At 40.8% G+C, this 72,089-nt stretch overlaps 1 protein-coding gene and 1 long non-coding RNA gene across 4 annotated transcripts; both read left to right on the top strand.

Annotated features, from left to right (window-relative positions):
- Positions 1–2,048: 2,048 nt before the first annotated feature.
- Positions 2,049–5,365, top strand: LOC131380680 (uncharacterized). The gene is made up of 4 exons (XR_009208764.1): positions 2,049–2,181; positions 2,777–2,917; positions 4,000–4,127; positions 5,087–5,365. It is a non-coding gene; the product is annotated as an uncharacterized LOC131380680 (long non-coding RNA).
- A 27,627-nt stretch (positions 5,366–32,992) lies between these two features.
- On the top strand, positions 32,993–70,126 carry API5 (apoptosis inhibitor 5). 3 transcript variants are annotated; one of them, XM_032166232.2, is made up of 14 exons: positions 32,993–33,204; positions 39,620–39,781; positions 41,828–41,921; positions 42,418–42,483; positions 42,992–43,143; positions 44,434–44,640; positions 47,525–47,629; positions 48,804–48,893; positions 49,718–49,899; positions 51,285–51,378; positions 51,832–51,888; positions 56,889–56,965; positions 57,469–57,605; positions 69,905–70,126. In XM_032166232.2, exons 1-14 carry the CDS (start codon positions 33,136–33,138, stop codon positions 69,910–69,912), a joined length of 1,500 nt encoding a protein of 499 aa, XP_032022123.1. In that variant the 5' UTR covers positions 32,993–33,135; the 3' UTR covers positions 69,913–70,126. The 3 variants fall into 3 exon arrangements, with proteins under 3 accessions (XP_032022123.1, XP_032022122.1, XP_032022121.1); XM_032166231.2 differs by lacking the exon at positions 69,905–70,126 and adding an exon at positions 64,315–66,414; XM_032166230.2 differs by lacking the exon at positions 69,905–70,126 and adding an exon at positions 64,310–66,414.
- Positions 70,127–72,089: the final 1,963 nt, after the last annotated feature.

Below are 72,089 nucleotides of genomic sequence, written 5' to 3'. Positions count from 1 at the left end.
CCCACGATGTCCACGCTGTAGGTTCACAATTTCCAGGGGCAGGTAGCTGCCTCCGAAAACACCATGAGATTTACCACGGAGATGGGGTTCACCTCTTAGCCAGTAGGGCTGTGCTCCCTCTGGGATTGAGCAAGATGATATATTCCCTGTTCTGGGAACACAATCAGAGGCCTTTTATTATAAGTATAAATTTTGTGTCTGAGCTGGCCGCCCCGGGGATAAACATCGTCAGAAGAGCTCTTGGGAAGTCCCTCTGGGGTGAGGATGAACGCCTGTTTGTGCCCTGAGGGGTGCTTAATGCTTCCCAAAAGAGTCCCCTTGGTCTGAGTTGTTTCAATCACTCCCAATGGCCTCGTCCCACAACACAGCCAATATCAGGGCTGAAGAGTAAAAGCTTCATAAAGAAAAATGACGGAGGCTTATCGCCACCTACCGGATTAGGAAAGAAAAGGCTATAGTAAAAGATTTCACTGAGTCCAGCTCTATGAGAAGCACCAGAGATGGGGGGAGATTGTAGAATTGCGCAGGACCCTGGAGGTCGTACATTCAACCTTATGGAGTTCAGCCCTGGAGCATAAACGATCCAGGCCTGATGCCATTCCTTCCTTCAGTCGCTTCGCCACTTCCCAGGAGAATAACAGTTATAATTCATTGAGAGCTTCATGTGTGTATCTAGGGGCATTATTTGTATTGCCTCATTTAAACCTGGCAACCATTCACAAATGAAAAACTATTATTATCACCACTTTTTCAGAGGAAGAAACTGAGGCTTAGGAATTTAAGGAATTTGTTTAAGCTCACCCAGGTAGTAGGTAGGAGCCTGAATGTAAACCTGGGTCTATTAATATTCGCCTCCAAAGCCTAAACCATAATCCTAAGGAGAGGCACAGACCCGATCAGCCCTCTGCCATCTGGCTGTGTGGGACCAGGTCAATCCCTCAAGTGGGGAGTTGAGCTCCCTCTTCTATTCCCTTGCCTGTTCCCTCATCAGCCCTAAAACATAGCCTCAACCTGAGTTTTCAGAGCGACTCCAAAGTCTATGCTACTTCATGCTGACCAGCAAGTTAAAGAATTGTCAATTCTGGCTAGGTGCAGTGGTTCACACCTGTAAACCCAGTACTTCGGGAGGCCGAGGTGGGCAAATCACCTGAGGTCAGGAGTTCAAGACCAGCCTGGACAACACGGTGAAACCCCATCTCTACTAAAAATACCAAAAAACAAAATTATGCAGGCATGGTGGTGTGTGCCTGTAATTCCAGCTACTTAGAAGGCTGAGGCAGGAGAATTGCTTGAACCCGGGAAGCAGAGGCTGCAGTGAGCCAAGATTGCACCATTGCACACCAGCATAGGTGACAAGAGCAAAACTCCATCTCAACAAAAAAAAAAAAAGGAAAAGAAAGAATTGTCACTTCCTTCTCCGTCTTAGAATGTGTATCCCACTGTCTTAGTTTTCTTGGGCTGCTGCCACAAAGTTCCGCAAACTGGGTAGCTTAAAACAACAGAGACTTATCCCAGTTTTGCAGGCTGGAAGTCTGAAAGCAGGTCAGCAGGGCCAGGCTCTCTCTGCAGGCTCTGGGAAGGATCCTTCCTCATCTTGTCCCAACTCCTGGTGTTTGCAGCCAATTTTCAGCATTCCTTGGCTTGTGGATACTTCCCTCCAATGTCTGCCACCATCTCCACATGGACATCTTCCCCGTGTGTCTGGGTGTCTCTTCTCTTCTTATAAGGGTACCAGTTGTGTCGGATTAAAGGCCCGCCCTACTCCAGTATAATCCCAATTTAGCCGGTTACATCTGAAATAACTCCAGTTCCAAAAAAGTTCATATTCTGAGGTTCTAGGAAGGACACAAATTGGGAGATGATATTATTCAACCCAGAACATCCACCGCAGTGGTTTAAAGAGTAACCTCAGAAGTCCAGCTGCCTAGGTTCAAATCTTGGCCACAGATCTAATTAGCTGTATTATTTTTACGAGTTACCTAACTTCGTTAAACCTCAGCTTCGCCACCCATGAAATGGGTATCATAATAATTATCTCCATCTTATAGGGTTATTATGAAGATTAAAAGAGTTGACACCTATAAAGTAACTCCCAGAACCTGGCAGTTGGGTTATTCTCCGGAGCCCAGTTGCCCAGGTTTCAAATCTTCGCTTTGCTTCTCACTGGCTGTGTAGTCTTGGGTAAGTTACTCAGCCCCTCCAGGTCACAGGGCACTCCTTTGTAAATTGAAGGATGTTGATGATGATGACAGTGGCACCTACCCATGGAAAATGGGGTGGTTGTGAAAATTTAAAGAGTTAGAGCAGTGCTTGGTAATAATAAGCAATTGATAAATGTTGCCTAACATCGCCTACCTCAGAGCTCGGTAGAAGGGTTAAATGATATAGTCCAAGCTAGGCGCAGTGGCTCACATCTGTAATACTAGCACTTTGGAAGGCCCAGGTGGGCAGATCACTTGAGGTTAGGAGTTCGAGACCAGCCTAGCCAACATGGTGAAACCTCATCTCTACTAAAAATACAAAAAAAAAAAAATTAGCCAGGTGTGGTGGCACATGCCTGTAATCCTAGCTACTCAGGAGGCTGAGGTGGGAGGATCGCCTGAACCTGGGAGGCAGAGGTTGCAGTGAGCCAAGATCATGCCACTGCACTCCAGCCTGGGCAACAGAGTGAGACAGCGTTTCAAGAAAAAAAAAAAAAAGATACAACCGATTTAGACTCTGAGTCTCTGTATGGGCTTGATAAATGTTGATGATTATTATTATTAATTTACACTAGGCTCATAGGAAGGAGAGAAGAGAGTGAGAGAGAAAGAGAAATTGCTTGAGGCTAAGGCCAGAGAGACTCCACAGGCAGGAAAATGGAAAGAGCCAGTATTCTCAATTCTCCAATTTTAACTTCAAAGTAGGAACTATAAAGGTAACTGAGTTTACACCAGGTGACCTAACTGAGCCTCCAGACTTTTAAATCCCAGAGCAATATCTCCATTCCCTTCCCTCCCACACAAGCCCAAGATCCCTGCCATCTTCCTGCCTCCTGCTGTATCCCTCGGGTTCTCTCCCCGTCATGGTTCACTGTGCAGTGACACAGTCTCTCCAGCTCCTCCCCTTCTTCAGGACTTTGCCATCAAGCCCACAGTTCCCTTCTTGCTTTAAGGATTTGATTCCTAATCACTGCAGGAAAAATGAAATAACAACAAAATAGGGAGGTGGCAAATGTTCCTTCACTTAGTACTTTATACCTGGCATAGTCCATGGTCTGTTTCAGATTCCCTCTCTTAGGTGATACCTACATATTTGATAGTTTCCTCCTCTTTCTTTCCTGAAAATGGTGCTCACTAAACCTCTGGCTATCTCAGACCCCAAGCCTTCCTACATGCAAATGCCTACTTTTGTAGTTTAGGAAGACTCATGTGGATAATTTGCATTCATTCATTTAAAATATATGCATCCAGCACCGGCTAAGGGCAGATGCTGTGCCAGGTTCTGGGGATACGATAGCGAACACTGAGCTCTCTAGCACTTTGCTGTCCAATAAAGTAGCCACTAGCTACAAATTTAATTTTAAATTTAAAAGATTTAAAAATTGAATAAAGGTGAAATTTAGTTCTTCAGTTTCACTAGCCACATTTCAGGTACTCAAACGCTACGTGTGACCTGACTACTATGTTGGACAATGCAGCTATAGAACATTTCCATAAATGCAGAAAGTCCTATTGGAGGGCACCAGTCTAGAGAGGGAAAGAGATACTGAGCAGATACACAAATAAAGTAACTGCTTCTCTCAGCATCTCCAGAAAGGATGTCATCAATCTTAAAGGATCTCTGACCCTCTTTGGAAAAGTCATGCCCAACGCCCCTCCTGGGCTGCCTCACACCATGGAACTAACTCAGAGAGGGAGGGTAAGGGGACCCCCATTTCTCAAATGCCCCTTCCCAACCTAGACTGTGCACCCACAGCAACACTACAAGATTGGGGACTGTGACTCTGTGTTTTTACAGCCAAGGGAGCAGAGCTGAAAGCAGTTACTTTGGAGAGAAGTTTAGCCAAAATTACACTGATCCAGTAAAGGATGGAGCTGAGATTCGAACCTGAATTTGACTCAAAGTCTGGGCTGACTCGCAGCAGGGTAAGCTCATGGAGAGCTCTCTTCCGTGAAGCAGAAGGTGCTCAAGGGGAGAATCTTAGGGTGGCTCCAGAATCAGCCTAGGGCCCCACTGAGTCTGAGTGGTCCAGTAGTATCATTTTTTGTCACCTTCAGAAGGTAACTCAGAGAGAGACAGAAAGAGAATGTAGTTAAGTTTGAGATTCACAGCCTGGATCCCACTACTTATAGCTGTAAGGTGGCATCCGGCACAGAGCAAGCACTCATCGTCATCTGTTACATAAGGACTGGAGAGACGATCGAATGTGGAGGTCAAAGCTCTAACGTCAGAGGACCAGGTTGAAACCAGGCTTGACTCAGACTATCAGCTTTGTTACCTCGGGCAAGTTACTTACCCTCATTTGTAAATTAAGGATAACTGCCTATTTTCAAGGGTTATGGTAAGGATTAGATGAGATAATTTATGTAAAGGGCTTAGCATAGTAATTTACTAGGCGCATAGTTACTTAATAACTATTAGCTATTAATACTGTTATTACAGCGCGGAGGGAGGGAGCAAGGCAACCAAGCCCCCACTGGCAAACTGGAGTTTCAGGAATAGGCGGTGAGCGCCATCTAGTGGTCCCCACGCGCAGCAAATAGCACAGCCAAAGGAACCTGACAATTTTTTACTTAATCTTCCCAAGTAAGATTTCCCAGCCCCCAACTCAAAGTTGTGTCTAGTCTACAGAGGCTAGTACAGGAGTAGAAGGGGCCGGGGGCGGTTGCGGGGGAGTGGGGGAGGCTAAACTGAGAGGCAGATTTTGAAATCCTTCTCGGCCATCCCTAGTGAAATGCACAAAGCTGATAACACTGCAGCTGTCAGGAAGTGTCCTGATGCCCTCGTAGTGTTAGGGACAGTTAACAGAGTTCAGAGAAGTTAAGCTGCATCTTAGCTGCCTTTTGTTTTCCCACCATATCATGGTCTTCTTCCTCTTTCCCAGGGCACAACTTTCTCAATCCTGCAAAGCAGCATGGTGCCTGGGAAACAGCATCCCATAACAGACCTGAGTTCAAGCCCCAACTCAGCTCTCCGCCAGCTCTGATTTTCGGGAAAGTCATTTAACCTCCCTAAACCTCAAGTTCCTCAACTAGAACATGAGTCTGTACTGCCCAGTGGGAAGAGCACTACCTTTGATGTCAGACAGAGCTGGGTTCGGATCCTGAGTGACAACTTGGCTTTTCTGAACTGCCAATTTCTCTTCTATCTGTCAAAATAATTCATTGGGAAGCAATGACACTAAGGCAACTCTAGCACTCTAAGTGTTGTTTATTTGTTTTTTTTTGAGACGGAGTCTCGCTCTGTCGCCCAGGCTGGAGTGCAGTGGAGTGATCTCGGCTTACTGCAAGCTCCGCCTCCCAGGTTCACGCCATTCTCCTGCCTCAGCCTCCCGAGTAGCTGGGTCTACAGACGCCCGCAACCATGCCTGGCTAATTTTTTGTATTTTTAGTAGAGACAGGGTTTCACCGTAACACTCTGAGTTTTTATGTAAGCAAACCAAAGCCCAACTCAGCCTGAATGGGTCAGATCCTAGGAAAACAAAACTTAAGCTTTACCAATCAGAAACTGACAACTCCTAACTAGGGGCTTTGCCAATCAGAAACCAACAACTGTCCTCTAACTAGGGATCTTAAAACTACTGTTTCCTTTCAACCCAATATTTTCTCTGCCTTGCTTCTGCATATGCAGAACAAAAGTTTTCCCCTTAGGTCCCTTCAGTGGAGTCCGGAGCCACTTGCAGTTTGGTGTTGCCTAATTCACGAATCAATGTTTGTTTAAATAAAGTTGTTAAAATTTTAACGTGCCTAAGTTTATCTTTACCATATAAAAGGCAGCAAATAATTCCAACCTTGACAAGTTGTTAGGAAAATTATATGAACTAAGGGTTGAAACCATCTGACATACAGAAGGCACTAAAAATATTATAGCTCTCTTCACTGGCTATTTCACAATTTTGTTGTGAAATGTGAGGTGTGAATGAAATGATGTGTGTGAAAGTTCTTACCACAATTCGTGGCACTTAGTAGAAGCTGTATATTGTTAATGCTGTGGGAGGTCACCCAGATCCCCCTAAAACCTTCAGCAGAGTGTTGACAGCTAAGTCCCCCTCTGGGCATTGTTCCCAGCTGAAGACAGTAGCCTTGTCCTTCTCAATTGTGGCCCACAACCAAACACTCATCAGTTGGCGGGTTTAAAGGCCCAATTCGATTGCCTCATTTGGGTCAACTCCACAGCGTCTTTCCAGCCTCAGGGCTGCAAAGGGATGACTGAGGCCTTTATTTCAACTAAATGACACCCAGCTTCTCCCTCTGCCCATTCCGCTTCCTTTACCTCCCAACAGATATTGGTCCAGAGAACACTCTCAAATCAACTTCCTTCATTCAAATCTTCTCAGGGTTTGCCTCTGAAGGAATTGCGCTGGAACAATTAAATGTTAGTTCTTCGTTGCCCTCTCCTAAGTCCCTGCCTCTTTCTTCCCCCCTGTAAACCAAGGATATGGAACAATAATGCTTGTCTCCTGCCAGCTTCATTGAGCAAGAATAAAGACAACTGGGGGAACAGAAGAATACTTAACACCTCAACTTCACTTTCCTCCTTCTTAAGTTGAGATTAATTACTACTGTGCTACTTATTCCCAACATTTTTCACACAAATCAATGAGTTATAGAGGTGAGAACACTTCAGGAAATGATTAAAATGATAAAATCTAAGGAATTGGGAAACTATTGAATTGACTGACAGCGAGTTAATAATTGTAGTAGCCACAATGTATTGAGTACTTAGTATGTGCCAGGCACGGTGATAAATACATGAAAATTATATAATTCCATTGTCAAAAAAATCCTAAAGATAAATACAGTTACTGTCACCACTTTATACATGAAAAACTTGGACTTAGAGTATTAAATTATTTGCCCAAGGTCATGTAGTCATTAAATGGATGGGAGGCAGGATTTTCTTCTAGGCAGCTGTACTCAGGAATCAGCACTCTTATCCACCAGATATGTGGCCAGTTTGAAGTAACAATGAGGTGGGACTCTATTTCCTTGATGATTAACCCTTCATTATACAATAATTCTGATTTTTAAAGACCATTACTTAGAGTTCTAGGAATTCCAGCAGAAATTCCAGGAAATCTGAGACTTCTGGGCAACATGTGAATTGATAGGTCAGAAGCCATCATTTTACTGGGACAATTGAATTTTTCTAATGATATAACAAGATGATCAGGCTAAGAGACTTCCCTTCAACTGCCTCTTATGCAGTTTTAAGTCATCCTGATCAGACTTCATGGAGCCGTAGGGTTCTGGGGCAGGAAAAAGTCCTCATCACTCATTTGGAACTTAAGAACTGGCACCTTCTCCTCCTAGTGAAAGAAGCACTTAACCACTTCTTTTTGGTTCTCCTAGAATCTTTCAACAGGTAGGCTAAAAACACAGGCTGCTGACTTGCCAATTTTCCTAGGGCCAGGCCTAAGAAACAAGGGCGTTTCACACCAGGGAGTCACCATGGATGAAGTCACAGCTGTGGAATGTTCTGAGAAATGAGGATACCTTGAATAATTAGAAGAATATGGCAGGTTATTTCCATTATCTATTGCAGCAAAATAAACTTTCCCAAAACTTAGAGGCCTAAAACAGGGTCAATAACTACAGCCTGTGGACCAAATTCAGCTCGCCACTGTTTTTGAAAACAAAGCAGCCATGCCCACTTGTTTATGTATCATCTATGGCTGTATTCGTGCTATAATGGCAAAATAATGGCAGAGTTCAGTAGTTGCGATACAGGAGGAGGGCAGGAAAGTGCTGGGTAGAGAAGGGCAAGGTCCCTGGTGAGGGATCCACCCTCGGCCTGTGCCCAGGGACCTAAGTGAGAACAGGCACTCCTGTTTTCTCACCTGAATGTTGCATTTTCCAAGACCACCCTGACCCGCCACACCCCCATCCTGCGCCCATATGCACCTGGGACCTTAGCGGGCACACACAGCGGCTGAATGTTGAGAGGAGCAGCAGAGATCAGCAGAGCAGCAACGGTAGAGCCACACGGCAGAGGAAGAGAGAAGAGGATGTCTGGACGCTGAGGGGAGTTTGGCCAGGGAAGTCGGAAAATAGTCCGGCCACTAGGTGGCTGAACTCCAGGGGAAGATTATCTACCCTGCCTCTGTCTTCTGGCTCCCCATCTATCTCACTGAGAGCCACCTCCACCACTCAAAAAAGCCTTGCACTCATGCTTCAAGCCTGCATGTGATCCGATTCTATCAGGACACTGGGCAAGAGCTCGGGATACAAAAGGCTGTCACACTGGCGGTCTGCCATTGCAGTAAGGAAGAGAGGGTCCATTGAGCTGATTAATACTCAAAGCTGTCTGCAGACGGCAAAGCTAAAAGAGTTTTGTAACATGGGGTTGGGTTGCAGGCACCCACCCCTAGACACTACCTGGGGGCCGAGAGCCCAAACCACCAGCCCTGGCCTCTGCACCTGCCCATCTGCATGCTTTCCTTAGGGGTTTGAGCTGCAGGGCAACCAAACAGGTGAGTCACACCCCTGTCACACATCCTGCGAGGGGAATCAGGGAACTCTCCCATTTCAGTTGCAACAAAACTTGAAGCCCAAAATGTTTACTGTCTGGCCGTTCATGGAAAAAGTTTGCTGACCTCCAGCCTACAACAACGATTTGTTATATCTCACAGTTCTTTGGTTTGGCTAGGCTGTCCTGCTGCCGGTTTCTCCTGGGCTCTCAGGCAACTGAATTCAACTGTAGGGTGAGCCACAGGGTGGGCTTTGCCAAGGAAGCTGGGGCAGCTGAGCCAATCTCTCCCAGTGGTCTTTCATCTGGGTTTCCCCGTGCAGCTTAACAAGAGGACAAACCCCAGTACACAAATGCTTATCGACTTTCTAATTGCTTCGTGCTTGTTGATGTTCCATCGACCAAAGCGAGTCACCTGAGCAAGCCCAGGGTTAACGTGGAGGGTCATTACACAGGGTGCATAGACTGGGAGGTGTGATTCCTTGGGAGCCATCGAGGTACCCGTATACCACATTGGCATTTAGTATTTTTTGGTTGAATAAGTAAGTGTAGTAGGCCTGGAAAATAGGGTTCATTCTTTCACTCTTTCAGCAGATATTTACTGAACCCCAACCACACGCCAGGCCTAATCTGATTGATTGCATTTACTCACCTATTTGTCTAAAAGTCCTTTGGTGATAATAGTTTTCACAAGAGCTTAGGTTGTTGTGTTGATTCTCTTGCAGTGAAGACTTAATGAGCTTTTGGTTTTACATGGTATATTTTAATGCACTCTAAGAATATTCAATTCAACGCAGATGAAATGTCCCCCCCAAAAAAGGAGACCAAAATAATTTTGCCTGGTTTTGAAATAAAATCACACTTGTGCAAATGAAGTGGGAGTTTCTGCACTTGCTAACTTGAGGTATAGTCTGGACAGTGTTGACTTTAGTCTTGCTTCAGACCTCAAGCTCTTGATAGGTGTCTAGTTTTCCTGATCACCACCACCTCCAGTGGGAAGGCTCCCAGATTACAGAGCCAGAGTTCTAGATTCTCATCCTGGTTCTGTTAGCACCTCGTTGTGTGTCAATGGAATGAAGTCAAGATCATTTTTTCAACAGACATTAACACTGCTTGCCAATATCTTGTTTCCCTCCCCTTTGGGGCACAAGGAAGGCATGTACTTTCCCGCCACTTGAAGTTAGAAGTAGCTGTGTAGCTTTCTCTGGCCAGTGAAATATGAGAGGAAGTAACCTGTCACTTCCAGGTGGAAGTATTGAATTGCCAGTGCCCAACTCTCCACCTCACTCTTACCCCACTGCAGTGATTTTGACAGCAGACACAGAGTGCAACCCTGAGCCATCATATGCAGGAAGTCTACTCTGAAATGTCATCCAATCCCACAAGAGACTTTGAATGGGCACGAAATAAATCTTGTTTTGAGCGACCCAGATTTAGGAGATGTTTGTCACTGCAACATAACACAACCTAACATAATAAGACTTTATTTCTTAGTAACAGCACAGCATCACTGATGGGCTCTTGGTGCAAAGAGCAAGGTTTTATGACATGTTCAAGCAAGAAAAAAGAAACTAAGCTTCTAGGCATAAGATGAGAAAAGAAACTATTCTGCTCCAGAGAAGGAGATGGAGGAAAGAAAGGGAAGGAGAAAACAAGATGATGGATGTCTGCATGCTAATATATCCCTTTCTTGTGATCTCTTCAAGTCTCCCATAGAGCTTAAACATTTATGAATGTTTAGCAAGAATGGAATTGTTTTTATTATTTATTAATATGCTTTTGTTTATTGTTCATTTGTTTACTTGTAGTTTTAAAGAATTTTATTTGTTTTGGTAGGAACTAGAGAAGGGGCTGTATGTCAAGACACAGGTTGACACAGGGACAACAAGCGACAGCTCATGCCACCACACACACAGGAGCTGGAGGCAGAGGTCATCATAAAGTGAAAGTACAAGTCCTTGGGAATTCATAGAACTCCCTGCCATCACCACTACTGAGAGTGGGAGGAGGCAGACAAATGCCTAGACAGATAGGAGCAGAGCCCCAGTGAAACCCCACCTTCAAACCAAAAACAGCCTGAAGCCTGAAAGACTGGGCTGCTGGTTCTGGATGAAAAATGTGACCTGGAGTGAGAACTTCTATTCCTGTTTGCCTGTCCTTTCCCAATTGGTTCTTTCTGAATAATGCTTTTTAACCAATAGAATGTTGACTTTTCCTATACTACTTATGGCCCACCCCTCACCAATCCTGTGCCCATAAAAGCCCAGGACCCGGCCACACTGGGGGAAGAAACCACCAGACTTCAGTGGATCACCATCCCCACATCCCCTCTCTGCTGAGGGCTGTTCCATCACTCAGTAAAATTCTTCTCCGCCCTCCTCACCCTTCAATCGCCAGCATATCCTCATTCTTCTTGGATGCAGGACAAGAACTTGAGAACTGCCAAATGCAGGTATGAGCTATAACACAGGCAGACTGGGGCTGAGCCAGTGGGCCAGCCAGGTGCAGCCCAGGTGGGCCGAATGGTGAAGCCACATCCTGCAGCAGGTAGCATGCCTGAGCGAGGCCCAGGCAGGGGCATCACCAGCTGGAGGTCCCCGGCTGGCAAAGTGACCGAGAAAAATCCTGCCTCACTACCACCACCACAACAATAGCTGACACTTACAAAAGGTTTGCCATGTTCCAGGCAATTGTCTAAGCACTTTACATTATGAATTCATTTAATCCTCATAATACTACCTTTAAATTAGGTACTATTGTTATCCTCATTTTACAAATAAGGAGACTGAGGCATTAGGAAGTTAAATGACTTGGCCAAACAGCTCTTCATTCCAAAACACTCTCCCAGTGACTGGCTCTTTTTGTTCTTTAGGTCTTAACACAAAAGTTTGGTTTTCAGAAACACCTTCCTAGGCACTATAGTCACCATTGTCATTGTCTATCACGGCATCTATCACAACCTATGGAAATTTTTTTATTTTTAAAATTTATGTATTGTTTCCCTTCCCTAAGCTCCATAACTACAGGAGTAATGCTTGCCTTGTTTATCATTTGATTCCTCTCTCCCCTCTCAGTGACTAGGATAGCCATGAATTAATGAGTATGATATGGAGAATGAACCAGAAGTAACAGTGATTGGGTCACATAAGGAGAGAAATCAGAATGCTTTCAACTACAAATAACAAGCCAACTGATAAAAATGGCATTTAAAAATAGGACAATTAGGCCTGGTGCAGTGGCTCACGCCTGTAATCCCAGCACTCTGGGAGGCTGAGGTGGGTGGATCACCTGAGATCAGGAGTTTGAGACCAGCCTGGCCAATATGGTGTAACCCCATCGCTACTAAAAATACAAAAATTAGCTGGGCATGGTGGCAGTTGCCTGTAATCCCAGCTACTTAGGAGGCTGAGGCAGGAGAATCACTTGAACCTGGGAGGCAGAGGTTGCAGTGAGCCAAGATCGCACCACTGCACTCCAGCAATGGTGACAAGAGAGAAACTCCATCTCAAAAAAAAAAAAAAGGACAATTTGGTTTTCTTTTCACATAAAAAGTCCAGTGTGGACAGTTCCAGTACTTTGTAGGAAACAAGGGAAAGCTTCCCCTTTGCCCGCAAAAGATTCACTGAAAAGGAACTGACAAAAGGCAGAATAACAGGAGAAAAAGGCATACAAAATTTATTTAATATGCATAAGCATAAAGCCATACACAAAGTATGAAACTCAAAGAGGGACCAGATGATTGAGGTTTAAATACTCTCTTCCTAGGAGAGAAGTGTATGGACCTGGGAGACAGATATTATCGTGTAAGTGATTCTCTTATGGAAGCTGAATGGGACAAGTTACAGGGAGGTGAGGGCCAGGACTGCACAGGAACAAAGGTTGCCTTATTATGCAGATAAAGTCCCCAGGTAGTCTCCAGAGCTACCCTCAGAACAGATGAAAAGTCTATCTGGATGCAGTGACAACTCCTAATCTCTTCTCTCCTCCAGTGGTTGATCTTTTTCTGGTTATTTGATGACATTCCTACTGAGGGAGTAAGAACAATTGTGTTCATTTAGAAAGATGCTTTCATAGATAAGAAAATTCTAGAAAGAGTCCCTTCCAGTGCTTCTTTGGGAAAGAGAATCAGAGAGACAGGGAGGGAGTAGAAGATACGAGAGAGACCTTGGTTCTGAGGCTTATTTCTGAGGCCTTTCAATTCTCAAAGCACTCAGTACATCAAAGTGCCATATTTGGAGGAATCATATTCTGTGCCCCAACAATTTGTCTTCCAACCATTAGTCTTGACTCTTGGTCTTCCCTTTACACTCACAATATGGCTTCCACAGCTCCTAAAATTGTATCCCCATACAACCATATTCAAAGGTTGGGAGAAATAGGAGGTTACCTCTTGATCAGGATTAAAAATATTTCTCTTAATAGTCCTGAATTATCTTCTGTTTTCATTGGCCAGGGTAAATCATATGCCCAAGCCTTGGCAAGAGAGGCTAGAAAAATGAAGAACTGGCATATGCAGTAAGAGGCAGGTTCTGCCACATAGGAAAGTGGCCATCACATGCTGCCAAAAGTGCTAGTCCCAGGAGGCTACTCAGAGAGAGACAGCAGTGTTTTGGCCGCCATCTTGGCATCTTCTCCAGAAACAGCAAACACACACACATAGAGAAGTTGCCCAGAAATATTGCCTGTGAATCAAAACTCAAAGAGAAAGAAAGCCTCTACTTCCGATTTTAAAAATAAAATAAAAAGTCTTCTTGGAACAACCCTTTGACAGGACAGGAAAGTAGTAAATCTTTCTAAAGAGCAATTTGGCACCATGATCCAAACGCCTTGAAGAATGAGCTTATCTCTTCTCTTAAGTAATTCCACTTATAGTAATCTATCATAAAGAAATAATCAGAGATGTAATGCAAGAAGTATGTGCAAAGATGCCCATCAAGCATTGTTGATAATAGTGAAAAACAGAACAACCTAAATGCTTAATAACATTTGAATGATTAAATAGGTTATAACAAAATGGCATTCAATGTAGCTATGTGAAAACTATATTTAGAGGATTCTGGTTCAAGATGGCTGACTAGAGACATTGGACACTCACCCTCTCCAGAATGAAGAACCAAAATTATGAATAATCACACCTCTAATAGGACATCCAGGAGAGAACACCAGAGTCCAACAGAGAAGTTACAGGAAACACCTGAGGCACAGAAGGAGAAAGAAGTGAGCAACCAGCTCAGCTGAGATCAACATAGACTGGCTACATGGATAAAACATAATCCAACCATATGCTGCCTGTAAGAAATACACATTACCTATAAAGACACATATAGACTGGAAGTAGAGGGATGAAAAAAGATATTCCATGCAAATGGCAACCAAAAATGAGCAGCGGTAGCTATACTTACATCAGATTTTAAAAGACTTTAAGCCAAAAACAGCATAGAAATAAATAAAGAAGGTCATTATTTAATGATAAAGGGATGACTCTAGCAAGAGGCTATAACAATTATAAATATATATGCACCCAACACTGGAGTGCTCAGATTCATAAAGAAAATATTAGTAGATCTAAAGAAAGAAATAGCAATACAATAACAGTGAGAGACTTCAACACCTCATTCTCAGCATTACATAGATCATTCAGACAGGGAAAAAAATTGGACTTAAACTGGGCTTTAGACCAAATGAACCTAACAGGCAGACATGTACAGAACATTTTATCCAACAATTGTGGAATATACATTCGTCTCATGAACACATAGAACTTTCTCCAGGAATGACCATATACTATGCCACAAAACAAGTCTCAACAAATTTTTAAAAATCAAAATGATATCAAGTATATTCTCAGACTACAACAGAGTAAAACTAGAAATGAATACCAACAGGAACTTTGGAAACTACACATATACATAGAAATTAAACAATATGCTCCTGAATGATCATTGGGTCAATGAAGAAATTAAGATGAAAATAAAAAAATTTCTTGAAACAAATTAAAATGGGAATACAACATACCAAATCTGTGGGACATAGCAAAAGCCATGCTAAGCAAGAAGTTTATAGCAATAAACACCTACACAAAAGAAAAAAAAAACAGAAAGATTTCAAATAAACCATCGAATGACAATGCACCACAAAGAACTAGAAAAGCAAGAACAAACCAAACTCAAAATTAGTAGAAGGAAAGAAATAACAAGGATCAGAGCAGAACTAAATAGAGACTAAAAAACAGTACAAATGAACAATAAAATTTAAAGCTGGTTCTTCTAAAAGATCATAAAATTGATAAACCACTAACTAGACTAACCAAGAAAAAAATAAATAAAACAAATAAGAAATGAAAAAGGAGACATTTCAACTGATACCACAGAAGTACAAAAAAAAAAAAATCAGAGTATTATGAACAACTGTACACTAACAAAGTGGAACATCTAAGGGAAATGGATAAATTCCTAAAAACACACAACGTACCAAGATTTAATCAGGAATAAAGAGAAAACCTGAACAGACCAATAACCAGCAGCAAGATGGAATAAGTAATAAAAAGTCTCCCAACAAAGAAAATCCCGGGAGTGGATGGATTCACTGCATAATACTACCAAATATACAAAAAAAGAACTAATACCAATTCTTTTTTAATTATCCCAAAAAATTAAAGATAGAATGCTCCCTGACTCATTCTACAAAGCCAGCATTAACCTGATATCAAAACCAGACAAGAACACACACACACACAAAGAAAACTATCAGCCAATATCCCTGATGAATATAAATGCAAAAATCCTCAGCAAAATACTAGGAAATGGAATCCAACAACATGTCAAAAAGATCATATTCCATGATCAAGTGGAATTTATATAATGGTTGCAAGGATGGTTCAAAATACACAAATCAATAAACATAATACATTGCATCAACAAAATAAAGGACAAAAAACACATGATAATCTCAATAAATGCAGAAAAGCATTTGACAAAATTCAACACCTCTTCATGATAAAAACTCTAAGCCAACTAGGCACAGAAGGACCATACCTTAAAATAGTAAATGACATATATGACAAACCCACAGCTAACATCATACTTAATGGGAATTTGTTGAAAGCCTTTTCCATAAGAACTGGAACAAGGCAAGGATGCCTACTTTGACCACTCATATTTCACATAGTACTGGAAATCCTAGCCAGAGCAATCAGGCAAGAAAAAGAAATAAAAGGCATCCAAATTGGAATAGAGGGATTCAAATTGTTCCCTTTTGGGCAGGCTCAGTGGCTCACGCCTGTAATCCCAGCACTTTGGGAGGCTGAGGCTCATGGATCACAAGATCAGGAGATCAAGACCATCCTGGCTAACATGGTGAAACCCTGTTTCCACTGAAAATACAAAAAATTAGCCAGGCATGGTGGCAGGTGCCTGTAGTCCCAGCTACTCGGAAGGCTGAGGCAGGAGAATGGCACGAACCCAAGAGGCGGAGCCTGCAGTGAGATTGTGCCACTGTACTCCAGCCTGGACAACAGAGCAAGACTCTGTCTCAAAAAAAAAAAAAGTTCCTTTTTGCAGATGCATGATCTTCTATCTAGAAAAATATAAAAGACTTCACCAGAAAACTTTTAGAACTGATAAATCCAATAAATTTGCAGTATACAAAATGAACATACAAAAATCATAAGCATTTTATACATCAGTAATGAAAAAGACAAAAAAATCAAGAAGGCAATCCCATTTACAATAGCTAACAAAAAAAAGTACCTAGGAATATATTTAACCGAGGAGATGAAAGATCTCTACTAGGAAAACTACAAAACCCTGATGAAGGGAATTGAAAAGAATACAAACAAGTGGGAAAACATCCCATGCTCATGGGATGGGAGGATTAATATTGTTAAAATGACCATATCGATGAAAGCAACCTACAGATTCAATGCAATCACTATCAAAATGGCAACATCATTTTTCACAGAAATATTTTAAAAATTCTAAAATTTGTATGGAACCAAAAAAGAGCCTGAAGAGCCAAAGAAATCCTGAGCAAAAAGAATGAAGCTGGAGGCATCACACTACCTGACTTCAGAATGTATTACAAGGCTCCAGTAACCAAAACAGCATGATATTGGTACACAAATAGACACACAGACTGACAGAAGAGAATAGAGAAGCCAAAAATGAATCCACATATTTGCATATTTGCAAATGCACATTTGCAAATGAATCCACATATTTGCAATCCACATATTTGCAACGAGCTCATCTTCAACAAAGCTGCCAATAACATTCACTGGGGAAAGGACACCCTTTTCCGTAAATGGTGCTGAAAAAGCTGGCTAACCATACTCAGGAGAACAAAACTTGATCCCTATCTTTCACCATACACAAAAGTCAATTCAAGATGGATTAAGGACTTAAACCTAAGACCCAAACCTATGAAACAAATGGAAGAAAATATTTTAAAAACTTCTCAAGACATGGTCTAGGTAGAGATTTTATGGCTAAGACCTTAAAAGGCAAGAAAAATAGACAAATTGAACTATATTAAACTAAAAAGCTTCTGCACAGCAAAACAGACACACTATCAGAGTGAAGAGACAACCTTTTGGATGGGAGAAAGTATTTACAAATTACTCATCCAACAGGAGACTAATATCCAGAATGTACAAGGAATTCAACCATCTCAGCAGTTAAAAAACACATAATCCCATTAAGAAGTAGGCAAAGGACATGAATAAACATTTCTCAAAAGAAGACATAAAAATGGACAACAGGTCTATGAAAAATGTTCAACATCATTTCAGAAATGAAAATCAAAACCAAAAGGAGCCATCATCTCGCCTCAGTTATAATGGTTACTATTAAAAACACAAAAAAACAGATGATCGGCCGGGCGCGGTGGCTCACGCTTGTAATCCCAGCACTTTGGGAGGCCGAGGCAGGCGGATCACGAGGTCAGGAGATCAAGACCACGGTGAAACCCCGTCTCTACTAAAAATACAAAAAATTAGCCAGGTGTGGTGGCGGGCGCCTGTAGTCCCAGCTACTCGGAGAGGCTGAGGCAGGAGAATGGCATGAACCTGGGAGGCGGAGTTTGCAGTGAGCCGAGATCACGCCACTGCACTCCAGCCTGGGTGACAGAGCAAGACTCCGTCTCAAAAAAAAAAACAAAAAAAAAACCAGATGCTCGTAAGGATGTGGAGAAAAGGGATTTCTTATGCACTGATGTAAATATTACAACCCCTATGGAAAACAGTATGAGTTCTCAAAAAACTAAAGTTAGAACTACCGTATGACCCAGCATTCCCACTACTGGGTATCTATCCAAAAGAAAAGAAATCAGTATATCAAAGAAATACCTGCACTTGCATATTTATTGCAGCACTATTACAGTAGCAAAGATCTGGGATCGACCTAAGTGCCCATCAACAAATGAATGAATTTTTTAAAATGTGGTACATATACACAATGGAATACTATTCAGGCATTAAAAATAGAATGAAATCATATCATTTGCAGCAATATGGATGGAACTGGAGGTCATTATGTTAAGTGAAATAAGGCAGGCACAGAAAGACAGACACCACATGTTCTCACTCATATGTGGGAGTTAAAAAACTTGATCTAATAGAGGTCTAATAGAGATAAAGAATAGAACGAAAAATGCCAGAGACGGGGAATGGTGTGGGGGAGGGGGGAGGGAGAGGAGAGTAGTTGGTTATGGGAGCAAACATATAGTTGGATAGAAGAAATAAGTTATAATGTTTAATAACAGACTAGGGTGACTATACATAGCAACCATATTATGTATATTTCAAAGTAACTGGAAGAGAGGTCTTGAAATGATACCAACATATAAAAATGATAAACACTCAAAGTGATGGATACCCCAATTACTCTAACTTGATCATTACACATTCTTTGCATGTAACAAACACTCACATGTACACCATCAATATGTAAATTAATGTACACCATCAATATGTAAATTAATGTATACCATCAATATCTAAATTAATGTACACCATCAATATGTAAATTAATGTATACCATCAATATGTAAATTAATGTACACCATCAATATGTAAATTATGATATATCAATAAAAGAAAAAACATTTTAAAAAATATTTAACAATATAGGAAAAGGTTTCTGATTTAAGTGAAAAACAAGTTACAACATGATATACCCCTAATAAAAATTTTAAATGTTTTCTATAAGTTAGAATTTATATTTTTATGTATAAATAGCAAAAACTACTCCAACCTGGGTAACAGAGTAAGACCCTGTCTCAAAGGAAAAAAAAGAAATAGGAAAAGCATTTTCATTTTTTTCAACAAACATACTGGAGTGTTAACAGAGGTTGTTGTCTCTGAGCATAGGATAGTAGGAAATTTTTATTTCCTTCTTTATACTTTTCTTTGTGGTTCAAATTTTCTTCAGTGAATAAGAACTACATTTTTAATTGTAAAATGTAACAATTATCCATACTTTTAAAACTTTTTTTTTTTGAGACAGTCTCACTCTACAGCCCAGGCTGGAGGGCAGTGGCCCGATCTCAGCTCACTGCAAACTCCACCTCCCAGGTTCAAGCGATTCTCTTGCCTCAGCCTCCCAAGCAGCTAAGACAACAAGTGCCCACCACCACGCCTGGCTAATTTTTGTATTATTAGTAGAGACAGAGTTTTACCATGTTGGCCATGCTGTCTCGAACTCCTGACCTCAGGTGATCTGCCTGCCTAGGCCTCCCAAAGTGCTGGGATTACAGGAGTGAGCCACCACACCCAGCCAAAATATCTTTTTCATTTCATATTTGGGAATTGATTCTAGGACCATTCTGCCTTGCTGGACAAAATTGATACCAACTTGTGTCTCTTTGCATGCAGTAGGTATTTGCTATTTGTATTGATTAATGAATGGGGAGCATGGAAGGAATAAAGATGCACAGAATCTGCTCATTCTCCGGGAAGGGAAAACAAAGAGAGGAAAGAATTTTCTCCAGCTTCAGTTAGTTGCTACAGTGCAGGATAGTGGGAAAAGATGTAAAGCTATGGAATCTAAGAGCTAGACTGCGAAAGGTGGCTCACACCTATAATACAAGCACTTTAGGAGGCCAAGGGGAGAGGATCCCTTGAGCTCAAGAGTTTGAGATTAGCCTGGGCAACAAAGAAAGACCCTACCTCTAGAGAAAATTTTTAAAAAAATTAGCCAGGAGTGGTGGTGCGTCGCTGTGGTCCCAGCTACATGGGAGGCTGAGGCAAGAGAATCGCTTGAACCCAGGAGGTCGAGGCTGCAGTGAGCCAAGATCGTGCCACTTTACTCCAGCCTGGGTGACAGAGTGAGACTCTGTCTCTAAAAAACAAAAACAAAAAAGAAGGCCGGGCACGGTGGCTCATGCCTGCAATCCCAGCAATCTGGGAGGCCGAGGAGGGTGGATCCCCTGAGGTCAGGAGTTCAAGACCAGCCTGGCCAACATGGCGAAACCCCATCTCTACTAAAAATACAAAAATTAGCCAGGCATGGTGGCCGGTGCCTGTAATCCCAGCTACTTGGGAAGCTGAGGCTGGAGAATCACTTGAACCTGGGAGGCAGAGGTTGCAGTGAGCTGAAATCGGGCCTCTGCACTCCAGCCTAGGCAACAGAGCAAGACTACGTTTCAAAAAAAAAAGAAAAAGAATCTAAAAGCTTAGCTTTGAAGTCAAAAGGAGCTGAGTTAAAATCTTGCCTCTATCACCAATTAATAAACCTGAATAAACTTGGACAACTTATGTGACCTCGTGATCTCTCTGCTACAGCGCAGAATTAAATCTATACTTCCCAAACCTGGAGAGAGAGGCAGATCCCACAAGGAAAGCACTTACCATGGAGCTGCGCGGCATACAGAAAGCACTGGATACATGTTGGCTGTCATTTTCGTTACTGTTGTTACCATTGTTATCAGTAGTAGCTGCTGCATCATCTCAGCTGCTCTCCCTTCCTCCTTCAGGTTCTCTCCACTCCCAAGACCCTAAAGGTTAGTAATCAATCCATGCTAGGAAGGTGAGACCAGCCCCAGTCTCCACTGCACCTTTTTTTACTGGTAATTCCCAAACAGCTAAATGTCCCGATGATCAATAGTGGACTATATGAAACATTTTGCACCATATAAAATGTCTTTTGAAGAAGATACCATAACTCAGACAAAGGGGACTTTCTTCAGCTCGAGGAGAAATTCTCATTTATTTCCTTCCCGCCTTCCAAACTCCCTAGCTATTTAAGAAATCCAGAGCAGGGCCGGGTTTGGTAGCTCACGCCTGTAATCCCAGCACTCTGGGAGGCTGAGGCGGGTGGATCACGAGGTCAGGAGATCGAGACCATCCTGGCTAACATGGTGAAACCCCGTCTCCACTAAAAATACAAAAAATTAGCCGGGCGAGATGGCGGGCGCCTGTAGTCCCAGCTACGCGGGAGGCCGAGGCAGGAGAATGGCGGGAACCCCGGGAGGCGGAGCCTGCAGTGAGCCGAGATCGCGCCACTGCACTCCAGCCTGGGTGAAAGAGCGAGACTCCGTCACAAAAAAAAAAAAAAAAAAGAAATCCAGAGCAAATTTCCTGAGCTTTAAGCATTTTGCAAAACAAAGTGGCCCTACACATGTAAGGCTTTTTCAAAAGCATGAAATAAGTGATGCCAGCTGTTAATACGTTTAAGTAAATGTCAGCCAAAATTGTTAAAAATAAAATAAGCTGATCACCCTCAAAGTACTTTTGTCCTTTAAATCTTCACAGTACACTAATGTAGGAATTACTCTTCTCCGCAGATAGAAAAAGGAGGCTGAAAGAGTAAAATTAACTGAGTGGCCAAAAAAGCATTAATAGTAATAATTTCTGCCACTGTTCTCACTTATTTGTGGGATCTAAAAATCAAAATAATTTAACTCACAAAGATAGAGAGTAGAAGGATGGTTGCCAGAGGTTGGGAAGGGTAGCAGGGAGGGGGGAGAGAAGATGGGGATGGTTAACGCATACCGAAAAAATAGTAAGAAAGAATGAATGGGTCCTACTATTTGATGGTACAACGGGGTGACTGTAGTCAATAATAATTCAATTATACATTTTAAAATAACTAAAAGAGTATAACTGGGATGTTTGTAACACAAAAGATAAATGCTTGAGGGGATGGATATACTACATTCTTCATGATATGACTATTATGCATCACATGCCTGTATCAGAACATCTCATGTACCCCATAAATATATACACCTACTATGTACCCACAAAAATTAAAAATTTAAAATAATATAATTTGGCAGGTCACAATCATTCACGCCTGTAATCCCAGAACTTCAAGAAGCCAAGGCAGGTGGATCACTTGAGGCCAAGAGTTCGAGACCAGCCTGCCCAGCAGAGTGAAACCCCATCTCTACTAAAAATACAAAATACAAAAATTAGCTGTATCCCAGCTACTCGGGAGGCTGGGGCAGGAGAATTGCTTGAACCCAGGAGGTAGAGGTTTCAGTGAGCCAAGATCGTGCCATTGCACTCCTACCTGGGCAACAGAGCGAAACTCCATCTCAAATAATAATAATTATTATTTCTGCCACTAATAATATCTCTTGTTTTTTTTTCTTTTTTGAGGCAGGGGGCAGGGTCTTACTCCTGTCACCCAGGCTGCAGTGTAGTGGCGTGATCATGGCTCACTGCAGCCTCAACCTTCCCAGCTCAGGTGATTCTCTCACCTCAGCCTGCAGAGTAGCTGGGACTACAGGTGCTTACTGGGGTTTCACCACGTTACCCAGGCTGGTCTCAAACTCCTGGGCTCCAGCAATCTGCCCTTCTTGGCCTTCCAATGTGTTGAGACTACAGGCATGAGCCACCACACCTGGTCATCTTTCTTGGTCTTACTTAGCCTTACCCGTTTCATCTGTAAAGTGGGGATACCCAGGGGCGCATCAGAGAAAACATTCAAAACATGGTACTTACTATCATTATTATTAAGCAGTCACTATGTGACCGGCTCTGCACAAGGAGCTCTCATGTTAACCTCACAACAGCCCTATGATGTGGCACTATTATTATTCTCATTTTAAAATGGGAACACTGAGGTTTGGAGTAGTTTATTAACTTGCTCAAAGTCCCAGGGATAATATTTCATTGGTCCCCTCTGTCACCCTTCTAATCCGGTGCTCTTAACTGCTAGTGGTCTCTCTCTCTCTCTCTCTCCCTGTCTCGCCCCTGTTCTTCTGTAGCTAGGACAGTAATGGCAACATCTGGGGCTCCTGCATTGCAAGGGGTGGCAGAGCAATAGGAGGTGAGCTATTCTTCAGTAGGTGGTCTGTTTACAGCTTGTTTTCAGGCAAACAATTCCACTTTTTCAGTGAGTTGTTTACCCTACTCTTAGTTAGTGCTTAGAAACCCAGGTCAGGTTCCCAGGTGTTGTGACAGAGGGGGCCCTCAATCGGCAGACACAGGAGAAGGCCATGTAAAGACAGATGGAGAGATTACAGTGATGCTACCACAAGCCCAGGAATGCTGACAGCCACCAGAAGCTGGAAGAGGAAAGAAACAGAATCTCCCCGAGAGCCTCTGGAAGCAACACCTGAATTTCAGACTTCTGGCCCCCAGAACTGTGAGAGCATTGTGAGAACACGAAATGGTTTAAAGACACCACATGTGTGATCATTTGTTATGGCAGCCACAGAAAACTAATACACCCTGGTTTCCCATATTTGAGATGCAATCAGAGGGAACAAATTTATCTCCAAAGAGTAACTGACAGTGACCAAAGATCATTCATTCTTGAAATATAAATTAATAAGACCTAAAATGGTACAAGGGAAGGAAGCGAACATTGAGCACTTACCATGGGGCAGGCACTGTCCTAAGCACTAGCCTGTATTATTTCATTTAATCCCCACAACAACCCTAGAAGTAGATACTATTCATAATTATGTGAAGCTGGCCAGACGCAAATTGGATTAGAGGTTGGAAGCGTCTTGTTAAGGAACTGGGAGGCCTCACACCTGACTTAGAAATAAACGTATTTAAATAACAGGCAGTTTAGTAGATAGAGGTGCAGCCATCAGAGCCAGACTACCTGGATATGAACCCAAGAACTTCTACTTACCAGCCGTGTGGCCCTGGTGACGGGGTCACATAAAGTTACATCACCTTACATTAAGTTATTGTGAATATCATTTGAGATGAAACATCGAAAGCACTTAGCACAAAGCCTGACAGATAGCAGTTACTCCACAGGGTTCAGCTATTACTGTAACACACATACTATTATGCACACAGTTAACACTTAATGTATATCTGCTATGATTATCATCATTAGTTGGATTAAGACCTAGGTAGGCCTTAATTTGGAAATCTTTCTTGGTTTCTTCCAGAGAGCCATGATCTCTTTTCTGTTAGAATTAAAAAGACCTCCTTGGAAGATGGAAATTTAAAATAAAAGCTCTCAGAATGTAGGCAAAAGATGGAGCCAAAATATAAGGCATAAAAACTACTGGCAGAGGCCAGGTTCAGTGGCTCATGCCTATAATCCCAGAACTTTGGGAGGCCAAGGTGGGAGTATCAGCTGAGGTCAGGAGTTCGAGACCAGCATGGCCAACATGGAGAAACCCCATCTCTACTAAAAATACAAAAATTAGCTGGGCATGGTGGCATGTGCCTGTAATCCCAGCTACTCAGGAGGCTGAGGTAGGAGAATCGCTTGAACATGAGAGGTGGAGGTTGCAGTGAGCCGAGATCGTGCTACTGCACTCCAGCCTGGGCAACCGAGTGAGAGAGTGAGATCTGTCGCCAAAAAAAAAAAAGTACTGGACGTACTGGCAGGGGAGGAGGTGGTCCTTTAAGCTTTTCAACTAATATTTAATAGACAAACCCAATTTTAAAGTTACAAAATAAATAAATATAAAGATAGTCACAGCCCTCAAAATGCCACAATATACTGGGGCAAAAGTCACTGATGTTAGGTAGGTGGGATAATGGGAGGTTAGGAAAAGGGGAGAATGGTTTTCCTAAAAAAATAATAAAAAGAAAACAAAGTTAAAAAAAATCTTACTGCCAAGAAATCAGTAGAAGCTTTTGTCATACTATAACAGACCTTTGTTGGAAAACTTGCTTTTTAGTTTATTCTTTCATTTATTTAACACTTATTAAACATCTAATAAGTAGTTCCTGATCAAGTTTTATTATCCAGTGGAGCTGTATACAAACAACAGAAATACAAAGTAGGAAGATTTGAGTGTCACAGAGAAGAAACAAAAAGGAAGAGATGGGCTAGGCACGGTGACTCACGCCTGCAGTCCCAACACCTGGGGAGGCCAGGCAGGAGGAAGGCTTGAGACCAGGAGTTCCGGACCAGCCTAGGCAACATAGTAAGACCCTGTCTGTACAAAAAATTTAAAAATTAGCTGGGCATGGTGACACACACCTATAGTCCCAGCTGCTTGGGAGGCTAAGGCAGGAGGATTGCTTGAGCCCAGAGGGGTAAGGCTGCAGTGAGCTGTGATCATGCCACTGCACTCCAGCCTGGGTAACAGAGGGAGAAAAAAAAAAAAAGGAAGAGATGTTCACTGTGGATTTCCAGGGCAAGCGCTAAACCAGATAAGCACCTAGATCTCTTCTAGACACTGTAAGGCTAATTCTAGACTGCCATCAGTCACATACCACAGCTTCCGTATACGAAGCCTTTCTATTGGCTGGTTTTACTCTATACTGATGTTATTGCTTTACTTGAATAAACCAAATATATTTTACTCATGTATTTTGTTTATTGTTTTTCTGCCTCTGCCAGAATGTAAGCTTCCTGCTTGCTTGGCTTGGTTGCATTCTAAAACAGTGCTTAGCTCACAGGAAATGTTCAATATGTACTTGAATGATGAATCAAAACACAATCTCTACTGAGGCACTCAGCTTTACAGAATGAAATCCAGATGGTCCTCAAACGTACCCATTGACACAGAATGTTATCTGTTTGTGCTGCTTTCACAAAATACCTGAGACTGGGTGATCTATAAGTAATAGCATTTTGTTTCTCACAGTTCTGGAGGCTGAGAAGTCCAAGATAAAGGGCTAGCAGGTTTGGTGCCTGGTGAGGGCTACTCTCTCTGCTTCAAGACATCACCTTATTGTTGTGTCCTCATGTGGCAGAAGGACAGAAGGGCAACAAGAGCTAAATGCTGTGTGAAGCCCCTTTTATAAAGGCCTTACTCCCATTTAAGAGGGAAGAGCCAGCCAGGTGTGGCAGCTCATGCCTGTAATCCCAATACTTTGGGAGGCCGAGGCGGGCGGATCACCTGAGGTCAGGAGACCAGACTGACCAACATGGAGAAACCCCATCTCTACTAAAAATACAAAATTAGCCGGGCATGGTGGTGCATGCCTGTAATCCCAGCTATTCGGGAGGCTGAGGCAGGAGAATCACTTGAACCAGGGAGGCGGAGGTTGCGGTGAGCCAAGATGGTGCCATTGCACTCCAGCCTGGGCAACAAAAGCAAAACTCCATCTCAAAAAAAAAAAAGGAAAAAAAAAGAGGGAAGAGCCCTTACCACCTAATCACTTCCTAAAGGACCCACCTATTAATACTATTGTTTGGAGATTAAGTTCCAAGAGGGGACAGAAACATTCAAACCATAGCAGATGCTACAGAAATGCCCCCACAAGGGCATCAACACTCACCTCGCCTCCTCATTTTCTAGGAACAATCCCACACTCCTCCATCAGTAGCTATGGGCCCCTGGCAGCAATGTTTGCTTTGTATGACCTTGCTTTCCTGGTCTAAATTGATTGGGTGGAATAGACATGTGACCTAAGGTTAGCCAATCCAATTCTCTTTTCTGGGATTGAATTTTGCCTTTGTAAGAATAGAGAAAGTTTGACAACATGACCTCTAAACTCCTTCAGAGATCCAATGAAAAGGAAGGAGAATCTGTATAAAATTACAAAAGTCATGGTGGAAAATCTGGACAATACAGTAAAGCACAAAGAAGAAAATAAAAATCACCTATTTTTCAGTGTAATAATGAAAAATGAGGAACAACTGACATATCCTATAAGAAACAGAGAAACTATTAATAAACTATGGTACATCCATAATAGGCAGTGGCCAGGAGTGGTGGCTCACACCTGTAATCCCAGCACTTTGGGAGGCTGACGTGGGTAGATCACCTGAGGTCAGGAGTTCAAGACCAGCCTGGCCAATATGGTGAAGCCTCGTCTCTACTAAAAAGACAAAAATTAGAGGCCGGGCGCAGTGGCTCACACCTATAATCTCAGCACTTAAGGAGGCATAAGCAGGCGGATCATGAGGTCAGGAGATGGAGACCATCCTGGCTAACACGGTGAAACCCCATCTCTACTAAAAATACAAAAAAATTAGCCAGGTGTGGCGGCACGCACCTGTAAGCCCAGCTACTTGGGAGGCTGAGGCAGGAGAATTGCTTGAACCCAGGAGGCAGAGGTTTCAGTGAGCCGAGATCACACCACTGCACTCCAGCCTGGGCGACAGAGTGAGACTCCGTCTCAAAAAAACAAAACAAAACAAAAAATTAGCTGGGCATAGTAGCAGGCACCTGTAATCCCAGCTACTCTGGAGGCTGAGGCAGGAGAATTGCTTGAACCCAGGAGGCAGAGGTTGCAGTAAGCTGAGATCACGCCATTGTACTCCAGCCTGGGTGACAAGAGTGAAACTCCATCTAAAAATAATAATAATAATAATAGGCAGTAAGGTCAGGGAAAGATTTACAAACCATATTGTTAACAAAAGCAAGACGTAGAACAGAATGTGTAATGTGCTCCCATTTATGTATTTTTAAACCCGTGTGTTGTATATAAAGGCCTATAAGAATATAAATTATATTGGTAGTCATAGTTACCTCTGAAGAAGGGAGAGTTGAAGAGGAACTTTTGCTTATTACATGAAACATTTTGTAGTATTTGGATGTATTATGATGATACTGTATTCTTACAGTTACTTGTTTAATTAAAGAAAAATGCAAAAATTATAAAAAGATACTTGATAAGAAGTAGAAGTGACTAACATTGGAGATAAGGAAACAATTTAGGAACTGTGGCCATTGTTCAGATTTGAGGGGATAGGGTCTGACATGGGACAGAAGGAAGAGTGAGAAACACATAAATGTGTAATAGATTTAGGGTATAAAATTGAGACTTGTTATTGATTGAATGTAGTGTGAAAAGGAGGAGGAGAGAATGTTCAGGCTGAGAGGCAAAGCACTTCCATAGCAAAGTGTGGGTTTTTTGGCAGGGCATGGCGGCTCACATCTGTAATCGCAACACTTTGAAAGGCCAAGTTGGTGGCGGGTGTGGAGGCTCACGCCTGTAATCCCAGCACTTTGGGAGTTCGAGGCGGGCAGACCATGAGGTCAAGAGATTGAGATCATCCTGGCCAACATGGTGAAACCCTGTCTCTACTAAAAACACAAAAATTAACTGGGCATGATGGCATGCACTTGTAGTCCCAGCTACTCCGGAGGCTAAGGCAGGAGAATTGCTGGAACCGGGAAGGCGGAGGTTGCAGTGAGCTGAGATCGTGCCACTGCACTCCAGGCTGGTGATAGAGTGAGACAAGAAAGAAAGAAAGAAAGAAAGAAGGAAGGAAAGAAAGAAAGAAAGAACGAAAGAGAAAGAAAGAAGGAAGGAAGGAAGGGAGAAAGAAAGAGAAAGGAAGGAAGGAAGGAGAGAGGAAGGAAGGAAAGAGAGAGAGAAAGAAAGAAAAAAGGAAAGAAAGAAAAGAAGGAAAGAAGGGAGGGAGGGAGGGAAAGAAAAAAGAAAGAAAGAAAGAGAAAGAAAGAAAGAGAGAGAGAGAGAAAGAAAGAAAGAAAGAGAGAAAGGAAGCCAAGTTGGGAGGATGGCTTGAGCCTGGGAGATTGAGGCTGCAGTGAGCCATGACTGTACCACTGCACTCTAGCCTGGGTGAAAGAGGGAGACCTTGTCTCAACAACAACAACAAAAAAAGCTTGGGTTTTGGAATTAGGCTACCAGGACTCAAAACTCATCTCAGTTAAGGAACATGGGACCAGTTAGTTCACGTCTCTGTGTCTGTTTCCTCATTTGTAAAGTGGAGATGATAATATTATCTCCTAGCTCATAGAGTTTTTGAGAATTGATTCACATGAAGTGCTCAGAACTCTGCCATCACTTAATATATGCTGGTTATTATTGGGATGACTCCCAATATAATTACTATCAGTATCGTCATCGATTTTGTCATCATTATCATCATTAGGACCAATCGTAGGCCCTTAGCTTAAATGACAAGCTAGAAATAGATGAAAATAGGAAACGATTTAAAGCAAACCCCAGGACTGTTAGAGAAGAAAACGGAGACCAACAAGCGTTCACAAGCCTCACTAACGCGGCTAAGTAATAGACTGCATCAGGAAGAGTAGTGTTGAATGAAACCGCCTGGCAACTTAGACAAGCGTGAGTTGTTTTTCTATTTGTTTGGTTGTTACTGGTTTTTCTGGTTGTTGTTTTGTTTTGTTTTGAGACAGAGTCTCACTCTGTCCCCCAGACTGGAGTGCAGTGGCACTATCTCTGCTCACTGCAAACTCTGCCTCCCAGGATCAAGCGATTCTCCTGCCTCAGCCTCCCGAGTAGCTGGGATTACAGGCGCCCGCCACCACGCCCGGCTAATTTTTGTATTTTTAGTAGAGATGGAGTTTCACCATGTTGACCAGGCTGGTTTCAAACTCCTGACCTCAAGTGATCCTCCCACCTCGGCCTCCCAAAGTACTGGGATTACAGGCATGAGCCACAGTGCCTGGCCGTCAAGGGTCAGTTTTAAAGGAGTTTGCATGGATAGCTACATTTTAGAACATAGAGACACTAGTTGAGTCTTTCTCCTCTTCTTAAATTTGTTTTCAAAAATGGATACATAAAATATATTATGTATATATATTTAGCATACTTATTGTAATGAATTAAAACATTAAGCCAAAGCAAAGGTCCCCCGAGCAAACACAGCTTTATTTCCTGCCCCAGATTGCTTTTTCTATGTTTAAACACATATGTATCACACATCAAATACCTAACTGGAAGGATGTGATCAAAATACAGCTTTATTGGCTGGGCACAGTGGCTCATGCCTGTAATCCTAGCACTTTGGGAGGCCCAGGCAGGCAGGCCACTTGAGCTCGGGAGTTAGAGACCAGCCTGGGCAACGTGGCGAAACCCTGTCTCTACTAAAAATACAAAAATTAGCCAGGTGTGGTTGTGTGCGCCTATAGTCTCAGCTACTTGGGAGGCTGAGGTGGGAGGATGGTTTGAACTCAGGAAGTTGAGGCTGAAGTGAGCCGAGATCACACCACTGCATTCCCGCCTGGGCTACAGAGCCAGACCATGTCTAAAAAAATATATATTAAGCTATGATATATATAAAAATATATAAGATAATAAAGCTATATATATAGCTATATATGTCTATATATATAAATATACGTGCATATATATATAGCTTTCTTACTGTCTTCCACCACCTCTCTAAAATTTATTCAGGTGGTGTCTTAGTCCGTTTATGCTACTATAACAAAATACCTTAGAATGGCTAATCTATAAACAACAGAAATCTGTTGCCTCAGTTCTGGAAACTGGGAAGTCCAAGATCAAGGCACCAGCAGGAACTTGCTCTCTCAAGCCTCTTGTATAAGGGCACTAATCTCATTGGTGGGAGCAGAGTCTTCAGGACATAATCATCTCTCAAAGGCCCCACCTTTTAACAGTATCTTGCCGGGAAGGTTTCAACACATGAATTTGGGGGGACCCAATCATTCAGACCATAGCAGGCAGGATCATCTCATTCCAGCCCTAGAGAGAAATTCTGGCAGACCCAGGCCTTTTCTGCTTCAGAAATTAAAACGTCCATTCCAACATGTGAATCCACACTTAATTTCCAATCAGATCTTCTTCTCTTCTCCAGCTGAGGCCGCTCCCTATCTTGCCTTTCTTCTCTGTATCCTCCACTGAGTTTGGTGGGCAGCTTCTGACCCCTCCTGCGCAAATGCATTGAGAGGGGAACATGAGAAGAAAGGAAGAGGAGAACCTCAGAAAGGTCTGGACAGTGCAATACCACAGGCTGTCTCTGGTCTGATAGAGACCAGGTCTGTCCTGTGGGCCACTCCAAGGGGCCTTTAGAGGTCACTCCCAACGGTGACTCCCATGAGGTGTTGATGTGCTGCTCACAGTCACCACTCTCTGCACCATTGACTCTTGTCATGGGGGCTTTCTTACTCTCAGGCAGAAGGACCAAAATGAATCCAGAATTTCTTTCTCTTTTATATGGCTCATCTCTGCTATAAGGGAATCACTCCCATCCCCTCACTCCAGCAAAATCTGGGAACACAGTAGATCCCAACATGGCCACCTCCACTCTGCAGTCACGGGTAACCTGAGCTAATCAGGCGTGTCCAGTCCTTTGTGTCTCTCAACCACCTGGGACCATATTTCAGGCTCCTCAAAATGGCCCCATGCTTGAGGGAAGGGGGTAGAAATTGCCCTCAACCTACTCACAAGACGTCTTTCTCAAAAACATAAAAATAAAAAAATCACCAATTCTCATTTTATTCTCTAATTCTTTTTCTTTTTCTCCACAAGAGTCCAAATTGCAATTTTTTTTTTTTTTTTGACAGAGTCTTGCTCTGTCTCCCAGGCTGGAGTGCAGTGGCACAATCTCGGCTCACTGCAAGCTCCGCCTCCCGGGTTCACGCCATTCTCCTGCCTCAGCCTCTCCGAGTAGCTGGGACTACAGGCGCCCGCCACCACGCCCGGCTAATTTTTTGTATTTTTAGTAGAGATGGGGTTTCACCGTGGTCTCGATCTCCTGACCTCGTGATCCGCCCGCCTCGGCCTCCCAAAGTGCTGGATTACAAGCGTGAGCCACCGCGCCCGGCCATTTTTTGTATTTTTAGTAGAGACAGTGTTTCACTGTGTTTGCCAGGATGGTCTTGATCTCCTGACCTCGTGATCCACCCGCCTCGGCCTCCCAAAGTGCTGGGATTAAAGGCGTGAGCCACCGCGCCCGGCCTGCAATTTTTTTTAGCATTGAATTTTACACTTGATTTCTTATTTTGAGACAGGGGTCTTGCTGTGTTGCCCAGGCTGGACTTCAACTCCTGGGCCCAAGTGATTCTCCTGCTTAGCTTCCCAAATAGCTGGGACTGTTGGCTATCACGCTCAGCTCTAATCCTTTTTAGGATTTGAGATTTATCCTCAATCTAACTGAGAAGTACGAGAGCCGGGGAGTTCTTTTGTAATCATTTCCTGTGTATATTCTGTACCAGTGGATGTGGCTTTGAAATTTACAGTCTATTATAGTTTGATGTTTCAATCCTGAAATTTTAACATCCTTTAACATCCTTTTACACATACACACATAACTTTGTTTTGTATGCTTTGTATGTTTTACATAATGGGATTATCTTATACCTGCCTTTTAACTTTTCTTTTTCTTTTTCTTTTTTTGAGATAGAGTTTTGCTCTGTGGCCCAGGCTGGATTGCAGTGGCATGATCTGGGCTCACTGCAACCTCTGCCTCCTAGGTGCAAATAATTCTTCTGCCTCAGCCTCCCATGCAGCTGGGACTACCGGTGAATGCCACCATGCCTGGCTAATTTTTGTACTTTTAGTAGAGACAGGGTTTCACCGTGTTGACCAGGCTGATCTGGAACTCCTGACCTCAAGTGATCCATCCACCTCAGCCTTCCAAACTGCTGAGATTACAGGCGTTAGCCACCGCACACGGCTATATATATATATAATATTGTTATATTAATATATATTATATATATAATTTCATCTAAACTTGTATCTCAGAAATTCTTATCAGTAAGTGTACTTGATTTCATTTATTTATTACTCTCTTGGATACTGGTGGCCCCAATTCTTTACACTGGCAGCAAAGATAAGCAAATTCTTCCAGCAGGCCAAATTTGACCCCACACTTGATGAGCGTGGTGGACACAGAGGGTTTTTTAATGGCATAGGAATGTTTTATGCTTCCCACAGGACCCACTACCCTCTATTGCCACCGATTAATATTACCTTCCTTGTACCAGGAGGAAACCATTTGTGACTTCTCATATGTAAGATCTTCTAAGGGCAGAAACGCAATCGTCTTTGTATTAACCTCCCCGCCCACCCACACCCTTTCCATCGGGAGCCTCCAGCCAAGCTCAAGCTTTCAAAAAGGCGTGAGCTAATTCAATCATCCTTGCCGCTTTTTGCTCCTCCAAGCTATAGAGGGAGACAAAAACCGCGGAGGCGCATTGGAGTCTACTGAAGGCCGCTCCCGACGTGCGCGTCTTTACGTAGACGTCGGGGGCGGAGCCGTGCTGTGCGCGGTGACTGGCGGCTGCACTGGCGGCAGCTGGAGGTGTAATAGTGCGGGTAGTGGGTTTGGAGAAGTTCCGAGGCGGTGGTGGCGCCGGTGAGGACAAGGATAGCGGAAGCGGGCCCTGGGCTTGTCGCTCACCATGCCTACGGTGGAGGAGCTTTACCGCAATTATGGCATCCTGGCCGATGCCACGGAGCAAGTGGGCCAGGTGAGTGCGTCCCCGGGCGGCCTGCAGGGCCGGGCGCTCCGCGGCCTTTCGAAAGCGCTGCCCGCCGCGCTCCCCGGGCCGGGCGGGGGCTGCGGCTTCATCCTTTTGGGGGCTCCTAGCCTCCTCGGGCCATCTCGTCGGGGTGGGCCTCTGTGGGAGTGTAGACTCTGGCTTCACCAGGGAGACCGCGGTCCCCAGGGTTCCAGGCTTCCCTTCCTCCCTCCCCCAGCTTTTTCTCACCGTGGCGTGACCTAACTCAGCCCGTTCAGGCTCACGTTAATTCTCTTCACGAGCTTTTCTCTACAGGATTCTCTTAAGCCTTTCTCCTTTTCGGTGGAGCTCAGTGCTTCCAAGATTAGATCGGGAGTTTTCTTCATGAGGTCAAGATGTGTTTTTTTTTTGGGGGGGGGAGGCAAAATTCTGCTACTAATTGAAGAAGAGTTAGTTTAGGAGACAGAAGTTTGTGAGAAACAGAAGAGGGACTCTTTGGTCCAGACTTTGATGCGGGCTCACGGTTTCATTTATTCAGTACATTTTTTGAGCGCCGAGCGCCGGAGATACAGATGGAAAGGTCCGCGCTCTCCCTGAATGTACAGTTAGGAGGGAGTGTAGTAAGTGATAAATAAGAAAGATAGGCATTGTGAGGCCCGGCGCGGTGGCTCACGCCTGTAATCCCAGTACTTTGGGAGGCCGAGGCGGGCGGATCACGAGGTCAGGGGTTCGAGACCAGCCTGACCAACATGGTGAAACCCCGTCTCTACTAAAAATACAAAAATTAGCCGGGCGTGGTGGCGCGCGCCTGTAATCCCAGCTACTCGGGAGGCTGAGGTGGGAGGATTGCTTGAACCCGGGAGGCAGAGGTTGCGGTGAGCCGATATCGCTTCACTGCACTCCAGCCTGGGAGACAGAGCAAGACCCCGTCCCCCAAAAAAAAAAAAAAAGTTTTTTTAAAATTTATTCTTTTTAATGAAACATGTTTGAAGAAAATAAAACAGGGCTGGGCGAAGGAGAGTATGAGAGTGCAGCTCTGAATGGAAGAGCTCTCTTGCGATGCTTGCCCCCGATACACAGTTTCTCAGCAGTGTTGAATTATCCATACAAGTCATTTGTTCCCTGTATGAGTTTTCAAGTACCGGAGTACATTGAACTTGATAAGTGGCTGGTATGTGTGTTCTTGGGAAAAGAACCAGGCTCTCCTGGAGGTAACCTTGATCATTGTTTTAGAAATCCCACATCATAGCTTTTCAGTGCTTAGAACTTTGTGATTTTTCTGCTTACGCATCCCTTCTTGGAGAAAGTGGAAGATTCTAGTCTATTAACAGTCGTGGGAGTAACTTTCCCGTTCCCTTTTCTGAACATAATTCAAAAAGGACCTTTCTGAGCTGAACGAAAAAAAATTTCATGTTGGAGATTTATCGTAGCTTAATCTAGAATTGTGAATATACCAGTTTGAAATAGCAAATGACTTTTTTTCCTTCATTCCCTGTCAGTAGGGAATTTCACTTTTATCAGTGAGAAATGTATACGGATGTTCTGCTGTACATGTGGATAGATTGTGTAGGTCTGTTGTGAACGAGGAATATTCTGTTCATTAAGAACATAAAAACTGCCAGGCACGGTGGCTCACGCCTGTAATCCCAATTCTTTAAGGGGCCTGGGTGGGCAGATCAGTTGAGGTCAGGAGTTCGAGACCAGCCTGGCCAACATGGTGAATCCCCATCTCTACTAAAAATACAAAAATTAGCCAGGCGTGGTGGCGTGTGCCTGAAGTCCCAGCTATTTGGGAGGCTGAGGCAGGACAATTGCTTGAACCCGGGGGGTGGAGGTTCCTGTGAGCTGATATTGGGCCACTGCACTCCAGCCTGGGCAACAGAGCGAGACTCCATCTCAAACAAAAAATTAGAAAGAAAAAAAAAGATACAAACTGTGTGTGGTCAATCAGTTTGAATTTGTTGTTCCTAAAAAGAACTAGTAGTGAAGATATTCTCAGTCGCATAATTTATCTGTGACTTAGTTGGGTAACTTTGTAGCAAATTGTTCTACCTACGTTTGACTTTGTTGCATATCAGTAGGGGGGATAGGGTGAAAGCTAGAACAGTGGTTGTGTCAGGAATCCTTCTAAGAAACCTTTGAAACCGTATACATAATGCTGTCCCATCCCCTACTCTAATTTTGAGAGTTGCTTGCATTTCCTTCTCATGTCATCTTTATAAAAACCAGATTGAATTGAGAGTTCTCCCCAAGGGGTCAAAATGTCTTTCACAGCAAAAATCTACTCTTTATTTAGTAAGGGTACTTAAGAGACAAGTTTGTGAAAAACGAAAAAGGATACCTTTGTCTACACTTTAATGAAGACTCCATGTTTTATTCCGTACATTTCACCTACCATGTACCACACAACCGGCTGGACACTGGAATTTAACACAATTCCCTGTAGGTTATGGGTGATCAATGCGTTCTGTATTGACAACTGTTAAGCAACTATTTAAACAGTATCTCTGCATAATGAGATGTAGCGGTTAGCTCAGGCAGCTCAAATATTGTGAATTTTAGGAGAACCGAAGATAATGCCTACTAATTCTGCTCTGTTGGGTTATACTTCTCCCCTTTTAAATAAGATGCCTAAAATCACTTACTAAAAAAACAGTAGGTTTTAGGATATTGCTTGTAATTTTGACTAACAAAGGCAGAAGCCAACTTAGTAGAGAGGACACCATTTCACTTGTTTTTAAAGAGAGAAGACCGTATTCATGTTCTTGATGTAGCAAAGCCTGATTTTCATGTCAACTAATGAGAGATTTATGATCACTACTAAGTTTCCTGGCAAATACTGTCTGGATACTTCTGAGACTGCATTCAAGTTTGTCAGTCTTGACTTCCTTCTAACTTTTATTTTGATTATCAACCTTCACCAGAGAGGTGAGCACTACAGTTCTGATTGCTGCCACTACAGACTGTTCCCTTCCCATTATTGTCAATACTCCTTTCAGAGTAGTGTCTTCTAAATATATAAGGGTAAACACAAGCCCTCTGAGGTTTTATCGGCTAATTTCCCCAAAGCAGATCAAATCCTCTTTTTGAACCCCTTGGCACGATGTACTTATTAATAATACTTAAGACTTGTATTTTATTTTCTTATTTCTATAAATTATAACGTCTCAAGGGTTAAATCCTTTTATGTATGTATGTATTTATTTATTTATTGCTTCTCTTCTTGCACTGTACCTGGCCCTTCAGTAAGCATTTCTTTTTCATAGTTGAAGAAGTGTATTCAAAGAAGGAACAGAGAAACCATTTACAAAAGAAAAGAAAAACCATTTACATAGATTATCTCTAATGGATAAAGGGAACTTTATCATACACACACATACATACATATATGAGCATGTATATTCTAATAAGCAAACTGCAGATGACAGATTCTAAGTGCAGAATTATTTAATACCTCAAATCTTCCAGTCCTATCATCTTCTCATGTAACCCCCATGTTCTGCCTATGCGTTCATCCTGCCTTTCCCCCACTCTGCCTCTGCTGCTCCTTCAGGTCTCACTCTTCTCTTGTGGGCTCCTTTGCCTTTCTAATCTCCTTTTCTACTGCCCTCTGCCCAGGGCTCCTGACTAGCCATAATAGAGCAAGCTGTGGCCCACCACTATTTAAAATTCTGTTTCAAATTATTATGAATCTACTTATTTTAAAATATAGATACTTAATTTTATATTATGTAGTCAAAATCTTAAAAGTTAAAAAATGTATCTGACACCTGTTAAAGGACCATGGCAGTCGGGCTGATAAGATCTATATAATGCTGAAACCCTGATTCCTCCTATTCTCTCAATCATTGAGTACACTAGCTTCGCAGGGTTGGCGTGTAGGCCTCTTGGACTTTTATTTCATGAAATACCACTCTTGTAGTAGTGTTTTTTGTATGATTAAGCTAAAACCACTGACCAATCAAGTTCGTAATCCCTCAAAAATATGTGGAAATATTTATTTCACTTCTCTGAGCTCTAGTTTCCTCATCTAAAAGATAGGAATAGTAGTAACACCTATTGTGATATAGACAAGGAATCACTCAGTCCCTGGTAGACCTTCAATAAGTATTGTTAATGATTCCTTTTTATTTGATTCCAGATTTATTTTTTTCTTGGCAAAAGGAAGTTTTGTTTTAAGCAGGGTTTTTTTTTTTTTTTTTTTTTTTCATTTAATTTTGGACAGTGTAAGGAGTTTCTTCAAATGGCTTTATAAGTAAGTTTGAGTTAAAGGAAATTAGATTTGTGATACCCTGCAAAAAGTAAAGGTGTCAGAACAAACTTTGATTTTATGAAGCCTGCCTAGAAGTCTGAGGCAAACCACAGGAATGTAAAGTGGTAGAAAAGTCAGCATGATTTCTTTTTTTAATGTTTGCGGTGAAAAGTATGTCATACACCTTTCTTTCTTTGAGACAGGGTCTTGCTCTGTCAGGCTGGAGTGCAGTGGCGCGACCACAGCTTACCACAGCCTCTAACTCCTGGGCGCGACCATGGCTTACCACAGCCTTTATCTCCTGGGCTCGAGTGATTCTCCTGCCTCAGCCTCTCGAGTAGCTGGGACTGCAAGCACACACCACCATGCCTGGCTAATTTTATATTTTTTGGAGAGACAGGGTCTTGATGTGTTTATAATACACTTTTCAGTGATGACTCCTAAAGACTGATATATCTACATTTCATGAAGAAGCTAACCTTATTCACAGAAATTTCTGTTACTTGGGAGTTGTTCTGTAACTTTGCATCCTGCTTTATTTTTTCACTTAACATAGCATTATCCACAAAAAAGAATCACTGTAAAATAAATTTGGTAATTCTGTAGTTCATTGGATATTTATTGGTCATTCCCCGCTTGATGGCATGAAGTAAGCTCGTGTCTAAAGCACTTAGAACACTCCTTATACATAATAAATACTATACTGTGTATACGTTTGGTCAAGATTATAATTTTTAAGTTGTTTTTCCAGTTACTAAGTTTTATTCATATGTCCAAACAATATATATGTGTAGTCTTTCTGTATTTTTTACTGTTATTTACCATCTTTATCAGTGTCATTTCATAAAAGGACTGGTTTGGAGGCAAGTACTTAAGGAGGATTGGGAACTTATTGATTCCTCCCATTATGAGTATTTGAGGGAGAGCATTTGTGATTTTTTTTTTTTTTTAAGGAAACATGAGCTTTGAGTGTATTGTTCCAATAAAAGGTTTAAACATGTGACATCAGAGTCTGTCTTAATCCAAAATGGTCTGGCTATATGGAGTGAATTGTCACGGCTTTCATATACTGCTATGAGGTAAAATTAAACTGCACTTCCTAACATTGCTGGAATTGCTAAATTTCTGGAATGTGTTCCCTTCACCTTCTTCAAGGTGCTAATTAGAAACAGGTAAATTTTTGTTTAAGTAAATACAGTGCAATTCTTTGTGAATTCTATGGTATTCATTATGATTTATTTATTTATTTGTTTAAGATAGAGTCTCACTCTGTCACCCAATCTGGAATGCAGTGGTGCGATCTCAGCTCAATGCAACCTCTGCCTGCTGGATTCAAGGGATTCTCCTGCCTCAGCCTCCTGAGTAGCTGGGATTACAAATGTCTGCCACCACGCCCAGCTAATTTTTGTATTTTTAGAGAGAGGGGGTTTCACCATGTTGGGCAGGCTGGTCTGGAACTCCTGACCTCAAGTGATTGCCCACCTCGGCCTCCCAAAGTGCTGAGATTACAGGCATGAGCCACCACACCCGGCCATCATTACAATTGTTTTTTTTTTTTTTTTGGAGACGGAGTCTCACTCTGTCGTCCAGGCTGGAGTGCAGTAGTGCGATCTCGGCTCACTGCAACCTCCACTTCCCGGCCTCAAGCAATTCTCCTGCCTCAGCCTCCCAAGTAGCCTGGATTACAGGCGCACACCACCACGCCTGGCTAATTGTGTTTTGGTAGAGACGGGGTTTAACCATGTTGGCCAAGCTAGTCTTGAACTCCTGACCTCAGGTGAGCCACGTGCCTCGGCCTCCCAAGGTGCTGGGATTACAGGCGTGAGCCACTGCGCCTGGCCCATTACAAATTTTTCAAGCATGATCCAGTCACAAGGCCAGAGTTAATAATCACTAGAATGAAGAAGTATTGGTATATTAACAAACACATTTGCTTTTTCCATTTAAAATTAGACTCATCCGTCTCCCCCAACTCAAAAATAAACCAAAGATGGAGGGAGAACGGAATTGGGAAGATAAGTGTCAGTTTAACCAGTAAACCTCCAAAAATCAGCCTTATTTCTTAGCCTGTGTAAAAATTTAAAGCACACTCTAACATGTTTGTTATGGTCTTTTACTTAGCCTCCCATCCTTCAAAATCATGTGTCTTTCCTGCTTTATTTTTTATTTCAGCATAAAGATGCCTATCAAGTGATATTGGATGGTGTGAAAGGTGGTACTAAGGAAAAACGATTAGCAGCTCAGTTTATTCCGAAATTCTTTAAGCATTTTCCAGAATTGGCTGATTCTGCTATCAATGCACAGTTAGACCTCTGTGAGGATGAAGATGTATCTGTAAGTTTATGAATGACACTTTATAGCAATCTTTCAGATGTTTCTGTGTGTGGCTAATACAATTGGAGTAACAATCTGATATATCAGAGTACACAATAAAATACCACAGTATGGTCTGGCATGGCATCACACCCAGGCTTAAATTTACATATGATAAAATGTATTAGCCTTTTTCAACACCTTTAAATTATGAAAAATGCATAGAATCTCAAAATACTTAGTTTTGCTTATCATTTATCCACTGTTAAAAATGGATTGTGGCTCACATCTTGTTTCACAGATTGTTATTCATTGTGCATATGAAATTAGACTGTTTTTAATCAATTTGTGCTTACTTGGATATTTAAATTATTAAGTGTTACATCATAAAATGTAGTTTCACTACCCTTATATATTTTGCATGGCAGAAAAATGGTCTGTGTAATAAGTAAATAGGATTACTAGATGAAAAAGAAATAGTTTTTGTTTTTTTTGGGGGGGGGGGGTGTGGAACAGAATTAACCGGTAATATTTCTGGCTGCTGACACAGGTTCCTAAGAATACTCAACCATTAGCTCTTGTCTTTTTGATGAAACAGCGAATTGCCAACATTTCATGCAGAATTTACTGGATATAAACCCTATACGTTTTTTGCTTTTTTAACAGAGACAGGGTCTCACTCTGTGGCCTAGACCGGAGTGCAGTTGCACATCCATAGCTCACTGCAGCCTTGAACTCCTGGGTTCATGCATTTTTTTCCACTTTAGCCTCCCAAGTAGCACAGGCCACCCTTCCCAGCTGATTTTTAATTTTTTTGTAGGGTCTTGCCATGTTGTCCAGGATGATCTGAAACTCCTGGCCTCAAGCTATCCTCCCACCTTGGCCTTCTGAAGCATTGGGATTACAGGCGTGAGCCACCTCACCTGGCCCGCTGTACGTTTTATGTAAAAATCGAATAAGCCAAGATCAGTATTTGGAATTAAACATGCAGAATATAGCCACAAATGTTGTATTTAGTAGTCAATACTGAAAATTCTAAAGTAAACAGTTACTAGGTATAACATTGCCACAGTAGCCATTTTTAAGGAATACTATATTATAAGCCCATAGGTAGTAAAAACCTAACAGTTGCATATAATTAGCATATAAATAGTTTATATATATATAAAATATAATCTCAAATCTGTCTCCTTCAGCGAGACATTGTTAACATCCCTTTTTATATTTTATTCTGTGTAATTTGAATATTGGAGCAAATATTTTTATTTTTATTTTATTTTATTTTTTATTTTTTTATTTTTTTGAGAAGGATCCTCACTCTGTTGGCCAGGCTGGAGTGCGGTGGTGCAATCTCGGCTCACTGCAACCTCCACCTCCCTGGGTTCAAGCGATTCTTCTGTCTCAGCCTCCCAAGTAGCTGGGACTACAGGCGTGTGCCACCACGCCTGGCTAATTTTTGTATTTTTAGTACAGACAGGGTTTCACCATATTGGCAAGGCTGATCTCAAACTCCTCACCTTGTGATCCGCCCGCCTCGGCCTCCCAGAGTGCTGGGATTACAGGCGTGAGCCACTGCGCCCGGCCAATTGGAGCAAATTCTTTTTAAAACTGCTAGAAATCTGCTGTTTTATATTTTTGTGACTCATATGCCCCTAATGATGGCTTCTCTGTGGTTTTAGTTTTCTTAAAAAGTTGAGTTTGGGGCTAGGCATGGTGGCTCATGCCTGTAATCCCAACACTTTGGGAGGCTGAGGTGGGAAGATCACTTGAGCCCAGTAGTTCGAGAACAGCCTGGGCAACATAGGGAAACCCGCCTTTAAAATTAGCCAGGCGTGGAGGCTTGCGTCTGTAGTCCTAGCTACTAGGGAGGCTGAGGCAAGAGGCTGTCTTGAGCCTAGAAGGTCAAGGCTACAGTGAGCCATGGTTGCACCACTGCACTCCAACCTGGGCAACAGAGCAATACCTTGTCTTTTAAAGAAAAAAAAAAAAAAAGAAAGAAAAGAAAAAGCTGTTTGTTATTTTAAAGGTGATAGTATTTGGTTAATTTTTGTTTGAAATCATGCCCAGATTCGACGTCAAGCAATTAAAGAACTGCCTCAATTTGCCACTGGAGAAAATCTTCCTCGAGTGGCAGATATACTAACGCAACTTTTGCAGACAGGTAAGGGATTTTATTATTACCTTTTTCTCTAAATATATATCTTCTTTCTGAAATGTTGACTCTGTTTTTCGGTTTTAAATGGGGTGCAGGAGAGCTGGAGGTCCTACCTCTGATAGAGATTACATTTCATACTTTCATTCAGTAGTTAAAGTGTAATGATTTCTGGTTATCTAATTCCTGGTATTGTTTTGTTTTTAATTCCGTTACGAAGGTGTGATGACTAGATTCTTTTGGGCATTTTGATGTATCATAATTTTTCCCCCAATTTCCTGTAGTTTCCTAATTGTAGCATCTTAATAAAAGTTTTTCAGGCATGCCAGATCGGGTTCTCAACTTATAAGGAACATGTATCTTTTTGGTACTTGAGGGAATGGCTTAAGGTATAAGTTTCCTGTCAATGTAACCTTGAGAAACTATGTTGAATCAAGGTTGAAACTGAAGCAGATGATATTTTAAATTTGTTTTATATTCATTATGCCACTTTTTCTTTATCCAGATGACTCTGCAGAATTTAACCTAGTGAACAATGCCCTATTAAGTATATTTAAAATGGATGCAAAAGGTAAGGCCAGTTCTTATTCTGAATTGTGTTTGATGTCTTACAGAATCACAAAGTTAGGTGTTACTCATTAAGAATAAACTCTAGGGTTTACCCAGAGTTCTATTTCATAAAAATTCTAAGTATTGTGAAAAAAGTCTCCTTAGGTCAAGATGTTTATGACTAGAAAAACTAGCAGAAATAACTGCAAAAACAGATCACATTGTTCCATTAGAAATCTGTTGGAAGAACTCCCTTTGACACTTTCAGGAAATTCTTCCAAAATACCTGGGTTTTATTATTAGTAATGATATAAAAGGAAAGTCATGCTCAAGCTGACTATGTCTTCATGAAGAAAGCACTCTTATGGTTCAGGCTGTAGAAATTTCAGACTACTTTTAACTAGTAATTAGGATGATATTTGGGAAGTTCATTAACTTATTTGAGAAGAAATACTGTAAATTGAGTTAAATGGGAAAACACCATTACACTATAGAATTGACTTGCTACAGGCAACTATTTTGTTTTGCAGGGACTTTAGGTGGGTTGTTCAGCCAAATACTTCAAGGAGAGGACATTGTTAGAGAACGAGCAATTAAATTCCTTTCTACAAAACTTAAGACTTTACCAGATGAAGTCTTAACAAAGGAAGTGGAAGAGCTTATACTAACTGAATCCAAAAAGGTGAGCTTTGGTCTTCATTTGGTGGAAATTCTTTAAAGCAAAAGAGCATACTTGACATTGGCATCAATGTTATATGTGGCTTATGTATAAAATGATATATCATATATCCCATTAGAACCACCATAGAACTTCTAAGTTTTTCTTAGATTGAATTTCGCACTTTTGTCAGTGCTAATGATGAATCAATTTGGTAATTTAAAGGAATCCGATTACATTTAAACTTTTTGTGGTAGTGTACTTAAAATGTGTGCAACCTCTGCAAATCACCTCCTTCAGGAAACTTTCCCTAAGTCCTACCCCTCCCTTCCATTTTAGGATACTCTCTCATAGTATTTTATATCATTTCAAAATGAAACATATTATCACATCAAAATGACCTGTTTTCACCTTAGCCCTTGAAACTATCTGCTCTTCAAGGGTGAGACCATGGTTGTCTTTGCTCCCAGCATCTAGCATAGTTGTAGATGCTAAGATTGGCAAGGTGTGTCACAATTAACTTTTCACTCATCTTAATGTGCCAAAGTTTGGGAATAGTTTACTTTTTTAATATGTTACAGAAGATTCAGCATTTTATCTAAAGCATGTGATCACTGTTATGGTTCAGGCTTTAGAAATTTCAGACTACTACTACCCACTTCCTTATTGATAAGATTATTTTTCAGTGAGAAAAAAAGTAGATCTTTAGCTGGGAGTATCAGACTATTTTACCTATGCCCCAGCTTGTAATCTGGTGGAGTATGTCGTGATTGTGAGCTCTTTTGGTCCATGAATAGAAAGATTTAGACCCACTGATATGGAAGATTTATCATGAGACTTGCAAGGTATCCTATTTTATATACAACAATTACCATATTATATGAATTAGGCTGCTTTTAAATATAGGAAACAATCCGATTCAACAGTTTGCTACAGAATTTTTCCAACCATTTTTTAAAGTCACTCCCCTAAATAGCCAATTTTTTAAATATTTTTTTTTCTTAACTGCTCTCCCATGAAATTTTAATGCCACATATACACTGTATATCTGTTTATGGTACTATATGTATATCTGTGCTTTGTACGTAAAAAAGTAACATTTTCTAAGAACAAATTTTTGCCCCCTTGGAGAATGTGTGGTTTACGCTGAAGCTCAATTGACTGAAGCTAGAAGTTGCCTTTTCATCAGTATTTTGGAAGCATTAATAACAAACTGACTTTAGTAACTGAAATAAATTAGCTATTCTCTTTCAGTGTTGATCTGTCCCATTCAAATGATTAATATACTCTTATTCTGAATTGTCTCTTTTCCAGGTCCTAGAAGATGTGACTGGTGAAGAATTTGTTCTATTTATGAAGATACTGTCTGGGTTAAAAAGCTTACAGACAGTGAGTGGAAGACAGCAACTTGTGGAGTTGGTGGCTGAACAGGCCGACCTAGAACAGACCTTCAATCCCTCGGATCCTGACTGTGTGGACAGGCTCTTACAGTGCACTCGGCAGGCAGTACCCCTCTTCTCTGTGAGCTCTTTATTTTTACACACCTGGTATTTTGATTACTCTATTAGCTGTATATATATTTCCATAAATACTCACTTTAACATTCCCCTTAAACCTTTCCAGTAGTGTCCCTTATCTGAAATGCTTGCTTGGAACCAGAAGTGTATTCAGATTTTTGAATATTTGCATTGTGCCTGGTTGAGCATCCCTAATTCAAAAATCCAAAACCTGAAATGCTTTAATGAGCATTTCCTTTGAGCATGACGTTTGAGCATCATATTGGTGCTCAAAAAGTTTTAGATTTTGAAGCATTTCAGATTTGGGATTTTCAGATGAGGGATGCTTGGTCTGTGTTTATGAAGGCCACAGTGGAGTTGGTGAGAACCCAAAGCAGCAAGACATTTTTTTGAAAGAAAGAATTTTTTTTTTCCTTTGAGACAGAGTCTTGCCCTGTCACTCATGCTGGAATGCAGTGGCACGATCTTGGCTTGCTGCAGCTTCTACCTCCCAGGCTCAAGCCTTCCTTCCATCTCAGCCTCCCAAGTAGCTGCTACTACAGGCATGCACTATCACACTCGGCTAATTTTTGTATTTTTTGTAGAGACGGGGCTTCCCCATGTTGCCCAGACTGGTCTTGAACTCCTGAGCTCAAGCAGTCTGCCCACCTTGGCCTCCCAAAGTGCTGCGATTACAGGTGTGAGCCACCACAAGTGGCCAATAAATTTTTTTAAGTCTTCCTAGAGACTTTTTTAGAAAGTCATGAGAATTTTGCATTCTGTCTCAGGCTTTGTGTTTCCTGAGGCCATGCATCTTCTGGGATGTGCATACATTCATTTGAAAAACACAAAGGAACTATCCTAGAGCAGGCGTGGTGGCCCGTGCCTGTAATCCCAATCCCAGCACTTTGTGAGCCAAGGTGGAAGTATCGCTTGAGGCTGAGTTCAAGACCAGACTGGACAACAGAGCAAGACCTTGTCTCTACAAAGAAAATTAAATAATAGAATTATCCCTTTTGAGAAATGTGCAGTCTGAAAATCCACTAAAAGATGCCCGCAATGTATTTATTTATTTATTTATTTATTCATTCATTCATTTATTTTTGAGACAGAGTCTTGCTCCATCACCCAGGCTGGAGTGCAGTGGCGTGATCTTGGCTGACTGCAACCTCCACCTCCCAGGTTTAAGCAATTCCTGTGCCTCAGCTTCCTGAGTAGCTGGGATTACAGGCACGCACCACCACACCCAGCTGATTTTTTGTATTTTTAGTAGGGATGGAGTTTTGCCATGTTGCGCAGGCTGCTCTTGCACTCCTGAGCTCAGGCAGTCCACCTGCCTCAGCCTCCCAAAGTGCTAGGATTACAGGCATGAGCCACCATGCCTGGCCATGCCCCAAATTTGACCTGAGAATCAAGGAAGAGATCAAAATATATAGATGTCCCAATGCTCCAGATGACTTTGCAGTAAAGTATGTAAGTGGTCTTCAAAAAGTTCCTGGAAAATGCATATTATGAAAAAAAAAAAACCTATGCATGGATTTCAAAACATTTTTCACCAAAATAAGCTTGTACATATAACATGTCTGAACAGGATATAGTTTGAGGAACTAAGAAGGGTGAGACATCAGTTTGAAAAGAGAGCCTATCAGAGCAACATGAATTCTGCTAAAGTTGAAGCAAGAACAAATAACAAATTTATGGTGAAGCTTGGTGGAAGAATAGTGAAATCATTGATGCTTTATGAAAAGTTTATGGAGACAATGTCCCCAAAGAAATCAACAGTTTACAAATGGATCACTCATTTTAAGAAGGGACAAGACAATGTCGAAGCCTGTCGCAGCAGATCAATTTACGAGGAAAAATTTAATCTTGTTTATGCCCTAAATGAAGAGGACTGATAATTAATAGCAGAAACAATAGCCAACATCATAGATATCTCGGTTCAGCTTACCCAATTCGGACTGAAAAATTAAAGTTTAACAAACTTCCTACTGATGAGTGTCAAAACCATTGCACTCAGATTAGCTGCAGACAAGAACAGAGCTTTCAATGGAAATTGTAAACAAGTGGGATCAAGATCCTGAGGCATGTCTTTGAAGAATGGGAACAGGAGGTGAAATATGGCTTTAGCAGTGCAATTCTGAAGACAAAGCACAGTCAAAGCAATGGCTACCAGAAAGTGAAAAGGGCCCAGTCCAAGCAAAAAGAGACCAGTTAAGAGGAAGGGTTATGGCAGCAGTTTTTTGGGATGCTCAAGACATTTTGCTAGTTGACATTCTGGAGGGCTAAAGAATAATGTCTGCTTATTATGAGCTTGTTTTGAGAAAGTTGGCCAAAGGTTGAGCAGGAAAACGTCTAGGAAAGCATCACCAGAGTCCTCCACCGCCACAGTGCTCCTGCTCATTCCTCTCATCAAACGGACAATTTTTTAAGAGTCTTGATGAGGAATCATTAGGCATCCACCTTAAAGTCCTTATTTGGGCCCTTCTGATTTCTTTTTGTTGCCTAGTCTTAAAAACATCTTTAAAGGGCACCCACATTTCTTTGGTTAATTGTATAAAAAAGACTGCATTGACATGGTTAAGTTCCCAGGACCCTCAGTTCTTTAGAGATGACTGGTATCATTGCCTGCAAAAGTGTCTTGACCTTAATGGAGCTTATGTTGATAAATAAAGTTTATATTTTTTATTCTTTATCTTTTTATTCCATTTTTCCATGAACTTATTGAAGCCCCTTCGTAGATCACCTATTGAGGTTATATCTAGGGCATGCTGGGGTGTGCACTATATTGTATTTGTAGTCAGAATACTTGATGCTGTAGCGCTCAGCATTTATTGAATGAAATTCTGCTATAATATTTGAGCGAATATTTGTTTTTTGACACTGCATTTTCTTTGGATTTCTTACAGAAAAATGTCCATTCCACAAGGTTTGTGACATATTTCTGTGAGCAGGTTCTCCCTAACCTTGGTACCTTGACTACCCCAGTGGAAGGTCTTGATATACAGTTGGAGGTAAGCAAAAATTTCAGCTTTAGCACTGATGAGGCATTCTTATATTTTAACAAAAATGTAAACCACTAACTTAGATCTGATTTCTGAGGGAGCAGTTTAAATGTCTGGTAATGGCCAGCCAGTAATCTCCCTAGACCAGAATTAATTGCATTAGGACTGCTTCATGGATTCAATTAAAGTTTGCTGCAATGGGAAAGCCTTGCCTGTAGTTTTATTATAGTCAGTCTCTACCTTTGTAGCCTTGATATTTTTAAATAAGGTGTTTAATTCATTCATTTCTATTCATAACTGATAGAGCCAATTTTAAACTGGATTAACACAAAATATCCTTTATTCCTTCTTCAATAGAATTCACTACCCCTCCCACCTTTGTATCTCAATTGTAATGTATGTAAACATTTTTTCACAGCATCTGTAATACTTTACATTTGTTTATAATCTCTCCCTACATTTAACCTGATTCACGTCTGTATCCCCAGAATCTGGCACAAAACTTGATTTTGAATCAAGCACCCAATAGTGATTATTAAATTAGACTGAAATATGGAAATGCGTGTGCCATTTCCCTCATGGGTCTTTGGGATAGAGAAGAATCTCACTGTGCACTGACGAGGTAGTTTGCTTCAAATGTGCTGGGCTAGGCCCATGAGATTGGGATTGGGAAATGCAGGAATGAACCTTGAGAATAGTGGTCATTACCAATATTTTGAGTAAGTATCCAGAGACTAAATTTAACAGGAAATGAGGCCCACCTTAACCATGAGTAATTAGTTCTTAGCTGTTGAGAGTTCTTACTATAACTTACTTTATAGTTAATAAATTTATCATTTTTGCCTTGTAATTAGCACAATCATTAACCTGTAGCAGAAAGTGTCGTATGTATTATTTTCCATACTTCTTCTCACAGGTATATTGGAAATCATGAGATCTGGGTTTTAAGGTCTGCCCTGCCACTTACACCCTGTGACTTTGTCGAGTCACATAATCTCTGACCTTTACTTTCCTTCACAGTAAAATGTTGGGCTGCATCTCTAAGGTTTTCTTCCATTTCAAATGTTATGATTCTGTGAAAGCATAATTGAAAATAAAGTCTTAAATCGTTATCTAGAATTACTCTCATTTCATAACCCTTGCTTATTCAAAAAAAACAGTAATAGTGAATTGTGTGTTTTAGGTATTGAAATTGTTGGCGGAGATGAGTTCATTTTGTGGTGACATGGAAAAACTAGAAACAAATTTAAGGAAACTATTTGATAAGTTATTGGTAAGAACTTTTTCCTTTCCTTATGGGACAGTCAGTATATAGTTCAAAGTCTAATTTAGTATTAATTTCTAGATTACAAGAACCAGTTTTTGAAATTTCAATTAAACAATAATCCTAACAAGTGTTGTTAGCTTCTTAGGCCACATGTTGTCTACTTTGTTTTAATCTTGGTGTTTCTTATAATTAGGGAGAAAATAGGCCATCTGATAAAATCATTATCAGTATCACTGAGTGATTTTTCTTATTTGATGTATTTGTGTAACTAACACAGTGATAAGCATTAGGTCCTTAGCATGAATTGAGTCATCAACATCTGGTGCTCGTCCACATGTAACTTACTGGGTTGTTACAGCACTGATACTGAATGCCATTGGCAGCACTTCGCTTGTAATAAGTCAATACTTAAACAATATGGACTAATGTTCAGAAAATATTTTTGTAGTAAGCATAGTATAGTTGTTAAGCGCATCAGCATTTGATGTCAAATCTAGATTGAATTCTGACTCTTTAGTTTATTAACTTTGTTACCATGGGAAGGTTACCCGAACTCTCAGAGCATCAGTGCCTTTATCTGTAAGTGCCTAATAAATGATAGCTACATTAATTTTCATTATTAATAATAGCAGCTGTAACAGCAGCTGTAACAGGGAGCGTTGACAGGCTAGAGCATTGATCCAGTAAGTAAAAAAGAAATCCAAATGTCTGGTTTTGGTAGTTTTTAATGCTTCATGTCTTAAAAACATGCACTATAATTCCCTGAATATCTGTTTATAATTTGAATATGTAGAGCAGATTGCAAACATCTGTATATTTTTCTCCCTTAGGAATACATGCCCCTCCCTCCAGAAGAAGCAGAAAATGGAGAGAATGCTGGTAATGAAGAACCCAAGCTACAGTTCAGTTATGTGGAATGTTTATTGTACAGTTTTCACCAGTTGGGCCGAAAACTTCCAGATTTCTTAACAGCCAAACTGAATGCAGAAAAGCTCAAAGATTTCAAAATCAGGTGATATATGATTGAGGTGGCTCAATCCTTGGCAAAGGTGGTAGCTATCTTGAAGTTCCTTGGGTTTTGCTTTTGTTCTATGAGAGCTCCCCATCCTGCCTTACCCCAGTGGTACAGATTGGAGGGTTCAGAAAATAGGCATGTTTGTAAACATATGACAGAAATGAGCCTGGCATGGTGGCTCACGTCTGTAATCCCAGCACTTTGGGAGGCCAAGGCAGGAGGGTTGCTTGACGCCATGAGTTTGAGACCAGCTGGGCAACATAGTAAGATCCTGTCTCGGCCGGGCGCGGTGGCTCACGCCTTGTAATCTCAGCACTTTGGGAGGCCGAGGCGGGCGGATCACGAGGTCAGGAGATCGAGACCATCCTGGCTAACACAGTGAAAACCCGTCTCTACTTAAAAATACAAAAAAATTAGCCGGGCGAGGTGGCGGGCGCCTGTAGTCCCAGCTACGCGGGAGGCTGAGGCAGGAGAATGGCGTGAACCCCGGGGGTCGGAGCCTGCAGTGAGCCGAGATCGCGCCACTGCACTCCAGCCTGGGTGAAAGAGCGAGACTCCTTCTCAAAAAAAAAAAAAAAAGATCCTGTCTCTATAAAAAATAACTTTAAAAAAATTAGCGGAGCGTGGTGACACACCAGTAGTCCCAGCTACTTGCAACACTGAGATGGGAGGCTCACTTGAGCCCAGGAGCTCAAGGTTATGGTCAGCTGCAGTCATGCCTCCGCACTCCTGTCTGGGTGATGAGATCATGTCTCTAAAAAAAAAAAAACTAAAAGTAAAATTTAAAAAAAATTAAAAAGACAGAAATGACTTAACAAATCCATGGGGGATAAAGGACTCTAGCTCTTTCTACTTGTTTTATGATCTTGGGGCAGGTACCCTAACCTCTCTTAGCTCCCCCAAATTTTTCTCAGTTGTTAAATGATAATAGTACCTACCTCATAGAGTTGTAGGAATTTAATAAGACAGTGAATGTACAGCTTTTAGCATGGTGCCTGGCAAATAGTAGGTATTGGTAAACTGTAGCTGCTGTTATTGATAATATCTTAGTGTTACTGGAGAAGCAGCACTGGAGAAGTCAATATAAGTAGTTTTCACAAAGACACTGCTTATTGAATTGTTCCATTAACAAATTCACATCTTAAATTTTGAAATGCTTGAGCCATGTGTTACCTGTTACTGTCCTCTACTGTGTGGTAAGGCAGAAGTTTGATACTTGATGAAGCTCTTGATCAGAAACAAGCAACTTAAAATTCTGTTCTTTAATTTATTGGTCATGTGACCGTTTCTGCACTTAGGATCATTTTTCTATAGTATAAGATTGAGTTTAAAAACAAAATTGAAGTGATGAATTGCTAATTAACAAATACGTTTTCATTTAGGCTGCAGTACTTTGCACGGGGCCTGCAAGTTTATATCAGACAACTTCGCTTAGCTCTCCAGGGTAAAACGGGTGAGGCCTTAAAAACAGAAGAGGTAAGAATACTGGCTCACATTTCATAAACTGCTAGTTCCATACCAAACTATATAGACTTATGTTGAGAGTTTTTCATTTTCCCTTATCTCACCTAATTTAACAGCCTTCATCCCAGTCCTAATGAAATATTTTAGATTTTTATTGTGTTCCTATAACTTAAGCTGATTTCTTTTAAAACAACTTCTATGTGCATGTGACCTTACTCATTTTTTGGCTACATTCTAACCTGTCAAGGGAACACAGATTATTTGTTTTCTTTGCTACATCTAGATTTGTTTAGAGTCAAGCAATAGGAATACGCATTATCTATAGATTTAAACCAAGGAATTCTGTAAAGACTGTAGAAGTGATTCTGATAGAGAAGTGTAATTACTCTAGTTCTATGACAGAATGTGGATTATGCCTGATAGAAGTTATTGGCAGTTTGTCTTAATTTTCCTTTCCCTTTGCAGAACAAGATTAAAGTCGTTGCATTGAAAATAACAAACAATATCAATGTTTTAATCAAGGTAAGTCTATAATACCAAGTGACATATCTGCAGTTACCATAAAATCATATATTTATTTATTTAAAAGTTTTGCATAAGATACTTCCAACAAAGGAGGCATCCAAACTTCTGGCTCAAAGCATTGAAACAGATATATATAGTCTCAGAAATTTCAGCGACTTAAGTTCTAGTGGTCTTAATTAGCTGTTGGGTTCTTTTGAATGGCCAGTAAATCCCTGTTTTGCTTACTCTTAAGAATGGACATGGCCGGGCGCGGTGGCTCAGGCTTGTAATCTCAGCACTTTGGGAGGCTGAGGCGGGCGGATCATGAGGTCAGGAGATCGAGACCACAGTGAAACCCCGTCTCTACTAAAAATACAAAAAAATCAGCTGGGCGTGGTGGCGGGCGCCTGTAGTCCCAGCTACTCGGAGAGGCTGAGGCAGGAGAATGGCGTGAACCCAGGAGGCGGAGCTTGCAGTGAGCCGAGATTGCGCCACTGCACTCCAGCCTGGGCAACAGAGCGAGACTCTGTCTCAAAAAAAAAAAAAAAAAAAAAGAATGGACATGTGGTATGTAGCACAATGAAATGTTTTTCTGTGTTTGTTTCTTTATAAACTTGACTGTGTAATAAATTGAGAGCTTTCTGTACTGTAGGCTAGGGTATACCTTTCCATTAAGCCATAATTACTTTTCAATTCTGTTTACCCTTTCCAAGTATCTGCTAGCCTAAACAAAATAATAACCTGAGAGAACCAGAAGAAAATCACAAAGTAGCCATCACTTGTATTATATTATACAATACAATTACAGCTTAATTGTATTGTGCCAGATGGGGAAAAGAAACAGTATTTGTAATATCTAGAGCAGTAGCCTGCCAGTAACAAAAATTGGTACTAGTATGCCTTAAAGCTAATGTAAAAATGATATGGAATAATTATAATTGACCCTTGAACAATGAAGGGCTTAAGGATACCGACCCCATGTATACCGTTTGACTCCCCCAAAACTTAACCACTGGCTGGTACAATGGTAGTGGGTTATCAGAACTTACTAACATTAGCATCACCAAAATTGGTATACAACCCCCCCCTCAATGCTAAATTTGGCTTTATAAAAAATCATTTTAAAAAACTACGAATAGCCTGCTGTGGACAAGAAGCCTTACCAATAACATAAACAGTTAATTAACATGTTTTTTATATGCATTATGTACTGTATTACAATAAAGCTTCGGAAAAAAATGTTTTATTATAAAGAAGAGAAAATATATTTATTAAATGGAAGTGGATTATCACAAAGGTCTTCATCCTAGATGTCTTCACATTTAGTAGGTGGAGAAAGAGGAGGGGTTGGTCTTGTCTCAGGGGTAGCAGGCAAAAGAGGTGGAAGGAGAGGCAGGCACACTAGGTGTAACTTTTATTGGAAAGAATCTGCGTATAAGTGAGACCATGTAGTCCAAATTCAAGTTGTACAAGGGTCAGCTGCAGTTTGTATCAGAAGAGAGAGGGAAGCATTTGAGAAAAAGCAGCAGTGATTAGATGTTGAGGAAGGAGTATCATAGTGCCAAGTAGAAAAGTGAAAAGGCATTAAACACAGAAGAGGTAAGAATATTATACTAATCTCCTAAGGAAATGTTTCCAATAGCTTCCATTTATTACAAATCTTAAATATAAATAATTATTTTGCATAGTAAATTCATATATAAAAATGTGAGACTTGACTGTATTTGAACCGCTGATAAAGTCTGTTGAAGATACGATGTGTTATGAACATTTTAAACTTAGCAAATGCTTATACCTGCATGCAGATGAGAAAATGTTCTTTTCAGGAATCTGTAAGTTATCTAAAGGAAGGTATAGGGGAAAGAGAGATGAATAGGGTCAGCAACCTATGTGTAGAGCGCTCTGTGAATATAGGAATAAAGTCAGTTTCTCCTGCTGTACTCTCACAATGCACTTCTAACACCAGATGGGTGGAGGTTATTCCCCATACATCAAGTAAGTAAATAGTTCTGCAGTGGATACTAGCTGGGTCCAATTCAGTCCTGACACTATCTACCTAGAGGTAGCATCAGATTCCACATATTGAAGGCCCAGTCCCACAAGACCACTTCTGATGACAGTTGCAAGCTCCAAGTTGTTTTACCCATGCTTCTGATTGGCTGGCTATAAATGGGCTATAATTTAACCAAACCTTAGGTTTGGTTAAATTGCTAGAGCAGCTTATACAACTCAGGGGAACACTTACTTATGTTTACTGGCTTATTATAAAGGATACATATGAACAGCCAGATGAAGAGATACATAGGGAGAGGTCTTGAAGAGTCCTGAGTGCAGGAGTTTCCATCCCTATGGAGATGGGGTGTACTACTCTCCCAGCACATGGGTGTGTTCTTGTTCATATTCCATCCTGGAACACCCAGCCCCCCTCACTGTCATACACACACACACACACACACACACAGTCCTTTTCAGTTTTTATGGAGGCTCCATTACATAGGCATGATTGATTAAATCATTGGCCATCAGTGATAGATAAACCTTTATTGGTGTTAAATCAGCCCCTCTCTCCTCCCTGGAGGTGGGATTGGACTGAGTTCCAACCCTGTAAGTATGTGGTTGGTTCCCCAGGCAGTCAGCTCCCCTATCCTGTGGTTAACTAGAGCCTTTCCAAACATCACCTCATTAATATAAACTCAGGTGTGGTTGAAAGATGCTTGTTCAAAATGAAAGATTGTCTTTCACCTTTATTGCTCTGGAGCTTTTCAGGAGACAGTAACAAAGGGCCAAATGTTTTAGCAAAAGATATTCATATTGCTGTAGTCACATAGGAAATTTCAAGAATTATTGGAGCTATGAGCCAGGAATCATGGACAAAAACCAAAATGCAGTCATACAGGCCTTCTGTATCCAAGGTGGATTGGTTGCAGGACCCCCATGGATACCAAAACCCTCAGATTAACCCTTATTAAATGGCACAGTATTTGCATATAACCTATACAAACCCTCCCCTATACTTTAAAGCATCTCTAGATTACTTATCATACTTATCAACCTAAAATAATTAAAAGTCTCAGGGTCCAATTAAAAGAGTTTATTTAGGTACAAAGTGTGAGATTGGCCATCTGGGGAGCAGAATTACACCAAAGAATGCTGGTCAGTGCTCCTGGTATGGGGAAAAATGAGGATTGTTTATATGGGCAAAAACTGATACAGGCACAAACTGAGGTGCTAAAAAGAATGACATTTTCCATACAAAGGTTAACAGATAGATATATGACTGGCTACTATTGATTACATTAATACAGATAGATATATGACTGTCTACTATTAATACATTAATACAGATAGATACATGACTGGCTACTATTGATTAACAGGTAGATATATGATTGGCTACTATTGATTACACTCTAAGAGGATTAACATTTTATTATAAAGAGGTAAGAGTCACAGTGGTCTCTATCTCCCTCATTTAGTCTAGGTTTAAGTAAAGAGTAGACTCTGGTTCATGCAATCTCAACACAAAGGTCAGGAAGGCAATGGTCGTGCGTCAGAGAAGAAAACAGCCATGTTGTGAGTCAGTTTCCAGGAGTTAACTTTTCCCCTTGGTGTAATAAATTTGGGAGAACCTGAAATTTTATTTTTACATACCTAATACAGTGCCTACACATCACTTCATTCTCAAGGATTCAACATAGTAAATTCAAGTTTTGCTTTTTTAGAATTTTATGCAATTTTTTTCTGAATGTTTTCCATCCACAGTTGCTTGAATCCACAGATGCAGGAACCATGGACACAGTGGGCAAACTTTATATATCACATAATATCACAAGTGCCTTACCTGAAAATCTTGAAATGTTTTTAAGTTGGGTAAAAGTATGTGACATGATAAATTTTTTGTTTTAGGGAGAACATAGGTATGTTTTAATCCATCCTTGACATTTCTTGCAATCTTTACCTACCAGGCAGACTCATCTAATTTCACAACTTCATTTTTATTTTAATGAATCCCCAAACTATACACCATTTTCCTGTCGTCGTCTGAGATTTAACATGTTTATAATTGAAGATTTGCCCTTTCCTCTTCATGTGGTCCCTTTTTCAGTTAACATTTATTATAATATGCGAAATCACTCCAGTTAGAAACCTCAAGCATTTTTTATTCAAAGCATGTTGTGTTGGCCAATTCCCTACATTTATATAGTACACTGGACTTAAGTTTATATACCAGGGATGATTTTTTACTAGTATACTCATTTTAACTGGGAGAGAAGTTTACTTTTATTGAATTTTACTTGTATACAAAAAATCAAGGTAAAGCTGGTAAGAGTATTACTAAGAATAAATGTGTTTAGCGATTTATTCAGTTGTGAGGATATTATCAGGTTAGATTATTTGAATTCCAGGTTATTTTAACACATTCAGCAAACATTTGCATTCCTACCACTTTGATCACTCGGTATTTAAATCTTACACGTTTTTTTTTGCCTTATTGATAATTTATAGATATTTCACAGGGCAGGGGGAAACATGATTAGCCAGAGCTTTAGTGGTTTTTTGTTTGTTTGTTTTTACTTTTCCTATGGTGCTGGCAGTAAAGCTTTAGATTTTTTTCTAATTTTGAACCACTTAAAAATTTGCAAATGCACATGCAGATTGCACCATTGTATTTTCCTTAAAGCACCATGGTGACTGCATCTGCAAAAACAAACCAAAACAAAACTTATTTGCTGACTTTGTTTATTAAAGTGGATAAATATTGATGTATTTTATCCTGAAATGTATACTGACATTTAGAAAAAAATTAGCTACCCTACAGTTTGTTATGTGCACAAAATTATGTTAATGAGGTAATAGATGTGATTTGTAAACAAAATTGTTCCTGTTTAATTTTCTGTTGCAGTAAGCTCTGTCTCCTAAATTTAATCTTTAAGATCTGTCTTCATTTCCTACCCTCACCACCACTCCCTGCCACCAACAAATACATGAGAATTCTTGCCTGATTTTTGTCTCTCCAGGATCTCTTCCACATTCCTCCTTCTTATAAGAGCACAGTAACACTATCCTGGAAACCTGTACAAAAGGTTGAGATTGGGTAAGAAATATATTTAAAAGAGATTTGAGTGTTATCAAAACTTAATACGAGTTACATTTACTGTTCAAAAGGGTGCAGTGTTAAATGATTCATAATGGCATGTTTAAATATGACTATTAGAAGTATGACTTAAAATGTAAAATCTAATTTCAATATTTGTAAAAATAAACTGGTGGGAGGCAACCCTGGAACCTTCAGCCTTACTTGTATTCTTGTAGCAAAACTAGATTTTTTTCTGACAGGTTTTGTAAAGTGAGTCACTTGCATGTAAGTCTGTGAAGCTACATATTTCAGATTATTTTAAAGCCTTGTAAATGCCTTCTGACATTGTCTGCATAACCAAACTGTGGTTAATTTGATGACATCAAATGTTAATTCCTTTTTTCTGATGAGATTATCCTCTTTAGGATGTCTTTCCTAACTGATATGCTAAATTATAAATGTATTGATAGCTTTTGGCATAATAGAATGTTTTTAAATTGCTGTTCTTCCTATTGTTACAGGCAAAAGAGAGCCAGTGAAGATACAACTTCAGGTTCACCACCCAAGAAATCTTCAGCAGGACCAAAAAGAGATGCCAGGCAGATTTATAACCCTCCCAGTGGGAAATATAGCAGCAATTTGGGCAACTTTAATTATGGTGAGCGTTTCCGTTTGGGTACAAGGAATATGAGAGATTAGGCAGAAATTGTGTTATACTTTATTTTAATTAGTTATTATATACAGTGTCATGGTTCTAGCCAATGACTTTTCTGAATTAGCTTGGAGAACTAGGGCTGTTGAGGAAATGATTTATCCCATTCCTCTCTCATTCACCCTTCTGGGCTGACTGTATTGAGTATGCAACATTAACTAGTAAGCACTTAAAGAAAAATATGGCTGGGCGCGGTGGCTCACGCTGGTGATCCCAGCACTTTGGGAGGCCGAGGTGGGCGGATCACAAGGTCAGGAGATCGAGACCACGGTGAAACCCCATCTCTACTAAAAATACAAAAAATTAGCCGGGCGTGGTGGCGGGCGCCTGTAGTCCGAGCTACTCGGAGAGGCTGAGGCAGGAGAATGGCGTGAACCCGGGAGGCAGAGCTTGCAGTAAGCCGAGATTGCGCCACTGCACTCCAGCCTGGGTGACAGAGCGAGACTCCGTCTCAAAAAAAAAAAAAAAGAAAGAAAAATATGCCTCTTGTATTCAGAGGAACCAACAGAAACAAAATAAATTGATAGAACCATTCTTTCCATGCTTTCCTAGTTGCAGCTTCAAGGCAAGGCATTCTGTACATTCTCCCTCAGGGATGGGTATAGCTTCTGAGAGATAGTATAAATGCTCTTTCTTGGACGTTGTCAGCCTGCTGCCTATACTCCCATCTTCTGTAGCTAGTTAAAAAGAAGTCACAGAAGTAGAGTCAGATGTTCAGGCATCATCTAGCAAGGAAGATTTGTTCTATTGCAGTCTCTCCCTCTGCCCAGAATGCAATCCTCCTATCAGTGCTTCCTATTCCCCTTTAGCCATTAGAGCCAGGAGAGCTTCATACCAGTCCATCCTCTCCCACGGCTGTTGAATCAAAAGTAAAGTTTATCTCTCATTGGCTTATTTCCTCATGGATCTTTTTTTTTAAAAGAATGGAGAGAAATATCAGGTCAATTCCTTACCTTGCTTAAGAAGACAAAGTTTAGGCTGGGCGCAGTGGCTCAAGCCTGTAATCCCAGCACTTTGGGAGGCTGAGGCGGGTGGATCACCAGGTCAGGAGATCGAGACCATCCTGGCTAACAGGGTGAAACCCCCTCTCTACTAAAAATACAAAAAATTAGCTGTGTGTGGTGGCGGGAGCCTGTAGTCCCAGCTGCTCGGGAGGCTGAGGCCAGAGAATGGTATGAACCCGGGAGGTGGAGCTTGCAGTGAGCGGAGATCGGGCTACTGCACTCCAGCCCGGGCGACAGAGCAAGACTCCGTCTCAAAAAAAAACAGAAGACAAAGTTTAGGCAGGCATGGTAGCTCACACCTGTAAACCCAACACTTTGGGAGGCCGAGGTGGGAGGATCACTTGAGCCCAAGAGTTCGAGGCCAGCCTGGGAAACAAAGCAAGACCCCATTTCTACAAAAAAATTTTAAAAATTAGCTGGGTATGGTGGCACGCACTTATAGTCCCAGCTACTCAGGAGGCAAGAGGCAGGAGGATCGCTGAAGCCCAGGAGGCCAAAGCTGCTGTAAGCTATGATGGTGCCACTGCACTCCAGCTGGGTGACCAAGCAAGACCCTGTCTCTTAAAATAAAAAAAAGATTCTGAACCATATAATATCTGTAATTTTGTTTCCAAGGTGAGATAATTGTAACATTAAATTACTTCTATAACAGTTGAATTCTTCTAATGTCTGAACAAACAGATTATAGAAAGCCAATTTTAGACTGAAATGAACCCTTCCCCTCCAGACTCTGAGACAACTTTACTTTAAGGATGATCACTGAACTCTCTTACTTACATAACAGTATGTAAATGTGCATCTCCTTGCCTCTTATCTGAAAAATGAGGTAACAGCTCATACAGCCTTCTAATAACAATATTTGTGAAAGTATTTTGTAAGGGGAAAGGATTCTCTGTTACTTGGTTGAATCACATGTTGTTCTCTGTCACTTGTATGATTTAACGTGTCTAACAGTACTGTTCTTAAAATCAACAGTTATCTCAGATACTGGGAGAATGGCTTTAATGAACCTAATCAATAGCTATGGCAATACAAGAATTGTACTCCTTTTTATTGGGCAAGTCAATTTGATTTTACATGAGGATTCTATTGTGTGAAACTCATTGCCTGCTCAATAGTGAGAATCAGGTGATATAATGCATGTGGAAAAAGAACGTGAAAAATCTAACACTTTAGATTGTATACAGTGTTTTTAAAAAAGAAACAAAAAAACTGTCAATGTGAAAAACATAAGCAAAGTTTTACTCAAGACAAAAATCCACGAGTCACAACTTCAGTTATTCCCAGTCTTCAAAATAACAGAAGGGCAAAGCAAAGTAAACATGCAAAAGCAAACTAAAATCTGATTCTTCTTACTAGAAAGAACAGTGAATTTCTGCAATTATTTTACATTTGAGAATTTAATGTGATCAGGTCATAGGTATTCTCACAACAAAATTTGAAGCATTTGCTTGACTTTATTTCACCTATTGAAATGAAAGCAGTTCTCAGTATCCAAATTTATTGCTTTACTAACCAATGTCTCTGTTTTTTGCTTTACAAACAGGGTATTGGTTCTCACAAATTAGTTCAACTTCCCAGTGCATTCATAAACATATACCCACGTTTAGTTTTCCTTCCAGTGCACAAAGTTCCCCCAGTAACCTAAAGTACTAAATGTTCTACATTTTGTGACTTGTGTTCTTTACTTTTTGGAATATAAAAATAATCCTTAAAGTTTAATTTAAACTGGGAGCAGTGAATTAAAAAAAAAAATGTAAGCTTGAAACTATTGAAAAGATCAGAAAATGCAGAATTTTGTTTTAGGATTAAGGTCTTCAAAAAGAAGAAAATTTGGTGAATCTCTGTACTATAGAAATGGCTGTATCAATTGGAGGTAAAAAAAAAAAAAAAAAAAAGCATTAGCCAATATAGAAAAGATAACCACGTCAAATAGTACCTTCATACAGTGTATTTAATTTCCTCATTAGGTACAGCCGAATAGAGTGTAACTCGAATTCATATTAAAATTGAAAGAGTGGATTGTAATAGTCTTTTAGCTTAATGGTATCTATGACAGTGTTAAGTGTGTTGGTGTGAATAATGAGTATGGTAGGGTGAAATGTGCAGGCATCTGCATAGATGGCTCTAAGTCTAAACAGTCAAAAATGCAGAAGTCATGGCCCACAAAAGGCTACTGCACTACCTTAATGTTCCCATAGTTACTGCATCTGTCTCTGGGAGCATCTTTCCCTCAGAGAAACCACCTCTGATTTTCTGAATGTGTTCACTAGGATAATAAACACAATGATTTCATTTTCAAATGGTTTGCATACTAATCAACTTGTAAAAATGTGTTATGGCATAAGAAGGTGACTTTGAATCAGACCCATTCTATTATACAGATAAATATTAGCCAAACTGGGGAAAGGTCCAGTGAGTTTCCTGTCTCAGAATTGAATTGCTTTTCTTTCTGCAGAAAGGGGGGTCAAAAAAGACATCAAGACATCACCCTAATAATGGTGATGGCATAATGGCAAAAAAATTGATTGCAAAATTGACTGAAAAGGTATTTTTCAAGCCTCCAAGATTGTGGATCAAAAACAGCAAAACCAAGCTCTCTCTATTGTTGCTAACAAGATTGCTATAATGAGGAAGTTTAGAAGTTAATGAAGAGATTTGATCTCATTTACATATGATTAAAAGTCCAGCCTTGCTGATAACTTCAATCAGTTTTCTTCACGGGACGACACCTTTGAGGACTATTTCTCTGTGGCTATAAAAGTGACTGACCAATGGATCAGAGACTCTTGTTCTGTACATCACAAGTGACTTGATTTTTCAGCAAAAGATATGCTTAGTTTATATTAGTAGCTGAAACACACTCAGATGCACATACACACACAGCACCTTTTTGGCTGTACTCTGAGAAGCTTATGTAGCTGATAAAGCAGTGAAAAAAACTCAGCATTTAGATCTACATTTGTGTGAGTCCAGTTGTGTGAAATACTGTGATCAAAACAAAAATTGCATATTTATTGCATTCAAAGGGACATTTTGTAGTCTAACCTGATTTTTGAAATTGATTATTGATAATTTAAGATATTTTCATAGTTATATGAGTTACCTTTAGTAATGATAGACAACAAATAAAGAACTAAGAAGTTGTTATGGAAGTCATAACCAGAGCAGGTAGACAAGAGAAAGAAAGAAAGGGCATCCAAACTAGAAAGGAGAAGTCAAATTGTTCTCTATGCAGATGACATGATGTTTTATATATATATATATATAAAAAACTAAAGACTACCAAAAAACTCATAGAACTGATAAATTTAGAAAAGTTAGAAGGTACAAAATTAGTATACAAAAATCAGTAGCATTTCTATGCATGAACAGTGAACTACTGAAAAAGAAACCAAGGCAATCCCATTTATAATAGCTATGAAAAAAATCTAGGAATAAATTAACCAAGAAGGTAAAATATTTCTATACAAGGAAAACTACAAAACACTGATGAAAGAAATTGACGGAGATACAAACAAATTGAAAGACACTCCATACTCATGGATTAGAGGAATTAATACATTTTAAATGACCGTGCTACCCAAAGTGATCTCCAGATTCAATACAACTTCTATCAAAATAACAATGACATTCTTCACAGAAATTGCCACCAAAAAAAATTCTTAAAATTTATATGGAACCACAAGACCCCAAATAGCCAAAGCAATCCTGAGCAAAAAGAACAAAGCTGGAGTTATCACACTACCAGATCTCAAAATATAAATCAAAGATGTAATAACCAAAACAGCATGATACCAGCATAAAAATAGATACAGACCAATGGAACAGAACAGAGAATCAGAAATTAATCCACGTATCTACAGCCAACTGATTTTTTACAAAGGTGGCAAGAACACTCATTGGAGGGACAAAAAAAAGGGACAGTCTCTTCAATAAATGGTGCTGAGAAAACTGGGTATCCCTATGCAGAAGAATGAAACTAGATCCCCACCTCCCACCCTGTACAAAAATCAACTCAAAATGGATCAAAGACCTAAATGTAAGACCTAAAACAATAAAACTACCATAAGAGAAAACAGAAGAAGCACTTCAGGACATTGGTCTGGGAAAAGATTTCATGACTAAGACCTAAAAGCACAGGCAACAAAAACATAAACCAATGGGATCATATCAAATTAAAAAGCTTCTGTGCAGCAGAGGAAACCATCAACAGTGAAAAGACAACTTACAGAATGGGAGAAAATATTTGTAAACTACTCATCCAACAGAGGATTAATATTCAGAATATAGAAGCTATTCAGACATCTTAATAGCAAAACAAATCTAGATTAAAAATGGGCAAATCATCTGAACAGACATTTCTCAAAAGACGACATACAAATGGCCAATAAATGTATGAAAAAATTCTAAACACTAAGCATCAGGGTAATGCACATCAAAACCACAATGAGGAAGTTTGGAAGTTCAATGAAGATAGTTCATCTCATTTACATATGATTAAAAGTCAGACATTGGCACCCCCATGTTTATTGTAGCACTATTCATTAGCCAAGACATGGAATCAACCCAGAATTAACAGGTGCATCAACAGATGAATAGATAAGATGTGGTATTATACACAATGGGATACTATACAGCCATAAAAAAGAATGTCCTTTCATTTGCAGCAACATGGAAGGAACAGGAGGACTTTATAGTAGGTGAAATAAGCCAGCTATGGAAAATTAAATTGCATGTTCTCACTCGTGGAAGTTTTAAAAAGTTAATCCTATAGAAGTAAAAAGTAGGACAGCGCATACTAGAGGCTGAGAAGATGGGGGAAGGAAGGGATAGGGAGAGATCTGTGGGAGAATGCAAAATAACATAGGAATAAGTCCTAGTGTTGTGTACCACTATAGCATGACTATAGTTAATATATACTTTAAAATAGGAGAATATTGAATGTTCTCAACACAAAGAAATTATAGGTGTTTGAGATGATGGATATGCTTGTTACCCTGAGCTGATAACTATATATTCTTCGTATCAAAGTATTCTACCCCACGAATATGTAGAATTATTATTTGTGAATTTGAAGAATTAAGTTTTTTAAAAAGTGTACGGGCTAGGCACAGTGGCTCACACCTGTAGTCCCAGCACTGAGGCAGGACGATCCCTTGAGGCCCGCAGTTTGAGATCAGCCTGGCAATATAATGAGACCCTGTCTCTACAAAAAAAAAAAAGCCAGACATGGTCGTGTGCATCTGTAGCCCTAGCTACCGGGGAGTCTGAGGTAGAAAGATCACTCTAGTCCAGAAGTTCAATGTTATGGTGAACTGTGAACGCACCACTGCACTCCAGCCTGAGCAACACAGCAAGACCCTCCAAAAAGTGTAGTTATCATAATATCACGTTGAAACAACTTTGTTACTGGGATACATTTAATTAAGCAACTACCATGAATGTAGTTGGTACCTTGCCTTACGTGCTTCAGTATATATGTTGTTCTTGTTTTATGTACAGGCTAAATTTGTAGATTGAATAGCAGAATATTAGTTCTGTTCTTATAGGGCCTACTGCTGTAGTTATGAGCTACATTTCTTCTGCGTTTGCTGTACCATGAAATCCTAAGCAAGACCTAAACCCTTGTTCGCTTTTTCGTAGAGCAGAGAGGAGCCTTCAGGGGAAGTAGAGGTGGCCGAGGTTGGGGCACACGAGGAAATCGTAGTCGGGGAAGACTCTACTGAATAAGACGTCAGCATTCTTCTGCATTGTCATGAGCTTAATATACTTAAATTCTACTACTCATTGGATTGCCGGGGATGTCCCTTTAAACAGACTGCTGCCTTCAGCTAAAAACTTAATGTTCTTTATACCTTTGTATGTATGACCTACTTTTGTAACAGACCATGGTTGTGTCCAAGGTAAAACCACAGTGATATTTTTGGATGCTTTGTCTGCAGTTTTGACTTGTTTTTGCAATATCATTATTCAGACTTCAAATTGTGAATCTTTTAAACATCTTGATAATTTGTTGAGAGCTGTTCATTCTAAAATGTAATGAAATTCAGTCTAGTTCTGCTGATAAAGATCATCAGTTTTGAAAGGTTATTGATTTTCCTCTTCCCTCTTAGTTTTTTGCCCAATATATGGAGAAGAGTAATGGTCAATCTTAACATTTTGTTTTAATTGTTTAATAAAGCTGCTGGGCAGTGGTGCAGCATTCCTACCTAGTGTCATAAAAGCAAAATACATAGCCTTCTTAAAATATAGGAATGACATTACATTTTTAGGAGAAAGTAAGTTGCTTTGCACCGCTTACTTAATTCTTTTCCATATATTGTGATACAAACTTTTGAATATGGAATCTTACTATTTGAATAGAAATGTGTATGTATAATATACATACATACATAAGCATATGTGTGTGTGTGTGTGTGTATATATATATATATGCATGCTGTGAAACTTGACTACACAACATAAATCACTTTTTAAATTCCAGGAACGGGTAGTCTGACACAGTGATTATCCTTTTGAGGCTGAATCCGTTATTAACTTGTTATTTAGGTTTTTACTCCCAGTAGCAAGGGATTCTAAGTCAGTTGCACTTACGTGATTATTGTTATTTAAAACTAAAAATAAAGGCTGCATTTTCAAAGATAAATTGGAATTGCTATTGGTATATAACAACCAAATAACAACCAAAATACTGAATCTGATGTACATATAGGTTTCTACAGGAAGAGATAGTATAATTTAGAATTTGGAATTTAATAACCAGGGCTACCCAGAAAAAGTGACTTGATAACATGGTACCAATAAGTAAGGGATGCTCTCTTGGTTTGCTTTTGCCACTTTCAAGATTTTAACTTCTCAGGTTATTAATCAAAATTATTGTATAAGTTAGCCTATAGAATTTTTAGGTTAAAACAACAGATGGGGGGTTTGTGGAGTGTTTAATGTCATGGGCATTTTTAGTAGCATAGACCCTTTGTTCTGCATTTGAATGTTTCGTATATTTTTGTTTCACAGTTAATCTTCCCTCCCCAAGTTTGCTATTCAAATCAGCTGCCTGAATGACATTTCTAGTAGTCTGATGTGTTTTTTTGAGGAATAGTTTGTGATTCCAATGCAGGTGTCTTCATTACCATTACCTCTACACTGCAGAAGAAGCAAAACTCCTTTATTAGAATTACTGCACATGTGTATGGGGAAAATAGTTCTGAAAGGCTAGAATGATACAAGTGAGCAAAAGTTGGTCAGCTTGGCTATGGAGTGGTGGCAATAATCTCTAAACATTCCAAAAGACCATGAGCTGAACCTAAACTCCCTTGGAATCTGAACAAAGGAATATAAAATTGCCATTTGAAAACTGACCAGCTAATCTGGACCTCAGAGACAGATCAGCCAGTGGCCCAAAGCCATTTCAAGTACAGAAATTATATTGAGACTACAGCTACAGCTAAATAAATTTGAACATTAAATACAATTTTACCACTTTTTATAAGCATATTTGTAAACTCAAAACAGCAGAAGTGACTTTACTTTCTCATGTTTGATACTGAGTTGACTGTTCCCTTATCCCTCACCCTTCCCCTTCCCTTTCCTAAGGCAATAGTGCACAACTTAGGTTATTTTTGCTTCCAAATTTGAATGAAAAACTTAATGCCATGGATTTTTTTCTTTTGCAAGACACCTGTTTATCATCTTGTTTAAATGTAAATGTCCCCTTATGCTTTTGAAATAAATTTCCTTTTGTAATTTTGTTTTGTGTCTTGATGTGTTATGATTATGGTAACTTCAGATTCTTGGATATTTATTAACACATTGATTGCTTCTACTGTGCCAATAGGCTGAAAATATAAAGATGGACAAGAACTGCTCTCTGCTATCAAGGAGTTCAGTCTTTTTTTGAGACGGAGCCTCGCTCTGTCGCCCAGGCTGGAGTGCAGTGGCGCGATCTCGGCTCACTGCAAGCTCCGCCTCCCAGGTTCATGCCATTCTCCTGCCTCAGTCTCCCGAGTAGCTGGGACTACAAGCGCCCGCCACCACGCCTGGCTAATTTTTTTTTTTGTTTTATAGTAGAGACGTGGCCCCATTTAGCCAGGATGGTCCTTTCCTGACCTCATGATCCACCCACCTCGGCCTCCCAGGATTAGGATTATAGGCGTGAGCCACTGCCCCCAGCCCATAAGCAGTTCAGTGTTGATATAATTTTGTAAATCATCTTTAATTTTGATCCTTGAAAGTTCTGATTTGAATTTATTTTTAGGAGCTAATCTTCTGAAAAAAAGGATTTGGTTTTTTTTATCAAAGCAAAACATCAGATAATTGCCAAATCATCATTAAATAAATCATTTCTATCTTCAGATAATGTGCAAAGCAAGTTGGAACTTAGTAATTTAACTGCCAGGCTTTATGAAAGTATTCCTGAAGTAGCACTAAGGTTGGTTGTGAGTGTTTGAAAGCTGGGGTTTAAGTGGATCAGGACAAGATAACTAAATTCCCTTGGTGATCACATCTAGGCCTACGGGTTTTTTTTTTTTTTTTTTTTTTGTGAGACAGTTTCGCTCTTGTTGCCTAGGCTGGAGTGCAATGGCGTGATCTTGGCTCACCGCAACCTCTGCCTCCCAGGTTCAAGCGATTCTCCTGCCTCAGCCTCCTGAGTAGCTGGGATTATAAGTGTCTGCCACCACGCCCAGCTAATTTTTTGTATTTTTAGCAGAGACGGGGCTTCACCATGTTGGCGAGGCTGGTCTCCAACTCCAGACCTCAGGTGATCCACCAGCCTCGGCCTCCCAAAGTGTTGGGATTACAGGCATGAGCCACCATTCCCGGCCTTACAGGCCTATAGCTTTAAATACTATCTATATGCTAAGGAATGCCAAATTTATATCGCCATTATTTCTTGCCTAGAGTTTCGTAATAACCTCCTAATTGATCTCCCTGCTGTTACACTTAACTCTCTACAATCTGCTTGAAACACAGCAGCAAAGAGACATCTACTTTTCTGCCAGAAATTGTTCACTGGCTCCCCGTTTCAGAATAGTAATCAAAAACATTACCATGGCTTTTAATTCTGACCTCAGCTGCTATTCTTCCCCTTGATCACTCTGCTGCAGCCAGTTAGCTTCATGCAGGCCAAAGACATCCTCCTGCCTTACAGCCCTTGCATTAGCTAGCTACCCCCTCTAGTCAGTATTCCTTATATCCACACATCTAACTCCTTTTTCAAATCCTCGAAGCTAACCTTCTCAATCCTATCTAATACTGCAATGCCCCTTTCCACCTCACCAAGACTCCAGACCCACTTACCCTACTATATGCTCTCCAGTTTTACCAACTTGTATGTTGCTTACTCTGTCCTCTACTGCTAGAATATAATGTGGCTAAAATGCCACAAAAGTAAAGATTTTTGCATGTTGTTCATAATCCCAAGCATCCAGAACAGTGTTTTGTACATAGTAAGCTTTCAACTCATAATAAGTTGAAGGCACTGTTTTAAGCCTAGGGGATATAGTGGTGAACAAAACAGGCAAACTCATGGAGTTTAACTTAGGCCTGTACCAGAGTAGTAAGTGCTATAAGGGTACTGAAGCATTCTAATGTGCTTCAGCTAGTATAGATAGAATAGTCAGAAAAAAGCCTCTGAGTGATTAATTTGAGCTGAGACCTGGATAATGATACCAAGCCAGCCTCGTGAAGACCTCAAGGAAAAGCATTTGAGATCGAGGCAACAAAATGTGCAGGACACTTAGCTTTTAAGAATGTGCCAAGCTGTGTTAGAGAATGGGCTATCTCAGAGTTCTTAGATTCCCAACCTTGACCTCAGAAGTCCTAAGTTCATCCTCTATTACAATAGTCAACTGCTTTCAGTAACTGAAAGTTAACACCATACTCTTTCTGACATCGGGGATTTTTCCTCTGGAAAATCATGGTTCCTTGATTCTGCCCATTTATCTGGCTGATTCAGGTCTGAGTAAATTTGACCCTCCTTGGGACACCTTTCCTCTCAAGTTGGTTACAGGACTACCTATTATGTGCTTCCTCAGTACGTGGGTAAAAAACAGCAGGAGAGAGATCATTGTAATCAGCTTGATTGAAACTAAAGCTTAAACTAATAGGAAATCTAACATACCAATAAAAACCTAAGATGACTGTCTTGCTATCCTCAGAGCAGCCCTGGTGTCACTGTGAGTTTGAATCCTTGGTCTCATCCATGGTAGCCCTCATACTTCAGACTGCCTGATCTATTTGACAAATGATTTTTTTTTTTTTTTTGAGACGGAGTCTCGCTGTTGCCCAGGCTACAGTGCAGTGGCATGATCTTGGCTCACTGCAGGCTCCGCCCCCCGGGGTTCATGCCATTCTCCTGCCTCAGCCTCCTGCGTAGCTGGGACTACAGGCGCCCGCCACCTCGCCCAGCTAATTTTTTGTATTTTTAGTAGAGATGGGGTTTCATCATGTTAGCCAGGATGGTCTCAATCTCCTGACCTCGTGATCTGCCCACCTCGGCCTCCCAAAGTGCTAGGATTACAGGCATGAGCCACCACGCCTGGCCGACAAATGATTTCTAAATGAAATTACTATATCAGGTATCCTCTGCCTCCCTTTTAAAAATCCTTTTCACTCACCATGCATATTGATGTTGAAGAGTTACACATGTAAAGCCCTTCTTGCTATAACCAGGCTCCTTATCAACCTGTTCCCCTCCACCCTGCTTCCGACCAATTCAAAATTACTCTTAAAGACTTAATTATGGCCGGGCGCAGTGGCTCACCCCCTGTAGTCCCAGCACTTTGGGAGGCCGAGGCAGGCGGATCACAAGGTCAAGAAATCGAGACCATCCTGACCAACATGGTGAAACCCCGTCTCTACTAAAAATAAAAAATTTAGCCGGGCGTGGTGGCGTGCACTTGTAGTTCCAGCTGCTAGGGCGGCTGAGGTAGGAGAATTGCTTGAATCTGAGAGGCGGAGGTTGCAGTGAGCCAAGATTGTGCCACTGCACTCCAGCCTGCCAATAAAGCGAGACTCTCTCTCAAAAAAAAAAGAATTATATATAGTAGGATGCCAATAATTCCTTCCATTCCTACTCAAACATGCTGTTTCTCCTATCAAGATGAATCTGTGTCCATCCACACTTGAATTTGGGCTAAGCTTGTTACTTTCCTTAACCAGGAGAATGCAGAAGTGATGCTTTACCACTTCTGGGGCCTGACCCTCTGAAAGCCTGGCAGCTTCCTTTTATTCTTTCAGCACTCTGAGCCACCCTGTAAGAAGTCTATGTAACTACCTTGTCTGAGAGAGGCTCAGCTACCCCCAGCCATTTCAACCACTCCAACTAAAGCACCAGACATGTTGGAGCCAGTTTGGAACATTTCAGCCTCAGCTGAGCTCCTAGCTGAATGCAGCCTTAAGAGTGACCCCAGCCAACACCAGGAGTAGCAGAAGAACCACCCAGCTGAGTCCGACAAACTGAAAAATAATAAATCGTGTTTTAAGGCTTAAAATTTAAACCTCTAAGACTTATGTTGGTTTTATTACAAAGCAAAAGATAACAATGTAAGCCAGAGTGTTACCCTCCTCCCTAGGTGTATTTATATCTTAAATATTTTCTCTAAGGAATAGGCAGTATGTAAATCCTTTGCAATTTTCAGGTAAGGTGGCCCAAGGGAGGACGTTAATCCAGAAGGATCATTCCATTCATTCTATCAACAGAATGAATTCTAATTCATAACTTCAAGACTTCTATGATTTATAATAATAGTAAATAAAAGACCTATTTGCTAAAATATGTTCAAAGACTAAATTACATGCAGTTAGGGACTTGCCTATCATTCGTTGAACTAAGAATTGAATCACAATTTGAGGTATCAGCAATTTTGTCAACTGCCATCCTGTATTTCTGTAAGTTTCATCTAAGAGGAAAAGTATAAGGAAAAAAGAAACATCAGATCTTAGAACAACAGAATAAAATAATGGTGACAAGTGATCTGGATGTAGAAAATTAGTAGGAACAATTTTATGTAGGTTAAGATTTTTGTTTTATTCACACAAAATGGGAATGCTACATTTGGGGGAGCTAAAAAACTGAGTCAACAAACTATTTTGTACAGAAGCTCCAAGGAAGATAAAAATGTTAGTATAGGAAATGCTTCCTGCCTTCAGTTGCTAGTGTAGGTAATTAAAGAATTGCAAGATGACAGGTCCCTGGATGGCCTTGGCCATGCCAGCTCTTCCCCCTCTTGCTTGCAATTTTCAGGCAGAATGTACTGAGAACGCAACATCCTGAGATAAGGAGGAAGCTTCCAGACCAACCTGGGCTGCGTCCTCATTTTTCCTAAAACAGGATGTTCTGCAACACTTGTACTCAGCAATCTCAGTTATACCCAGGGTATAAAACCCAAAGTGTTTTTGGAGTCCCTCATCTGTGCTGCAACATGGGGTATGTGCAGATGAGGCTCCATCTGCCCTGGACAGCTTCCCTGAGCCATGGGATCAGCTAACCATGGACCCTCCATTTCTGTGTATCTTTGCTGCCTATTTGTAAAAACTTTGCTTTGCAATAACTTTGCTTTGCCTGACTTATTGTTTGAGTGTTCTGCCTCACCAGATTAGGACTAAGAACTTTTGCAAGAACCACTCAAGAGTTTGGCTGTTCAAAGTTTATAAAATAATATCACAAAGCAGCATAGTATTGTCATATTACTGCTACAGAATTCAGAGGTGGCAAACAAGTTGACAGACATTTTTGCAGGCTAGGATTTCAACTGTATCTTAAATAGATTTGAGAAAGCAGCATGAGGAAAGGATTTTAGGCAGGGAACAGGAGCAAAAGTATGTCTAAATTAGTCTGTGATAAAACAGTTCAGTGAAAGACTGGAAGAATGGTACTTGGCAGTCAGGATCTGTGGTAGGCAAAATTCTAAGATGATCCCCAATGGTCCTTGCTCTCATAAAATCTCCCCTACATATATTAAAACATCATGTTGTACACTAAATATATACAATTTTGTCCATTTCACCTTAATAGAGTAGAAAAGGGGGAAATTTCCTAACTTGACTATGTGGGTAAAACGTGAATACGATATCACTCCTGTGATGATAGGTTTGGATGTGGTTAGGGCCGCCAAAACTCATGCTGAAATTTGGTACCCAATGTGGCAGTGTTGGGAGATGGGGCCTAGTGGACACTTTCTGGGTTATGGGGGTGGATCTGTCATGAACAGATTAATGCCCTCACGGTGGTGGGGGAGGGGGGGGAGGTGAGTTCTTGCTCTCTCAGGAATGAATTAGTTCTCGAGTGTGGGTTGTTAAAGAGTTTGGCTTTCTTGATTTGTCTCTCTTGCTGCTTTTCTCAACATGTGATCTCTATGCACACCCACTCCCCTTCTGCTTTCCTCCCTAAGTGGAAGCAGCGTGAGGCCCTTACCAGATGCAG

The sequence above is a fragment of the Hylobates moloch genome, unplaced genomic scaffold (genome assembly GCF_009828535.3).
Source record: "Hylobates moloch isolate HMO894 unplaced genomic scaffold, HMol_V3 SCAFFOLD_11, whole genome shotgun sequence".
NCBI lineage: Eukaryota > Metazoa > Chordata > Mammalia > Primates > Hylobatidae > Hylobates > Hylobates moloch.
This window is presented reverse-complemented; position numbering and strand designations above follow the sequence as displayed.

What these genes read in the sequence shown, in the direction of transcription:
- API5 (XM_032166230.2), top strand. Translation starts at nt 33,136, where the DNA reads ATGCCTACGGTGGAGGAGCTTTACCGCAATTATGGCATCCTGGCCGAT. An exon ending in ATTTAAAATGGATGCAAAAG is followed by an intron (nt 42,484 to 42,991) that starts GTAAGGCCAGTT and finishes TTTGTTTTGCAG; the next exon opens with GGACTTTAGGTGGGTTGTTC. An exon ending in GTCTTGATATACAGTTGGAG is followed by an intron (nt 47,630 to 48,803) that starts GTAAGCAAAAAT and finishes TGTGTGTTTTAG; the next exon opens with GTATTGAAATTGTTGGCGGA.